Raw genomic sequence first — 63157 nt, 5'->3', positions numbered from 1 at the left:
ATAAAACTGACTATATCACTACTCTTGCTTTGGGTCCCAGGTAAGAGGAGGGTCATTGAGCACCCCACTGTGTACAGTACCACACAGTCTGATGAGAGAAGCCATCTAAATGGCTGCCTGGTGGGTAATACAGACCACACAGATACATTGAACAAAGAGAGGATCTGGATCTGAGGCTGAATATAAGTTTCATCACATGACCTAGAAAAGGGATGTCCATTCATACTATGTGAATTGTGTAACTCTAAGGATTTCCACCGAACACATTTGGACATTTTTGGATTATGAATAGCTGAAACCATAGGGTGGGAGTACTGGTCTACCTTCCTTACATTGCTGTTATCGACATTATACTGGCTTAATCGCACAAACGGCATTTGTCATCACTATCCTGCCCAGTCAGATTAAAACGTCTGAGACCAGCGGGTCTACACCCACATCTGCTACCTCAGTGGTTCCTTGGTGAGAATGAGACCCTGCCTAGAATGCTTTCCAGCCACACTGGAGAAAAGCCAGAGCTGTTTGGGTACACCCTCCTACTTTTACCCTTTCCATTAGCGCAGACTCCAAAGATTCCACAAGAGGGCGCCTGCATGCTGTCCTAGGCCTCTGGAGGACACCCAGCTCAGGCGGCCATCCCTTCCCGAGCTGGGAAGCAGCTCCCTACCCCTGGGAAATAGGCTGCTTGGACTGGGGTGAACCTCTCAACCTGGGTGGCTTTTATCAGCTCGCTGGGTGGTCCAGATCCAGGCCTCTTTTTTATTATCATGCTTAGGGCTCCTCTAAAATCCTGATTGTGAAGAGAGACAGCGAGGAGGTCTTAGAGGGAGCTGTGTTGAGGAAGGAGGGAGAGCAGGGCATTCTGGAAGCCAAGGAGGGAGGGAGTCAAGAGGAGGGATCAGTTCCTAAACTTCCTGTCATTGTTCCCAAAGTCCTGTGTCTATGGACACCTGTGTGTGCTCCCCACCAGACCTGGAATTTCTCAAGTGCAATGAAGGTCACAGACCCATCAATCTGAGGTAAACCTGGGTTTACCTGATCACATTGGGTCCCTCAACAACAGAGCCCTTTTTTCCCCGGCTGGCTTCCGAGATCTGGCCTGAGAGATTGAGAGGATCCAGTAAGGATGAAGAATGGGGTTCTCATGGTGAGACGGCAGGAGTGGTGGGCCAAGGCCATGGTAGACACAGCAGCTGAGAACAGCCCCTGCCAATGATGGGTAGGACAAAGAACCAGAGCTCTGTCCACATGCTGGAGAATTTTGGATCCTGTCTCCCTATAGCCTCTAGATAGTGACCTTGGCCTTATGAGTCCTGAGAAGCAGACAGCATCAAGCTCTCCCAGATTTTGGACCTGCAGCATATTTGAGCTGGTCTAGGAAGAACCCCTTGAGAATTTGAGGGCTAAAACTTCAGGTCTCCAGGGACTCAGTTGTTGTATAAGAAGCAAAGTCAAGATGAGTTTCAAGGCTACTATCTAACCTGTCTCAATTCCAAACATCCCAGTGTCAGAAGAACATTCTGATCTGGCTAAAATCCTGAGGCTTCCTGGGGGAGGCAGGAGACAGGAGGGCCACCCACATACCCAGCTGAGCCTACAAGGGCCTGGAAGCTGTGGGCTTAGGACCTTCATTCTGAGCAGCATTTGCTCTAGGGAGAGCCTTGGGATCCTGAGAATGATGCCCTTGGCCACTGTGCCTTGGCCAGGATTCCCCCTACTGGATATGATCCTGCCTTGCTAGTCAGCTCACAGTTCTTGTCCAGCCAATGCTTCTTGTTGTAGGTGTGAAGCTGCCTGGGGGTGTCCCAGACCTGGGAACATGGTACTGGGCCCCAGCCAAGGTCAACAGACTCTTCAGAGAACATTCTGGCTCCCTGGAATCTGCTGTAATAGCTGCTAGACCATTGACTGGCAGAGGATGGAGCTGGGTTCCACATACAGTAAGAAGTTTACAGGTGCTACTTGCAGGCCACCCCACCCCACCTCCAATCTCCCTATGTCCTGGGACAAACTACAGATCTGTATCAAGATCCCATGGACACAAAAGAGCCATGAGACCAGAGGCACGGGTGATGAACTTTGGCCACAGGTTGAGAACTGATCCTTGCCCTGTCTCCTCATGGACCAATCGGGAGAGGGACTTGAGTGTCTCCTGTATGGCTGGTAAGCATAGCAGATATTAGGTGCACTGTCCTTATCTCTCTGTCCCAGGAGTCAGCTCTCAGCCACAAGCTGCAATGCCCAGGCCAGATACCCCTCTCTAATGACGCATCTAAGTTGCTGGACCTATGGGGACTTATGTGGTGACACACTCAAGGCCAGCCTCTTGGCTGACTTTCCCCATCTCATTTTCCTCCTCTATAGCATTTTGTGAGATCTCGCTGTGGTTTAGACGTGGTAATAGCAGTAGTGAGGTAGTGTGCCCTTTAAGAGGCGGAGCCTAGCTGAAAGTGGTCCAGTCATTAGGGATGCTGTCCCAAGAGAATAACATGGTTCTCCTCCTCGGATCCTGGATCAGTTTTTTGAAAGTGAGCTGTTGAAAAGAATGAACCTAACCCTTGAGGTGCCCCGTCTCTCTGGCTTTCCATTTAACCACATAACCTCTTCCTCCGGAAGCACTCCCACCATAATGCCAGCTACCATGAAGACACCCAACTGAGTGTCCTCACCAAAGGCTAGGCTCAGATTGGGGCTACCCAACCCGAGACAATCAACTGACAGCCATGTGGGTTAAGCAAACTTCTTTACCGATCCCTCAGCCTTGGATGTTTTGCTCTAGCAAAGGAAAGCAGATTAGTACAGATCTCTTCCGACACACAGAGTCCTTGTCCTGGGGTCCGTTTTTAGGGGAGCTCAATAAGATGCTACCTGAAGTCTCTCCATCATAGCCTTATTTAGGGAACAGAGGAGTACCCTTCTCCTAGGGCCTTCTCCCACGTGTTGTTGGGTATTGCTAGATGGACAGGAGTGTGGGTGAGCCCTATGGCTGCCATCAAACTGTTGTCCTTTCTTCCTGGGAACAGAGCTAGACAGCCATTCCCAGCCTGTCTGAAGTGGCCTGTGTGATGTGAGGGTCAGTGAGAAAATGACCCTGTAATGCCCTCTCTGCTCTTGCCTCTTCCAGCTTAACAGATGGATATCACAGCTGAAGGATACCCACAATTGTCAGATGGCATTCACAGGAGCAGCCTGGGCTTTGAATCCATGGAAGGAGAGCCATTAGCTAATCGAGGAGGGCCGGTGTGTGGAAACTTCCGCTGTGCTTGCACCATGATGTGTCATGGAGTTCATTTGTCCCAGGAGCCAATCTTGATGAGTTCAGCAGCTGGGCCTTTGGTTCTCTCTGCCTCTACCACTTATTCTCTGAGTGTCATCAGCAGGCTGAGCACTGTATAGTTGAGAAACTGAGGCCTTGAGTCATGTGACTAGGAGGTGACTCCAAAGCCAGCCTACTGTCCACAGGAGGGCTCCAAGTCTTCCCGATTCAGGTTCCTGGTGTGCCATACCACTGCCAACACCCAGGACTTGCTTCTGGGTTTACCCTTGTGGTCCCAGGGCATTTTGGGAGATGAAGCTAGGCTGTTGGGGAGATATCTTGGCTTGTCTCATTACTCCTCTGTCTCCTTATTCCCCACCCCCATCATTAGGCCATGGTTTCTGTCCCCAAGAGAGCCTTCCACTGTCCTTACATGAGAAATAAGCCACTGTCAGGTCCCAGAGCCTCACTGAATACCTATGGCTTCTCCCAACGCATTTCCCCTAAACCAGCCCAGTGGCTGGACTTCCCTTCTCCCAGTTTCTGATTCCTGGATAATCCAGATATTCCATCCAAGCACTCTCTTGATGTCTCTCTTGGTCTTGGGGCCTTCTCTTGGCTTGCTTGCCTCTCCTCTCCTCTCCTCTCCTCTCCTCTCCTCTCCTCTCCTCTCCTCTCCTCTCCTCTCCTCTCCTCTCCTCTCCTCTCCTCCCCTCCCCCTCCCATCCCTTCCCCTCCCCCCTTCCCTCCCCTTCCCTCCTCTCCCTTCCTTTGCTCTCCTCTCCTCTCCTCTCACTCTCCTTTCCTCCCTCCCTCTTCTCTCACAGTCCTGTTCAGTCTGGTCTCTTCCAGATGCATCTAGCTGTTCTCTCCCTCATCCCTACAACAAAATCTTCTCCTCAACCACACTTAGGAGCATGTCCTTCTTTTCCTTAAGCTACACACATTGCCTCTATGTTGTAGGGGCCTGGGCTCCTGAGCCTGCCTGTTCTGTAATCAAAGGTTATAGCAGTTTCTTGTGACCTAAGGCACATCGGTCAAGGGGCCCTGAAAACAGAATTTCAAATGATAAATACCAGGTACCCAGTTAAGTGGGGAAGAGGAGGATTTAGGGTAAGCAACAAGTAATTGTCTAGCATAAGCATATCCTGTGCAACGTCAGTGATATGCCCATGCAGTAATAGTGCTTTTCTGAAATTCAAACTTAACTAGGCATATTCTATCTTAGCTGGTAGTCCTGCCTTTCAGGACTCAGTAGGCACAAGCAACAGAAAAGTTGCACTGGAAAGACAGGTATGAGCAGAGTCAAGGATACTGAGAGAGAGTGGTACCACACCAGGGCAGGAGAGATGGAGGGAGAGCCTGTTGAGAATCTGCCCAGCTGGAGCTGCAGCCATGATAGACCAGCCCACTAACACAGGCCAAAGAGCAAGAGGAACTGGAGAGAAACAGCCTGACCTGGCCTCATCACTCCCACCAGTGCTCCCAGTTGGCTGAGAGAGCAAGAGGCCTGAGGATGCCTTGGGCAGTGTTAGGAGAGGCTAAGCCTGGGGGATCACGATGCTCTAGAAGGGGAAGCCATCTTGCTTAATCCTCCTTGGGTTCTGTCCCCTCATACTTACAGAGGACTGACCCTCCTAGGCTGGCTGCAGTGAGTGAGTGGGTGTGGACAGTCTCAGATACCACCGCAAAAAGCCCAAGATCCTCCAGGTCCTCTGCCCATCAAGAGGCCCAGTGTCAAGGCCAGCAGATATTACCAAATGCTGGTGTGGCCAGAGGACCCAACTCCAACTCACCTTGACTCAACTGAAGCTGATCAGGTTCTCTGGTTCCTCTATCCTGAAGTTTCTTGTGACATTTCTAGCATCCCCCCAGGCCTGTCTTCTCCCTCCCAAGGCCCCTGCTCCAGCTGCTGTCTCCACACACTGTCCCCACTGCTCAAGCTCCCAAATCTCTATCGAACAGGTCCCAACAGGCAGGCCATGGATTCAAAGCCCAGGCAGACTCTGTCTCTGAGTCCTAGAGAGCCTTGTACTAGGCAGCAGAAAGTAAAGAAGAGGTTAATTCTTCTGAGTGTCCTCCCGGCCCCCCAGGCCTGGTTGATTGCAGAACCCCTGACCCGGCGTTCCCAATGGTTCCCCTGGGATGCAGCCCAAGTCCAGGCATGACTGCAGTGTCCGCATGGCCCAGCTGTCTCCAGTCTACATTTACCTCCCTTTTCCCTGCCTTCTGGCTACACCCAACCCCGAGAGACACCCAAGGGCTCCCTGCTGCTGCGCTGGGAACAGCCCACAAACTAACTAGAACAACATACTCATATCAAGAATACCTGCCAAGATTAAGACAGCTTCTGAGCAAACTTCTAGTCTCCTTCCCTAGACTGTCCAGGCTTTCCCTAGTCCTTCCATACCCCCATGGCCATCTTTCTCTCCTCCCTCACCCCTTCTGCCCGGTCCCCCCTTCACCCTTCTTGTTGATCCTTCTCCTCCCCACCTTCCATCCATTTGTCCCCATACCTCCTCCCCTTCGCCTCTGCTCTCTGTAGGGTTGGGTAGAGGCAACATCCCAGCAGCTGACACGGCTCCTTGGCTCCCTGTAGGGTTTGTGACACTTGGCTTATGCTTTGAGGATAAAAATAATAATAGCTACATTCATTGGGTGCTAGCCTCAAGCACACATTGCTCTGGATGCCCTCATTGGGCCCATGGGCAAGAAGGGTCAGGAGGGTGGGGCAAGGGTAGAGGCCCAGAGGAAGTCATTACATTGACCCAGAGGCCTCCAAGGCCCTTGCAACCAGCTAGAAGCTGCTTCTGGGGGCAGGCTTTGCCTGTGCCTGATTGATACCTGCATCAAAAACTAGGCCACTGGACACTGTGGCCGAGACATGATCCAGGGCGTGTGGCAGAACAGACAGTTGATCCTGCTGGGGCAGGAGTGACTAAATATAGGGCCAGGGGCCTGAGGGTAGGACATAGAGCGAGCAGCCAGCTGGCCAACCAGGAAGGTCCCAGAGCAGACAAGCCAGAGTCCCTGGTCCCTGGAGCCTGTCTGACAGCTCTCTTGTATATCAGGACAGCCATCCTCTTAGGTATGCCCCAGCTGTCAGCAGGCCAGAACCTGTGCGCCCAGTCACACGCTCCACAGGGCCAGGCCAGGAACGATGACAGTGCAGTTTGGCAGGGAGGTCGGGGCTTCTGCAGCATCAAGAAAAATTCAAGAGAAAGGAGAGCGGGAAGGAAGAGAGAAGAAAGGCACTCACAGCACCCTGACCCTGCTGTTAGCTGGTTGAGCTGCTGCGGAAAGCCAGGGAGGCAGAGCCTCTGAACCACCTGAGCCTAGGCTGTGAAGTGCAGGATGGGAGAAGCAGCACAAGTCCTCTTTCCAACCACAGGTCCCTGAGCTTTAACTGGGTTGTGCACGGGGCCACATGTGGCAAGAGCACGGGGATGGAGAGGTAGAGGGCACACGTAAGGCTGGCCGAGACTTGCTCAGTGGTAGGGTGCTGTGGAAGGAGGAGCAATAATCGGCGATCCTAGCATCCATAAGTAATATTCTAAAACAATTACCCTGACTTTCAGTTTCCGGTTTTCAAATAGTTAGGGAGCCTTGATTCCAAGGTCGACTGGTTTGAAGTTAGGATGTTGCTTGCAGTGAGCAAGGGCACAGCTGCTCAGCTCTTCTCTGAGGCCCCAACCTCAGGACCAATTTTGGTTTTGTTTTGTGATGCTGGCGACTGAGTATGCTGAGCAAGCACTACCCACTCACATGTTTAGTCCTGAAAGATATAGCTCAGGCTGGCTTTGAACTCACGATCTGTCTGCCTCATTCTCTGTAGCATCTGTCTGCAATCATGCACCACCATGACCTGCATAGTTTATATGGACAGCAGAGTGTGGACCTTTTTTCAACCCTCAGGACTCCCCATGGGGGAAGGTGAAAAAGCGTCACATAGAACTTTCCTGTAGGGCTAAACCCTGAGTCTGACAAGGCTGAGACCTATTTGGGTCCCCCTCCTGTTCCAAGGAGACCCCTGCCTTCAAGATGATCACAGTTTGGCTGGTTGGTCTGTCCATGTTGTTCTCATCCACTGTGACCTTCAGCGCGGGTTTACAAGCCTTTCCATGAGCCGGCTAGTTATGTAACAGTCACAGGACTTGGAAAATGCAAGCACCCAACCCCCTGCCCAGAGCAGAGGCCCCTCCCCTCCTGCTGTGGGCTTCCTCCCAGGGTACATTAAGGGCGCTGTGCAGAAGGTGCCATGCAATGCTTTGGCAGCATCTCTGCCTCTTCTTACTGAAGGCACACCTGCCCCAACCGCCTTGTGATAACCAAGATGGCTTCAGGAATGTGGAATGTCCTCTCTGGGAAATGTCCTCTCTGTTCTCAGTCTCTACCACTGGCCATGCCTTCTGTCTCTGTGAGCAAACTTAAGCTGGTTGGGGCCGTTATGTTTTTAAGTCTTTATTCTAAGAGGTAAACATGTACATACATATATTATACATATTTATAACAATATACAAAAGAATAAATCATATGTGTATTTAATATATATACTATATATGTATATATGACTATGTATAGAGAATGCTCAGGGTATTATAATTTATAGGTAAAATTTAAACTTTGCAATCTTCCCATAAGCTATGGCTACTATCATTTTTCCCCTTTCTTGTACATTAAGAAACCAAGGCTTGGAGAGGTCAAATGGTTTGCTCAAGGTTACATAGCTAGCAAGAGCTGTATTTGGCAGATAGCTGCAGGCCTGTGGCTCTGAGAAGCTGGGATTCACAGGAACACCAACAACCACCACTTTGCTAATGATTCTGTGCTGGGGGTAGCCTCAAGACTGATGGTCTGTTTGGGAAACCAGGCACAATAACGTGGACACTCAGGTTGCTTGGACTTGAAAGTGGCTGTTTGTGGCCCTGTGGCCCACTGTCATTCATAACATGAACTCTCTCCCCACCCCAAAGTAAATGTTTCTGGGTCATGAGGGAGGGCAACCGCAGATATGCAAGCCTAACCTCTCTTGGCCTTGCTGTGTGGTGAGGGTCCTGCCCTTTTGCCCCACTCAGGTCTCAGAGTCTGAGGCTCAATGGGATTACCTGAGAGTTTTAGGGAGCACCCTGTAGAGGGCTCCAGCCGAGGCTCTCACCAGAGCTGACTAATTCTCTGCCTTTACAGTTTCCCTTCCTCTGAACAACGGTGTGGTTCCTTGAGGAATGGAGGCAACATGCCTGGGGCTCGCCATGGCTGGGTCTGGAAGGTCCCCGGAAAGCCCGAGTTCCCCTCCTGTGACGTCAGTATGACTACATCTCCCTCATAGCACCAGAAGGGGTCCAAAGTGGAAGCATCTTGCATACGCCTTTCCATGTGCAGACAAAAGGATACAGCCCACCATTGGGACAGCAAAAATCCCTGGTCCTTCCCTATGTCCCAAGCCCAACTTCACACCATGACCCAGCAACCACAACCCAGCAAGCCCAGGGCCTTCCATAGAAGTGTCTGTCTGGCACTCCATGATGCCACATCTCTGGCCCTTCAGGCTCCCTGGGGAGCAATAGTGAGGACGAAAGCTGAAACCTACAGCAGCTGCCCTGCGGCTGGCTGTCCCTACAGAGGTGCCAAATGGGTGACAGCTGCATGTCCAGAGCTTGGTTCCCTGCAAGCATGGCTCCATGGTGGCTGGCTAGATCTCTGTCTTGCTGCTCTCTCTCAGCTGCGTTATCCAGGAGGCTCAGAGGATGCTCTGATGTAGCTAAGCAGAAATGGCAGGAGCCGCTGTGTCCAGCAGGATGGCTAGGGTCCCACACAGCCTAGCTCGTCCCAGGGGAAAGAGCTGGGTCTGCATATTCTGCTCTTGCTTGGAGCCCTTCCTCCAGCTGGTGAGCTCTGAATGTATTTATGTTTGTGGGAAACCTGTTCCCAGCGGCTAACTCAGGCCTGTGGGCCGCACCGGGTTTAATTTTGTCCCTGAGCTCCCCAGGGTGGCTCAGGCATCATGAGATCAACCTCACAGTGGGCCAAGTGACTTGGCCAGCTGAAAGGTCCAGCAGCCCCTGGAATAACTCAGTCCCAGGCTCCCTGATTGCCTTGGCCCTCTGATCCCTGAGCAGTGGGAGATGGTTTCTCTTCTGCAGGTGGCTGTGGGAAGAAAAAAATGTTCTCAGACCATTGACTGCTCAGAACTGGGGGCAACTTGAGCTCTGGGCCGCTGCTGAATCCCCATGCAAACAAGGAAATTGCCTTGTCCTTACTCTCAGAAGACAAGGCTGAGGCTAGGTCCCCAGGCTACAAATGGGCTGGGGTTATCTGCCTCCAGGGCCCATGTTGGAAACAGGGAATGCAGTGGGCATTTCCTGCATCAGTGTGGTCCTGCCTGTGCTCTAGTTGACCCCTGAGAAGCTGAGGGGACACCATAGTGGTTCTTTGGTCCCCTGTCAATGGAGAAAGTGAGCTCCCTTCCCGGAGATCACCTTGACCTCTAAGGACCCTACTGTTCCCTCCTCAACCCCTTTCACCATGCCCCCTCCCCCCTTCCAGGACTGAGTCTTCCTCTGATCTTTCCAGACCTCCCTTCTAAATGCTCCTAGAGCCAGGCTTGGGCTCTTGTTTGTTTCTCTTCATCTAGGTTATATGAAACCAAAATAAATTTCGAGGTAGTGAAAGCTCAGGCCAGGACATTGGGCTACAGGGTGCTTAATATAGATATGATCTTCCACTCTTGGGCCGACGTCATCCTGAGCCTTGCCACTGTCACAGCCTAGATTTCATGGCCTCTGGCTGGCTGTTCTTCCCTGCACCTTTGCTCTTTCCATCCTTCCTGGAACAGGAGAAAAAAAAAAGTAAAAAAAAAAAAAAAAAAGTGGGGAGGGGGACTGGGTTTCAAACTTTACCACTTCCTACAGGAGAGATCCTACAATTCCCACAGGGGTCCTGGGGCTTCTAGAAAATTCCTTCCTCCTGATCTACAGGCTGACTCTCCTGTGGCTTTTGCATCTGTCCCCATTCTACCCTTTTGTGTCCTCTGGAAGACGGTTGCTAGGGCTATTCCTGGATCTAACTTGATGCTGAGGACCATGGAGTGCTCCGGAAATCACAACCCCAGGCCATCAGATGCTCAGTATTATTGGTTGTCAGGGACTTGCAGTTTAAAGTGGCCACCGAACGCCATTAATGCCCACAGAATTGGCAAACACTCAGAGACAGGAAAACCTAATGCTGCACAGGGTATGGAGTGACCGGAAGGAAGCATTATCAACACTTATAGACAAATCTAACTCCAGAGGCCTGGCTTGGGGGATCAGAGATGTAGTAGTCAGGCCCTGCTGGGGCATACTTCTTCCTGTTGGACCATGTTCCCTGTCTTGATACTATACTGAGTCAGGTTTCCAAAGCCCAGGTTTCTGACTGTGTCACAGGAGTGTCTCTGCTGTAGGACACTGGCATCTAACCTGAGGGCCACAGTCTTCAGAGTATGGACTTTTATACCCTTCTTTGCTGAGTGAGCTCAGAGGAGTCACAGCATCTCTCTGGGTCTCAACAAGGGATCTGGACACAAATCCAAGAGCCCTTCCAGCTGGAGAGATTGCAACACTCCCTAAGACGAGGGAGCTTCTAGTCTGTCACAAGCCATGACACGATTGAGGATGGCATCTTACCATGAACAGGAAGAGAAGGAAGTTGAATCCTGGTTTTTGTTTGCCTTTTTGAGACAGGCTTTTGCAGCCAGCACCTTTACCTGCTGAGCCATCTAGATGGCCCAGCACATTATATATACATATGAAACTGTCAAAAGCAAGCAAACAAGCAAACAGTAACAACAACAACAAAACACCTTCCAAGCTAGAAGCTAACTTTCAAGTAAATATTTGAAGTTGGTCTTGCATATTAACAGCCCCAGGTCCCTAAGAGGCATGAAACTACCACTTCATCCCATCCCATGATTTTTTGTTTGGTTTGGTTTTTTGTTTTTTTGTTTTTTTTAGGTAGGGCCTCACTCAGTAGCTCTGGCAGTCCTGTAACTTGCTATGTAGACCAGGCTAGCCTTGAACTCATAAAGGTCCACCTGCCTCTGCCTCTGGAGTGCCAGGATTACAGGTGTGTACCCATAATCACATACCTGTAATTGTGTGTGGAGAGTCGGGAGTGTGTGAAGGGTCAGCCTAAGAAATTTATCTCTGGCACCTGTTGTTTGGGGCGTCTGTTGGGGGATGCAGGAGGGACTACTTCTAAAACAGATTTCTACTCTCTGTCTGCAGCCACCATCTTCCCAGACCACTTTCCTCTCCCCCAGTGACTCTTCTACCTGGGGCCCTCCCTGGTTGTGGTATGCAGGGACTTTCTCACAACAGGGCAACTACAAATTGTCCCTCTGTCTGGCTTTGGAGGTCTCCAGACATCCCTTCCTCTGCCTTCTATTGCTAAGTGCATGGCTGAGGACACCGAAAATCCAAAGCAAAAGAGGGAACAGACTCTTCTCTTAGATCATCTATTCCAGAAATGGAGATGCTCTTTCCCAGCCCTGGGGTGGTAGGTCCCTTCTGTGGCTGACCCTGTCCAGGCTTGCTTGATGCAGTGTGCTCATTGGTCTTTCGGTTTGTGCCCTGTCCTTTGGCTCCTTGGCTCCACCTCAGAGCATCTAATTCTGGACAGCTGGTGTCTCCAAATGCTAGCCTTGGCCACCTGCTACACGCCCAACACTGATTTTCTCGAGGGTCTTATGCAGAACCCTGTCTTCCCCCTCCCTCATTCAGTTCCTCTTCCCACCTCCCCTTTTGGGCTTTTCTCTCTCCCTTGCTTTTTATTCTCTTTCCGAATAATGTGTCTCTTTGTGCTCCCTCCCCGTCTTGTCTTTCTGCATTTCCCTCCTCTCTAGCTCCCGCCTGGGCAGTTCTAGCAACATACCCATATATGGCCTCCATGTCAAGGATCACAAATGATGACATCACGTGAGGGCCGAAGCCCGAGATGCTCTCGGAAGCGGGAGCCTGTCTCCCATGCCCCCCCCCTCAGAGGAGTGGAAGGCAGGATCACAGCTTCCTCAGGGCAATCTTCAGAAGGGAAATCTGAGAGTCATAACATCTTATAGTTTGGCTTGACATCCGTGGTCATGCGGTGGGCCCGAAATAAACTCCACGCTTCAAAGGAGAATGTTTCAGAGCTGCCTGGCACAGCAGCTGGAAGCCCAGGGCCAGCACAGGAGACAAACTCAGGGAGCATGTTCTGAGTTCAGTTAAGAAAATCTCTTTGTTGCCCAGACTTGTGCCCCTGCCACAGAGCCTCTCAGGTAATGCATGCTTTCGACTTGGTCACAGACACTTTGAAAAGAATTGCTGGGTGGGCTGGGACTGCAGCTTCAGGACTTTGCGAGACCTATAGCCAAACTGTGCCCGTATCTCTCTCTCATCTGTCTGTCGGTCTGTCTGTCTGTCTGTCTGTCTGTCTGTCTGACTCTGCTCCTTCTCTCCAGCTCTGTACATACTGGAGACTTTGGGTCCAGCAGCAGGAAGCTGGCACTCTGCATGCACAGTAGCTATTGTTCTGGAGGATTCTGGCTTAGAGTGTCACTCTAAGCTGCGTGCTTCTAAGCAGACATGTGAAAAGAGTGAGCAGTGATGCTATTCTCGGATCCATAGGGTCTCCGGTGATGTCTGTGTTAGAAAAATACTTCCAGGCTGAGCGAATGGTAGATGTTTCCTTGCAAGAGTACTCAGTGTCTGCTGCACTAAGAGGGCTAGGCATGGACAGTTGTGTGGGGTTGATGAAACCAAGGTGCCATGGGCTCTGCATGCCCTTTTTGGAGGTTTAGAAGAGAGTGTGGAATGAGAAATGCAGAGATGCAAACATCTCATGCATACATGCATGCACAGCACGCATGCCTTATTCAAGAAGGCAAGGTCTCTAAAAAGACAGACAGAATGTCATCATCGTGAGCAAAGGGTCTTTGGGTGGAGACAAAGGGAGATGAGACTTGGGAAAGACCAGGCTGCTGAACGAAAGACTCCTGGGGTAGGAGGGAGAAGTGAAGCCTTCTTAGAGGCTGGGGGACGAGCCAGCTCTTACCCAGGATGAAGGGAAGATGGAACATACCTGAAAAGTGTACGAGCAGAGGGGAGACAGGTGGGGCTTTATCTTAGGCTACATCTTGCGATGCTGGGGAGATGGACTGACACCAGTGGGCTGGTGACACAGAGGGACAGCAGGGGTGTAGCAGAGCCCTGCTTGGGGCAGGAAAACTCCCCTTCTGCAAGGAGTCTTTCTCATAAGGCAAGGTTTGAGGGAACTCACAGGAGCTGAGCCAGGCTGCCAGAGCAGCCCCAGCCCCAGCCCGACCTTAGCCACCAGTGGCACTCTTGTTCAAAACACGGACGTTTGTCCAGAAGAAGGAGCCATCTCGTATTTCTGGTCCCTTCTGGCACAAGATGGCCACACCTGGTATGTACTGGGCACCAGCGTTGGGAGCCTTGAGGCAGTATTTGGCAGTATCGTCTTCCTCCTCTGGATGGGGGTCTGGAATGATTTTATAATGAAGAATGACTCAGTCCATGTTAGCCAGCATCCATCAGCTAATACAGGTGAATTATTCCCCTGGCCCCTCCTCAAGGCCACCACGAGTGGGAGGTGAATGCTGACTCTTTTTCAAGATTTGAAGACTGAGGTTCTGAGGGGTTAAGGGTCTTGTCTGAGGCTGGGCTGTGGTGACGTACTGAAATTAGGAAGGAGACCTAAGCTGCTGTACCTCAAAACCTCACAGCCACAGCCACAGGTCTCGGGCTGGCACCGGGGCAGCCAGTGTCTTTGTGAACCCAGCAAGACTTTCCCTGGTACCTTCATGGCATCATTAGGCACTGTGTGTTACCCACAGACTAGATCTAAGAATCCTCCTGCAGGAGACACAGATGCCTCGCTCTTGTCCAGACACCTCCCTCTTTTTTTTAATTTTTATTTTTTTAATATTATTTACAGTTTGTTAACTTTGTATCCCTGCTGTATCCCACTCCCTCTTTCCCTCCCAATCCCACCCTCCCACCCTCATCTCCTCCCTGCCCCTTTCCAAGTCCATTGATAAGGGAGAACCTCCTCCCCTTCCATCTGATACTAGTTTATCTTCAGGACTGTCTGCAAAGTCCTCCTCTGTGGCCTAGCAAGGCTGCTTCTCCCGGGGGGGGGGGGTGTCAAAGAGCCCGCCACTGAGTTCATGTCAGAAACAGTCCCTGTTCCCCTTATTAGGGTACCCATTTGGATACTGAGCTACCAAGGGCTACATCTGAGCAGGGGCTCTAGGTTGCATCCATACATGGTCCTTGTTCGGAGAAACAGTAGGAGCAAACAAGTAACAGGACAGGAGCCTACCACAGAGGGCCTCTGAAAGACTCTACCTAGCAGTGTATCAAAACAGATATTAAGACTCATAACCAAACCTCCGGCAGAATGCAGGGCACCAAAAAAAAAAAAAAAAAAAAGGTGTGTGTGTGGGGGTAGAGTTAATACGACCTGGAGAGGACAGGAGTTCCATAAGGACCAAATATATCTGGGCACCGGGGTCTTTTAGGAGACGCTCCCTCTTCTAAGCTGCAGAATCTCTGGCTGCCTAGAGAGGGGGAAGTGGCCCACCCATCACCGTCACTTCAGGCTGCTGGCAGATGGCAGAGCTTGGCATTTCTAGAGTCTAGGCAGAAACTGGGTCAGGGCCCTGGAATCCTGTGTCTAGCCCTGTGGACTGAGCCCCACAGATGTGTCTGTATGCAGTGGGAGGATAGAACCTGGGACGCTGGCCAATCTCGACAAGGCCAGGGGAGGGGCCTCCACCCTGGCATCTGAGACAAAGGTGAGCCCTGGCCTGGAGAGACAACTTAGGGGCTGCGGCGGGGTGGGGGTGGGGGTGGGGTGGGGTGGGGGGTGGGGTAGGTGGTGGGTGGGTGGGGTTGGGTAAGAGGAAACCAGGCTCCCTGGAGTCCTCATAGCTCCTGCTCACAGGCAACGCCTCACCTTGGGTGGCCTTTAGCTCTGCAAGGGTTCTTGAGAGCACACTATTCTTTCGAGAGTGTTCTTTAGAGCATAGTATTTGCCACAAACCCCGGACATTTTTTTTCTTTCTGCTTTTCTCCCCTCATCCCTTCCTCACCCTCTTCCTTACTGTCTTTAAGAAGTGGTTTTCTCAATGTACCCCAGATGGCCTCCCCCACCCCCACCAAATAAATTACCAAGATGTCTTTTTAGGATTCCAGGTGACATGAGAGAGTCACTCAGATTGGGACCAGCAAAGATAAGGCAGGGTGTTTTATTCCAGATGAAGCCTCAGTTTCCCCTTTCTGTAAATAATCCTCTGGTCTGATGGTGGGGTGAAGGCAGAGTTAGCTTTGGATAGGACCAACTCCTATTGGGACCTCTCTGCGCCTCAGTTTCCCCTTCACACAAAGGGAGAAGAGTCCTGTATGGTGGTGTTGACTGCACTCTCTAACCCTGAGCAGATCATATCACTCCTCCCCCACACAACCACTGACCAAGCCTGAGATTCCCCAAAGCCTTGACGACCCAAGACACAAGCTTGGCTGAGACCAGTATCCTGGCTCTGAGACTAGCGGCTGAGCCTGCTGCGCTTAGAAGCTTCGAGGCCTGTTATATGTGCTTTTCCTGGAGAGACACCAACAAATGTCAACTCACTCCAGCTAGGCCTCTGACCACAGTAGTCCAGCTTGGCCAACCAGTGAGTCATTTACAGAGCATGGGTGACGGACAGGTCACTTACAGGCATGTTGTGGGTGACCCCAAAGCAGCTGCACCACCAGAAAGTCTCACTCTAGCCCGGACTCCCCCATTGCTGCATAGAGGGAGTCTGCCTGCTGTTAACCCTCCGCAATCTAAATGCTCTAGCACAGCGGGTCTCAACCTCCTTGATGCTATGGCTCTTTAACGTAGTTCCTCATGTTGTGGAACCACACAACTATTTCCATGGCTACTTCGTAACTGTAATTTTGCCACTGTTATCAAGCATGAACATCTGCGTTTTCCAGTGGTCTTTGGTGATCCTGTGAGAGCGTCATTTGACCCCAAGGGGCCATGACATACAGGTTGAGAACCTCTGCTCTAGCACCTCCTGGGCAGCTTGGACAGGGTTGTATACACATGGGAGGAAGGATAAGGGGGTTGACTCGGTAGCTCAGATGAGGGTCACCCCCTCTTCTATGAAGGAAGGTCAACAGACTGGGTCTTGAGGACCTCTTGCAAGTAATCTCAGCTCCTTTGAAGAAGATGATCAAACGGCTGTTACCCTGGGAGGACAGAGCTCTCTAAAAAGGCGCTGACACCAGAGGCCCTTCGACCCTTCCTTGCCTTGGTGGCTTAGGTGAGAAATGCCCCCTATGGGCTTATGAATTTGAAGACTTGGTTCCTGGTTGGTGGCGCCGTTCGGGGCAGGACTATGGGAGGCGCAGCTGTAAGGAGGAAGTATGTCTCTCTGGGGGTGGGCTTGGAGAGCCCAAAGCCCTACTTCCAGTTTGCTCTCTGTTTTGTGCTTGTATGCCTGCTGTAGGGTGCTGTGCTTCCCTGCCATGATGGACCCTTATCCCTCTGGACCTGTAAGCCAAAACAAACTTTCTCTCATAAGTTGCTTTGGGTCATGGTGTTTCATCACGGCAACAGAAAAGCAACTAATACCCTTGTCAAAGATCCACCCTGGGGTTTTGACCTGGGCTTTACCTTAGCCAGGGCAGCAGTACAGATGAGAAGGACGAGGCGAAGAGTCACTTACAGGAACCCTTGCCATTCCCCTCGGTATTTAGGGCTAGGGAGCCTGATGAAAAAGGGAACAGGTAGATGTGCTCTTGGCTGCTTACATTCTGGGCCTCAGCCTCCCCACCTGTACAATAGGAAGGGAGTATTCCCTGGGCACTGCTCTGGCTTGCTTTTCTGTTGCTGTGATAAAGAGATTGAGTGAAAGCAACTCAGGTGTTGTGCTGGGGATCAGGGGCGGGGAGGGGGTAGGGAGCACTTGTTCGGCTTATACTTCCACATCTCAGTCCAGTATCGAGAGAAGCCAGGGCAGGAGCTCAAGGCAGGAACCCAAAGGCAGGAACTGAAGTAAGCATCATGGAGGAAGACAGGCTTGCTCAGCTTTCCTATACAGCCCAGACCCACTGGCTCAGGGGTAGCACCGCCCACAGCGGGCTATGCCTTCCTTCATAATTAAATGTCCATGGGCCAATCTGATGGAGGCCCTTAACTGTGAGTCCCTATTCCCAGGTGTCTCTACTTTGTGTCAAGTTGACAGAAACTAACTCACCCAGGAGCAGAGGTCAAAGGATTTTGCCTAGGGCGGTGGTTGAGCACAATTCAGGGTGGTCCATAGACACAAGCACGGTTGCTATTGTGCCAGTTTAGAGCATGAGGACAGGGCAAGGAGAGCAGACCTCCATGTTTCCCATGAGCCATTGCTGGAGAATGAAGAGTTGTGATGGTTGATGGAACATTGCAAAGAATAAAACTGCATATCGTGGTAGGAGGGGACAAGAAACAACCCTTCAACTCCCTGCTTCCTCCTCAGCCCAAGCAGTCTGTTTTCAAGATCACCTGGGGTTAAGGGGCTTGGGACATTTGGGAGACCCTGAAACTTTCATAATAAATAGGTACTATGTATGTGTGAGTGTTACATAGTTGTTCTTATGCGTCTGCCGGGATGGGTTCCTGGAACCTGTGGGTAGAAAAGTCCAAGGTGCTTGGGACCCGCACACATCTTCTGTCACTCATTAAAACCATCACTGGATCACCCATAGCCCTCAACAAAGGTAGTTGTTACTTTCTTCCTTTGTTCAGGGAATAAAGACAGGAATAATGTTTATACGTGTTCAAGTAATCATATCTACACATTACTTGAACATTTTTTCTATTTTTGAGCTTCAGTTGGTTGAATGCATAGATGCGGAACCCACAGATTCAGAGAGCTGACTGTACATAGATACATACATGGATGTATATAATATAGTATATATTACAAGAAGGATCATATTACATGATTCAAACTACAAACACGGTTATAAGTATAAATTTTTTATACACACACACACACAGTGTACACTTACAGACAATCTTTCAAAACTGCAAAGTCTTCATTCTTGACCCTTGCCTCTCCTAAAACCTTAAAAAGCAGCAGGAGGGGTGTTGGGGAAACAATTCAGTAAGTAAGGTGCTTGGCTTGTGTGTGTACAACCATGAGAGCTGGAGTTGGGATCCCCAGAACCTATGTGAAAACCAGGCAGGCACGGTGGCTGCCAGTAATTTCAGCACACAGAAGGCAGAGCCAGGGACCCCTAGGGCAAGCTAGCTAGCCCTGAGTTCATCGAGAGGCTCTGTTTCAATCAATCAAATCGAGACCCCCGATGTCACCCTCAGGCCTGCATGCACACACTCACACACATTCACCTCAACTGTACCCATCTCTCTCTCTCTCTCTCTCTCTCTCTCACACACACACACACACACACACACACACACACACACGATGTGTCTCAAACAACAACAAATATGAGTGTGTGTGTGTATACTGGTGGCAAGGGAGCCTTCTCTTTGGTTGGCAGTGCCACACTGAGGTGACGCCTGGCCCAGAGCCATGGCCTTTCTCAGGAGCACAGCAAGGCAGCCCACCCTCCACACTCATGCTCCAGTGGCTACGTGACCCCAAACAGTGCTTGCCCCGTGCCCTGCACCATCCTGCAACCCAAGAAACCCCTCAGGACCCCCACGGTCACCGAGCCTGGGACTGGAAGGAGAAGGGAAGCCAGGCAGGTGGTCCTCCAAGGTCTAAAACAGCTAGAGGGTGGAGGGGCTAGGGGGAAGAATGGACACCAGGCCTGCATCAGGCCTGATGAGAGCAGACATGGAGTCCACAGCTCTGACTGGATCTTGCCTTGACGCACTGCTCAGCAGACATGGGGCCAGCTTAGGCACTGACCCTCTCTTTTCACTGAAAGAGCAGGATGCCTTGGGGAGTCCTTTCACTTTGGCCCTCCCTCATTTTAAATGGAGGAAACCTAGGAAGAAGGTAAGACAATCAGACAGCCTTTCTGAAAACTGCCAGCCAGGGCAGGTCCTGAATGGACAGGAATAGGTGAAGGCTGCTTCCAGGGAGATTTAAGTCATATTCAGATTTTTTTCCAGGCTCTGGATGTGTGTCAGATGAGGTCTCTACATTTGCCATAATATCATGCGTCGTGCGTACTGCATACAAAGCCACAGGCAGAGCTGTTAGCATCTGCTTTACAGACAGGACAGGAGTCCTGCTCTGTACGGTGAGGAGGTTGCAATCCCTGACATGGCCAGCAGATGGTAGCATAAGGCTAGAGCAGGCAGCAGGGGGTCCCCAGTCCAGAAACCAGCTGGCCTTCCAGGGAATTAAACCTTATTCTGATTCTCCTGTTCATCCTCCTGCACTTATTAAATATGTATCGTCTGCCTGACCTTTGGTTAGGTCCTGGGCTTTTGACAGGAATGTGAAACTATTTCATGAATGCTATAGGCTGGTAAGTCCATTGCAAGCAATCCAGACGGCAAGCCTTCCAGAGGGCAGCTGCGAACCGACCTTTTCAGCTCCACTGTGAACACAACACATCTCCCCTCACACCTGACCCAGGTCCCAGAGGGGCTGGGTGCAAGAGGATGGCTGCCTTCCGGCCATGCCCACTCTGCCACAATTCTTCACAGGACACCCAGGGTGTGCTCTCTCGATGTGGCCCCTCGCACAGCACACAATTGCACACAGGAGGCCCAGGGAGTAGAAGGAGAGAAGGCTCATCCTTCAGTGCTCATCCTTCTAGCCCTCATCACAGCCCCTAGCGACCCCACGTTCTCTGCAGTGACCCCCACACACTTTCCGGCACTTAGAACGGTTTCTACCCTTTTCATTTGAGCCATGTGGGGTCAGGGGAAGTTGTGTTACTTTAGATCTGAATTTGAACCCGTCGGCATTAGTGAAGTCAATGCCTCTTGGTGTTTTGGCTGTGGGCCATTTGGATGTCCTCTCTGAGAAGTGCTGGGCTGGTCTCCTGGGTACCAGTTAGCTGGAGCCACAAGAACGCCACATCGCAAATCGGCCCTTAGACTAAGCATCGGTAGCCAAGGTCCACACCTGAAGGTGGGGGAGACTCTAGGAGCTATCGGCAGGCTGGGGCTGGGGGCTGCAGCATGAAGGTTCTTACTCATTTGAGGATAGCTTGGGGTGGGAGTGGATCTTGACCTCTCACTGCCTGGCAGGGGGCTCTCACTGACTGCTGGGTGGGAGCTTACCTACCCTCAGGAGTCTGATGAATCCTTTCTGGAGCTCAGGCTACTAGGAAGCAGGTCTCACAGGAAATTCCCCTTTCCCCTGGGCATGACAGAAGGAACCTCTCATGTGCCTGTTGTGTTGTGCCCATCAGCTTCCTCCGAAGGGCTTTGGCCCAACATCCGAGGGAAAGGAGAAGGATGTCTGCCTCTGGGGAAAAGGGCACATATTTGCCCGACTGGAATAATGGCACTTGGACCCGGTGTGTGTGTGTGTGTGTGTGTGTGTGTGTGTGTGTGTCGATTTTTTAAAGACCTCATGTGACTTGAATGCTCAGCCAAGGCTGAGAACCACTGACCTGCAGTCACGCTGCTGCAAGCCAGGAAATATTACAGGTTGGCCTGATTGGATCCCATTTGCTGAAAGAGCGTCACGCAGCCTGCCCCTGTCTCTCTGGGGCATTTGTATTTTTTTTAGGAGAGAGCCCCTGTAACGAAACTGGTGTAACGGCTGGCTTTCACTAGACCATGCAGCCCCAGGCATGAGCCCGTGTCTGACTCATCCGCAGCATTCTCAGCCCTCCCACTGTGAAGAGCAGTCTTGATGTGCCAGTGTGGAACACAGCTGCAACTGGATGGGAGGAATGTGCTCGACACAGTGTGGGCTCATGAGGCAGGATTCCAGATGTCGAGATCTTTGTGTCCCCAGAAGAGAGCCTGACCCAGAGTAGCTGCACAAGAAATAATCTCCCAGTTAATGTATGCAGGCATATGTGAATAGGTAGATAGACTTCCTGGAGTGGAAATGGTGAGTGGGTAGTTATCTGCATAGATAGCTTTAAAAGGGAGTGGGTGGGTGGCTGAGGGGGTGAACAGATAGAGGGGTGGGTGATGGACAGATAGGAGATGGTTGGATGGATGTCTGGAAGGCGAATGACGGTAGATGAAAAAGTTGAGTGGTCGAGGGCATGGACTGTTCGGTGGGTAGGAAGATGGGGGATGGGTGTGATTGCTGGATGTTTGGGCATGTGGGCCGATAGGAGGGCGAGTGGGAGAACGGAAGGAGGGTGGGTGACCGTAGCTGTGGGAGGGTTGACAGAGGCACAAGAGGCTGATGGTTTGAAGGATAGGTGAACATGTGTGTGAGTGGGTGGCTGTGTAGATGGATAAATGTTTAGACGGATCCCCTGACCAAATGAATGAATTTAAAAAGAAGATAAAGAGTGAGGCGGAGACGGTCCTGTGGTTAAGGCTCTTGATATTCATGCAGAGTACCCAGGATGGCTCCTAGCACACATATCAAGCGGTGTGCAAGCACCTGCATCTCTCCCTGTGGGACATCTGGAGGCTTCTTCTGGCCCCCGTGTGTCTCCTCCCTCAGGTGTACATACTGACATGCAGGTGCAGGTGCACATGTTTAAAACGCGCAGTTGCACAGCCCTCCCTGTGGGGGAACATGGTTGCCCTGTGGACCACGCAGTGACTGGAGGGTTTTGGCTTCCCCACAGGGATTTGTCACCTCCTGTGCACTTGTTGCTGCTGGGTCTCTCTTCTGGAGACTGGAGGAGAGGCGGCCAGGATGGCGACCGAGATCACCACCCGGGGCACACAGCGTGCCATTGGGCATGAGGAACTCAGCCTGTACAGCAGCTTGAGTGAGGAGGAGCTGGTCCAGATGGCCATTGAGCAGAGCCTGGCAGATAAGACTCGGGGCCCAACCCCTGCTGAGACCGCTGCGTCCTCTCAGACCAACCACCAGCCAGGCCATTTCCACACATGGGCCAGGTAAGCGAGGCGAGGCTAAGGAAGTGATAGGTGTCTCAAATACTTCTGACCTGAAGTTTGTGGACTCCATGAGCTTGGAATGGATGCTCTCTCAGGCTGATCCCATTTGTTTCCATTTTTAAAAGTCTCTTAGGGACCTGCTAAGTAGTTTCTATGTAGAGGAAACCGAAGCCTCAGGCTGACTAACTGGTCACTGGGTCACCGGGGTAGGGACTTGGAATTGACTAGCTCCAAAGCCCAGGCCTGGCCTGGCCTGACTAACTTACACTTGAATGCAGGGGACTGCTGTTCGGTGGGCTAGTGCTTCTAGCTCTGCCTGGGCAGCGTCTACAGGAAACACACCTGCAAGGCAAAAGGCATCTGCCTTGCGTCTTCATCCTGCTTCGTCTCCCCACCTCTCTTCCTCTCTAAGAACCTCACCTTCCCAGCTGCTGGGCTTTCTAACATTATGACCTGAGGCCACGTGAAAAGCCACAGACACGGTCCATGGGGCCGCCTAAATAGTAGAAGAAACAAGTGAAACTTTACATCATTTTATAAAAATTAATTTGTGTGTGTGTGTGTGTGTGTGTGTGTGAGACAAGGTCAAAGTACATAGCTCAAGTTGATCTGGAACTCACTTGTGCAGCCCACCCTAGCCTCAAAGTTTCAATGCCTTGGCCTCCCCGTGGCTGAGAAACCAGGCATGAGCCATGAGGACTCACATTTTATGTATATTTTATTTCTTTTTTTTTAAAATTAACCTTTTTTATATTTATTTGTTTATTTATTTATTTTCAATGCAGTTTATTCAGGAACCTTGAACAATCATCTGACCCTGGGGAAAGCCAGCCCACAGCTTAAATAGCCTCTGGGTAGCCAACCCCAGCGTGCCACGCGGGCAATGCAGATAGGTCCACATACATGGAAGCAAGCCAGATCAGCCTTAGCCAAATGTGGAGTTGTTTGTGACAGAGAGCACTCACCATCGGGAAGGTGGAAGGCGGAAACCAGCTCCATCTTTAAGGCACGGCATTTTGCAGCTCTCTACAGTTCCCCCTTTTTGTTTCAGACAAGAGTAGAGGTCTGATCTCTGATTATATTTTATTTCTAAATGTCATCATTTCTGCCCATTGCCAATATAGAAATTATACATGAAGAGCCAGTGAGATGGCTCAGTGGGTAAGGGGGCTTGGTTCCAGGCGTGATGACGTGAGTTCATCCCTGGTACCTACCTAGCAAAAGGAAAGAACCAACAAGTTGTCCTCTGACCTCCACATGGGTACTGCAGCATGTATGTGCCATACACACACACACATAAAATAAATGTTTAATTATCTCTTGCCAAACATTTAAACTCATGTGTATTTCACGCCCCCAGCAGCCACGTTCCAACTGCTCTTTAGCTACATGTGACCAGTGGCTGCCAGGTTAGACAGTACTGATCTAGGGACATCTTCTTTGCAGGGGCAGCCAGAAAGGTAGTTGGCATTTGTTCTTCAAATGCTTTTAGGAAAGACATATAAAAACTGTGAAGATGCTTTTGCTGCCCTACTCAACCCCAGCCAACATTGTGTGTGTTAGAGGTGGGGCAGAGAGGGGACAGTGGTTGCTATGATGAGTGGTATCTATGTGACTGTGGGCCAGGGGCCTCAAATCTCAGTGATCCCAGCATCCAATGACCCCTATGTGACCTTGGCCTTGGGAAAGTCCCTTGCTCCCTCAGAAGTTCTGCTTCTTTGTCTAACAACTTTAAGGTACAGATTTTGCTAATGTGAGCTGGAGTAGCCATGACTCCTAAGTGGAAGATGAGCCATCTCAGTCCTGTACCTTTACTGGGTTCACAACCATCAGCCTTTATACCACGTCACGTTGCTCTTTGCTGGTGTTAATTCATCTGCATCCAACAGGCCGGGCCAAGGCCAGAGATCCCTGTTCTGAGAAGCCCTTCCACAGTGATAGCAGGCAGGCTCCTTAGGCAGTGAGGAGGAGAACAAGGCCTTCAGACCCTGACCACATCCCATTGGGGCCTCAGAAACTCTGTGCAGGGACTTGGCTCATTTGGTTCCTGTTTTGACTGGTTCCTCTGAAGTCAAACACAGGTTCCTCTTTCTCAAGAGAGGACCAGCTAGACAGAGACAGAGAGGGGACAGCTACAGGAGCCACACATTGCTGAGTGCCTGAAGCCTCCTCTGCACCTCAGAACCCCTCCTGGGGGGTCCTCAGAACTGAGAGTGTTGAGTTGCCTCCTTCTGTGAGATAAGGAGATAGAAACACACTGGGACACTTACATCTGTCCGGACTTGTGGGTCCCATTTGAAATGAAACTGCTTGTCCAAGGTCAGGCAGCCTTTGTCTGGATTTTACATCACCTTCCTACCCGCAGAGGTCTTGGGTCCCCACAGACCCATGACCAGAACCAGAAGTTAGAGGGAGTACAGGACCTAAGAGCCCCGCTCATCTCTATCTTTGGATATTACAATATCTATCAAATAGATCCAGAACATCACCCAGGCTCCAGGGGCCTCCTTTTCAACCACTGGGTCTCAGATTAGCTATCCCTTTATCAGTGAGTCCTGCCTCAACCACTCTTTGCCGTCCCTTCCCAAAATGGTAGCAGCTGAAACTCACTCATCTTGCAGTATACTTTTTGTCTTCTCTTTTTCTTTTGGTGCAGGGCATGGAACCCAGGCCCTTGCTAGGCAAGCTCTTCACACCCCAGCTTCCCACCGCCCATGTAGTCCTCTTGCAAAAGACAAGTGCAATGAGGCAGGTTAGAGCCTTCCCCATACCCTGTAGCTCGAATTCACTTCCCTCTGTTCCCTACGGGAGGAGTCCCTGGGGCCCCAACCTCATAACTGCCTCAGCTTCACAGGCCAGCCTCTGTGTCAGGGAGAACCTCCTGAGAGACATTGTTCACTGTGTCTCTGTGCCTTTGTTACTGTAGCTACCTGGTGAATATTTTTAGGAAAATAAACACTTCAAAACCAAGAACATACTTTGGCGATGTAATTTGTCATTGTCTTTAAAAGGAAGTGTGGGGTCCCAGGAATAAAAACATAGGAGGATCCCCCAAACAAAACACAAGGTCTCTTTTTAGGGCCATCTCCCCACAATCTGGTGAAGGGACAAAATTAAACAGTTGTGCCAAGCCTGGACCCTGAAAGCCCCCAAGAAGCATACCCTGCTCGCTATCCAATCGGGAAATGGGGTCCATATACCCCTGAAGCAGAGAGCCAGAGGTTACTGTGAGGGGACCAGCAGAGAGCAACTAGAGCTGGTTTTTAAAGCCTTCAAATGCCTGCATTTTACTGAAGATTGCTCTTCCCAGAAGACCAAGGAGGAAAACATATCCCAGACTTGCTTGGGATAGCAAGCATGGCTGTCGATGATTCCAGTCAAGCCTCAGCCTGTGCTGGGTCCATCCTGGCACCAGGTCAGGCCCTCCCTGTGCTTGCAACCTGAAGAACGCAAAGGCTGAAGGTGCATGCAAACCCTGAGCAGGACAGGCTCAGTAGCGATGTGTCTCAGGGCATTGGGGGAGGTGCAGAAAAGCCCTACCTGGACCTCTTTCAGGTCACAACCTGTAGCCACATCCCACGGAAGCATGTTCCTCTCAACCCAGATGACTCAGCCCAGTGGTTGGCTCTGCTGGGAATTCCCCTGCCGCAGACAGCAGAGGGGAAGTGGGGCCTTCTACTTTGCTTTGAAAGCACAAAAGTCCTTTGGCTTCTAGTCCAGCCCGAGACTAAGAGCTTGGGCACTGTGAGCAGCCACCCAGCTGACCCCAGGACCAAGGTCATGCACCCCAATTTCGGTGCTCTTAGAACGAGTCCTCCTGCCTTGATCTCAACCCCTCCCTGAAGCTCTGTGGGTGTGTGACCTTGTCACACACCTGTGGCCTCTGAGCACTTCAGGATCCAGAAAAATATGTGATTTAGCAATCTGCAATCCCACTCCTTGACACCAGGCTTGGGGCAGAGCCAGGCAGGCACAAGGAGGAACCCATCACGGCTGCCTCTTCATCTGATGAATCGGCAACGGCACACCCCTCTGCCTCGGAAGGTGGCAGGAGGGTGCTTGGAAGGGCTCTGAGAAGTTTGTCTTGCACAGTGGTGACCTGTGACCCTGACCACATCATTGCACCATATCAGCCTCAGCTCGTCACCTCAGCTACCCTCATTGCTGTTATCACGTCACTGGGACTGGTCCCTCTTTTAGGTGGATGTGGCAGCTTTTACTAGTGTGTATCATCTTGCTAACATTTTACTGGTGTGTATTATCTTGCTAAAATTTGAACGGTAGCTAGAGTCTAGAGGCTACATGGACCAGAAATCCCAGGGCTTCATGGAGAGCCCAAACCTGCTGAGTACAGAGATAGCCTGGCTGAAGCTGCTTCCCTAGGGCCAAGAGGAAAGAGGGGAACATGGGGCCTTTGCAAACAGGCCAGGTGAGACAAGCTGTGCACATCCTTATTCAGGCTGATAGCTCTTGGCTCTGTGTCACACTGAGCGTCTTCAGCCACATTGGCAGTGATGTACTCTGGTCCTGACCTCACTTTGCAAGTAAAGAAACTGAGGCACAAAGTTGAATATGAGGAAGAGCCTTATACATTCAAAGGCACAGAGACAGTGTGGAGGTCATGGAGCAGAAGGGAGGTTTAGAAGGCAAGAAGAAGCCCAGGCCCCGGAGAATGGAGAAGTCTTAGCTGTCTGGTCCTCAGCTCTATTCACCTGCTATGTGGGATCCTAGGCAGTCCCCACTCTCAGCTCGCTCATCTGTAAAAGGAGACAATATTTAACGCCCACATTAAGAAGAACAGAAAATTGCATCAGGTGTAGGACATAGCTTGGAGATGTGTGTGGAAGGATGTAATGAGTTGGGGGTGGAGAAGGGGTATGGAGGCAAGAAACACAAAGGTGGCCAGGCCTGCTTTGAAGCAAGCTTCCTCTTCACTTCTCACCCCTGGCCCTCTCCTCTGCACCACAGCCTGGCTTTGCTGAGGCCCTGCCCTGTCCTACAAGGTCAGGATCCTTCCCAAGGTGCTCAGTACAGCACCTGTACCCCACGGGGTACCAGGGTCAGAATGATATTCCAAATCCCAAACACAGTCCCCCGCCCCAGTGTCCAGGCAGCAAGGTGAGGAGTGCTTGGTATCAAGGTTGATCTGCTAGAAGAAAAGCGGCTAATTCTGCCACCCCTGCAGCCCCAGCCAAGGACAGAATGGCTGTCACATCTTCATCAGCCCTTCTGGGGGATGAGGACTGAGGCTCAGTATAGTGAAAACGAAATGAAGCATGGACCTGAGTCAAGTTCCATCTGTGTCTATGTTAGCTGTCTTTCTTTCACCTCAGGCAATAAAGCTCAAGAGACGTGGCTTAAAGGAGAAAGGATTTATTCGGGGCCCACTGTTTCAGAGGTTCCAGTCCATGGTCATTGTCATAGGCCCAAGGCGCAGCAGAACATCATGGCGGTGGAAGCATGTGGCTTAGGAGGCTGCTTGTTTCATAGTAGCCAGGAAACAGTGAAAGAGGAAGACAGGGGCCGAGGGCCCATTCTTTTTGACTGGGTCCCAGGTCCTATATTTCTACCACCTCCTTACAATGCCATCAGTCCTTATTTCATTTCTGTTGCTATGATAAAAAAATATTCTGTTAAGAGCAACTGAGGAGAAAAAGCTTACAATCCCAGGTTCTAACCCACCTCTGTGGGAAAAATCGCAGCAGCAGGAGCCTGAAACATCTAGTCACATCATAGCGGCAGTTGAGAGCAGAGAGTGTGCATACGTGCTTGCGCTCACCTTGAATTCCCTGCTCTTGCACAGCTCAGGACCTCTTGCCTAGAAAATGGTGCCACCCACAGCGGGCTTGGTCTTCATTTAATTAAGACAGCTCCCACAGACATGCCCAGCGGTCAACCCAATTTAGACAGACTCATTGAGATTCTGTCCCCAGCTGATCCCAGGCTGTGCCAAGTTGACAATTAAAGCTACCTGTCACACCACACATTTTTGAACCAGTCAGCAGATCAAAATCCAAGGATGAGAACAGAGTCCTCTTGATCCAGTCACTTCCCCAAGCCACACCATTGATCACTACTATACTGGGGACAAGCCTTCAACACATGAGCCTCTGAGGGACACTATTCTCTAGAAGAGCTAAGCATTTCATACTGGCGTTGGAGACAGGGGCTGCCCTCTTCCCGCTATACAGGTAGGAAAAGTAAGATGGAAAATGAGCTTGTCTGCAGGTCAAGCAAGAAGCATCTGAGTTTGAAACCCTGTCCAACCTTCTGTCCAAATCCTTTTGCTGTACCTTCTAGACTGCTGGGTCCCAAGAGGACCATGGGGTACACAGTCCTCTCACGAGAAGCCAGCAAGGTGAGGTAGACGGCTCACATGGATTAGCTTCTCGGACTGGCCTTCCCGTTCCCTTGCCTCTCCAGGAATCTCTTGTCCAGCCCCACTGAGACCCCCATATCCTTTCATCCTGATGCCTGCCACCGACCACTTCTCACATCCTCCCCGGTGAAGAATGTCACCTTGCTTCATATCTGCGCCCTTGTGGTTGGCTGGGCAGGGGGGCGGTGGGGGCGGGGGTGAGGTTAACCTCATTGTTGTCTTATATGGTCATTTAAATCTCCAAGGGCTTCCTCCAAGGGCCAAAAATAATCCAGAGACACAGCAGCTGTGTCCAGCACACAGAGAGGACCTGGCCATCTGCTTTGGTTCAGAGCCCTGTGTCTGTCTGTCACTTCAACTCTCTCCCGGCTCACCCTCCATCCTTCCTGCCTCCAGCATGACCCGATTCTCCTATTCGGAGTACTTTTCTCTCTTTCACTCTGGCTCTGTACCCTCCAGGTCCTCCTCTTCTCCCGAGAGCCCACCGACCCGTGCACCCCTGGGCCTGTTCCAAGGGGTCATGCAGAAGTACAGCAGCAACCTGTTCAGGACCTCCCAGACAGCGTAAGTGATCCCCTCCCCCAACCTGGTCCAAGACCATCGAGTTCACACCTCCAACTGGAGCAGCAGGGAGAGGGGCAGGTTTGTAGCCATAGTTCCCTTCTAGCTATGTCCTCTAGATTCCAGTGCTCCTACCGATTAATGCCTGCTAGGAGTGGCATCCAAGCTAAGCTTGGGACTGACCCCTCAGCTATCCCCAGAGATTGTGACCTGCTGCTGGAGGAGCTCCATGGGACTCTGAATCTGGGGCCCCAGCAAGAGGCAGAGGCTCAGCAGACTAGGGGAGGGAGCTGAGGTGTTGGCTTTCACTTCTATTTATCCCTGTCTTGTGTCGCCCCACGCATGCCACCTCCCGGGTTCATCTGTGCATGTCTAAATCCCCACCCACAGTGCTTCATTTAAGTGTCAGGTGCCAAACCTCAGAGCTAATCAGAGCCAAACGAGAGGGTTCTGCCTGGGCACCGAGCTAATGGGGTATTTGGGAGCTGGTACCTCTCTCCTTTCTCTGTGCTCCAGAGTGGTCCTAGAAGCAGTTAAAAGCAAAAAAGGGACCCTTCACTGGTACCCCATTCTGTGTGGCAGAGAGGAGCAAGCAGCTGGACAGTTCTCATTCCCAGCCTCTCCAAGCCTGGCAGACACCTCATTATTCTTGGGGCTTTGGGGCTGACAAAAAACGAAACCCCAGTTCTAATTCCAGTACAGCCACCCCTGAGTGTCCACCATGAGAGAGCCTGTCCTCCCTCACCTCCCCACCCCAGCCTTCCTTCTCTGCAAGGCAGGGTTGGGAAGGACAAAATCTCCTTCCAGGGCCAGGACCAGCTTGCTGCTAGTCCTTGGTGGTTTAACCCTCCTGGCAGCCTCTCCCTCTCTGGGGTGGGGACTTTGTTTGAGCTTCTGGGGAAGCTGTCAGTGGGTGACACAGAGGGTCCCAAGATCTGTGGACCCCCAGCCAGAGAGACTTACACCGGCTGGTGGGTCCTGACAGCAAGTAGTACATAGTGGAGACCTCCCCTCACCAGGACCACAGGACCAGCCAACCCATGCCCCCTCCACTTTCAGCAGTGGCTACATACCCCATGGGTCCCTTTCTGAGACTGATGGGGGATGGTCCCGTTGCTCCTGAGTGGAACTTAAGCAGGTGGCTGTGATGGTGTTGATGGACATTCAGGATCTAGCTGGTCAGTCCCTTGTCCTTGTTGGGTCTCTGGCTTCGCCTGTATCTGCTATTAATAACCCAGAGGCTGAGAGGCAGGAGGAAGTGTCACATACTGGAGGAAGCAGCTGGTAGGGTTTGGGGGCCGGTCCTAGAGACCCTCCTCAATCCACCCCAGCTCCTAAATTCAGGATCCTAGACAGTCATGGTCCGTACTGACTTGGTAGAGAGGGGCATAGATAGGGAAAGAGGATATAGTGAGCAGACAGATGAGTAAGTGAATGGATAAATGAACAAATTGCTTTCAGTGAGTCAAACAAAAATGCCCCTCATGGTAGCCTTGAAACACTTCAGCATTTAGGAGTTTTAAACTGTGAAGGCTTCTAATTTATTAATCCTTCAAGTATTGTCATTTTGCAGCAGCTGGGAGTGGAGATAATGGATTCGATGGGCAGATGGGGAGATAGGAAGGCTGGGGTGACGGTCAAGGGAGGGCTTTTGGCAGGTCCATGCCTGGGAGCTCTTGCAATCATCCAGTCCCGTAGGTAGCTGTGCTCACTACAAAGCGGAGGGCCATCTTTGGGGAAGGCCCCTAGCCACTGCAGATGCCTCCGCAGTTGTCAGCCATTGTTAATGCCCAAGTCCCCTTGCTAGAAACAGTTTGGGTGTGACATTAGCTTCAGCCACAGAAAGCCACAGGACAGCAGAGTTCCCGCCCCAATTCTCTTGAATCCGCTGAGCCAGAGGGCACAAATTTTGGTCCCAGAACAAGCTGAATACCCAAGAAGGAGAGACCCCAGAGCAGGCACTGGCTCCTGCCCTCCAGCAGGTCCTGCCTGCCCTCAGGCCATCTGGCCCTGCCTCTGCCTACAGCTAAGCCGCTTGCTCTCACAGGGCTATGGACCCTGTGCTGAAGGCCATCAAGGAAGGGGATGAGGAAGCCTTGAAGGTCATGATCCAGGATGGGAAGAATCTTGCAGAGCCCAACAAGGAGGGCTGGCTACCGCTACACGAGGCTGCCTACTATGGCCAGCTGGGCTGTCTGAAAGTCCTGCAGCAAGGTGAGGGCCATCTCTGAAGGAACAGTAGGGGCACAGGGCTCTCTGTTGGTGTGTGTGTGTGTGTCTGTGTGTGTGTGTGTGTGGAGTGGGGCAGGCCATGTAACGGTTTCCACAAACACAGTTGCAATCACTGTGTTTCCCCTGGGGTGAGGGGTTGGGGGTGGACAGGCCTCTCCCTGTTCCTGCTCCTGCCCCTCGCCTTTCAGACAAGAGAACCTAATTCTTAGAAAAGAAAGAGGGAGGGGCTGAGTTCTGGGACAGCCACTTCCAGCTTGTTTCAGAACGTTCCAGGGGCTGATTTGGTGTGGAAAGAACCACAACTGTGCCTGTGCGCTGCCAAGGCTGCCCCACCGACTGTGGGACCTTGGGTCAGTTCCACCTCATCTATAAAGTCTATCTTTCTGTTAGGTCAGATTAGGATTGATAATGCCAACAGGCAAGCATTGCCTTGGCCATTGATTCATCCTGACTCCCACCAGCCACACCCAGAGAAAAACTTACACAGGACATCACCATTCTAACAGTGAATAAAAGGGCAAAGGAAAAATAGACACTTCAGAGCTAGGGGCTCAACTTGGGAAGGTTTCCCAGAGGAGGCAGCATCTGGCTCTATTTCTACAACCAGAAACCCAAGCAGGCCCATTCAGGACAAGATGACGGCAGTCTTGGCTTAATAGAATTCAGAGGACGTAGTTCCACACCCATCCTCAGAACCATGAGGAAGTTGGAACACTTGTGTTGGTAGAGTGGGTACCTTCCTTCACAGATTTTCTGGTCTCCCCCCAGCCTACCCAGGGACCATTGACCAGCGCACACTGCAGGAAGAAACAGCATTGTATCTGGCTGCATGCAGGGAACACCTGGACTGCCTCCTGTTGCTGCTCCAGGTGGGGGCAGAGCCTGACATCTCTAACAAATCAAGGGAGACCCCACTTTACAAAGGTGAGTCCCTTCTCATGGACCAGGAAGCCCAGAAGGTGGGCAGCTTGCAGATTGCCCCGATGAACGCACAGCTCTGAGGATCCCCCTTTGCAGAATATAGCATCCCTCCACGATGCAAGGTGCATGTTAATTAGATCTTGCATTTATGCATGGGATAGTCCAACAGTTCCTGCATGTCCTTCCCCCTGGTCAGTCCCCTGGGACTCTGAAGCCTTGGGAGGAAAAGATGTGGCATGTGTCTTTGGGCTACACCAAGCATGGGCACACACTCAGACCACAAGCACGCAGGGCCTGGTGATGGGCTGAATGGGAATGTGTGGAGGGAGGGGTTCCGGGAGTGATACCTGAGCTGAACCCCAACGGAAACCCCAACAACAGAAGCCCAGTTCTGACACTTATGAGCTGGCCAATCCTCCAGGACAGCATGGGCCAGAAGGTAGGAGAGCGAGTGCATGCCTCCACTATGTGTGTGTGAGCAAAAGCCTCCTGGCTGGCTCAGTACTTGTCCAAAGGTTTGCGCTGGCTACATCAGACAGGCCCAGAGTTGATGGACAGAGAGCCCATCACAATAGCTGGCACCTACTAAGCACTTATGTGCTGGGCAAGGCATTTTCCTTAAGCCCTTTCGCTCATCTCCACACCCAGTAAGCATTGCTAGTGTCCCCATTTTATATGTAAGGGGCGAAGGCACACCTGTGGCTTTGGCTTGGCATTCAGCACACATAATATTCTGTAGGCGTCAAGGACAAGTGAGCAGGTACCTGAACCCAATATGGAAGTATCTTCCATGAGGGCCCTTAGCCACGGGACCTCCGCTGTCCCAAAGAGCCACAGGAATCATGCAGAGTACCAGCTGTTGTCCCAAAGCCCCAGGCATCCCTCTCTTGTGTGTGGCCTCCTGTGGACCCTCCCCCAGCCTTTTCCAGGAAGGCTCTGCTATGTGGTTTTTAGAGAGAACCCCAGAGCTTAGGAGATGGAGAACTGAATCCCCCCCAAACGCCACAGGCTTGAAACACCCCCTGTGTGCGGTGCCCTCCCAGGGAAGCTTCAAGATCCGTTAATCGGCTCACATTCCTTGGTGACTCCAACCCCCTCTTTGACTCTCTAGAGAGAGCTATGGGCCAGGGCCAAGGGCACATTCGAGGTCTTTTGACAGAGGAAGCTGAAGGGGAGTTTTGAGGAGGATGAGAGAGATGGGTTGTACTCAGAAGATAAACCTGAGGTCAATGAGCAGCCTTTGTTACCTAGATTCTTCCAGCACTAGTGTCTGCTGCAACCCTGAGAAGGACGATGAGTTGGGAACATTCTAGGGGACAGAGTCTCTGGACACGACTCCCTGGGTTTGAATCCCAGTTCTGACACTTACTCTCTGTGTGACCCTGGGTCAGTCACCTACCCTTTCTGTGTTCCCGCCACGTCTCCCAGTGTGGCTGGGAGGATTCCAGCAGTCCGCGGCCGAACCTCCAGGGCCACGCTGACTGTCTTACTTCCCCCTGGGCCAGCCTGTGAGCGCAAGAACGCAGAGGCAGTGAGGGCACTGGTACAGCACCACGCGGACACCAACCACCGCTGCAACCGGGGCTGGACGGCGCTGCATGAGTCTGTCTCCCGCAATGACCTGGAAGTCATGGAGATCCTGGTGAGCGGTGGGGCCAAGGTGGAGGCCAAGAACGCCTACAGCATCACTCCTCTGTTTGTGGCTGCCCAGAGCGGGCAGCTGGAGGCTCTGAGGTTCCTGGCCAAGCATGGTGAGTGGTCACGGGGTGCAGCTGACAAGGCCCTCAGAGGTCAGCTGGGAAGGAAAGCTGTGCTGGGGTCATCTCATGGGCCCCCTCTGATCCAGGGCTCTGCAGGGCTGTGTTGAGGATTCTGACGCCAGGTTTAGTTAGGCTCAGCAGAGCTGAGGTGAGGTGCTGTTCTGGGCTGCCTATCACACACAAGCATCTTACCATCTCGGATTCAGCTCTACATCCTCCTTTCACAAAAGAGGAATCTGAGGACTGGAAAGAGGAAGTGGCTTATCTACAGAATTAGCTGTAGAGATATCTAGGTTCTTGGACTCCTGGTGCCCCAACCACTGTTCTTTCTGCCACGTCACACTGCTGGGTCAGAAAGACCTCAGATGAAGAGCACATCCTTGTTTTGCAGGTGATGAAACCAAGGACAAGGGTGGGAAAGTGATTTGTCCAAGATCACACAGTAAGTTAGTGATAGGCATGGGATTTGAACCCAGGTCATTGTCCTACCCCCCCAAAAATATCTTAATGGGAGAAATTAAAACAATCCTACTTGCACCACAATGTTTTCAGTAGCAAAGGCCTCAAGAACCTGGCTAAGAGGCTTTGTATTGTTCAAGCTCCCTTGTGGCTTCTTTTCCCTCTTGTACATTGGAGAGGTTGAGGCCATGCAGAGACCTTGGGGCTGCACTGCAACAAGTCGGTTAGGACCTACTGTGTGTCAGGCCTCCTACTAAGCATGGACCTATGATGGATAGGTAGAGTGTGGGCTAGGCACCACCCTAACCCCTGTATACACGAGGGGATTGAGGCTCAGAGAACTTAATTATTGCTCACTATGAAAGCCTGGATCCCAATCTGTGTCTGCATCTCAGCCTAGGAGAATGACCCTGGGCCTGTATTGGGACAAGAGGCCACATCCACAGTGTGTATCAGAAGAGACTGAGGCTCTTAGCCAGAGATAACTGCAATGAACACTCTGAGAACACAGGGGCCAAGGCAGGACCCTGGAGCTCAGGCCAACAGGCCATGCTGAGGGTAAGGGCACAGTGGGTGAGGAGAACTCCCCTCTCCAGGCAGCTGTCCTGTCCCCTGCTGACACTGGGACAGGGACTGCTCCCTTCATGGGGGTTGAAAGCCGGTTCCTATGCAAATATTTTCCTTGTGTGAGCAGGCTGCTTTGCTGGCAAGCCTAGGCCTGCTGGGGAGCCTGACCCTGAGGCCCAGAGGCCTGTTAACGGTGTCCCTGGACTCTCCCTCTGAGGGAAGGGCCATTCTCTTCCCCGGCTCTGTTCAGACAGCTGACACTGGCTGAGTGGTTTCTGAGCCCAGCACCATCCTTTTATACCTTGTAGCAACCATGACAGGTTAGGACCTACTGTGTGTCAGGCCTCCTACTAAGCATGGACCATGAGTCTTGGTTAATAAACAGGTAAACCAAGGCTTCTAAAAGCTACCTAAGGCTCCAGAGGTTGGGAGTCATGAAACAAAACCTTCAATGGTCCTAATAGGCCATCAAGGCCTGTGCCCTTCTCAAAAGGCCAGAGTGAGTCCCACTGCTGTTGAAAATGAAGTAATCAGAAAGGCTGGGAATGAGCAGACAGTTCTATGAGAAGAGCTGTGGTCGACACAAGCCTTTGATCTCAGCCTTCACCTCAGTGCATCTGCTTCTACAGCACGAAAGCCTACTTCCCTTTGTAGAGAAATCATGTGCACAGCAGTTTTCTCTCTCACCCCATGAGATGGAGAAGATGTAGAAGACCAAGATAAAGGCAGGCAGGCTGCCACCAGGCTTAGTGATTTCTTTCTTTCATTTTTAAATTTATTTTTAATGTTTTTAAAAAGAGAGAGAGAGAGAGAGAGAGAGAGAGAGAGAGAGAGAGTGTGTGTGTGTGTGTGTTATGTATGTGTGAGTCTAAGGACCCACAAGAGACCAGATGAGGGCATCAGGTCCACTGGAGCTGTAGTTATAGATAGTTGTGATCTAGTATGTGTGTGCTAAGAAACTGAACCCAGTGCCCTCTGCAAGAACAGTACACAGTCTTTACCACTGAGCCATCTCTCCAGTCTTTCAGTGATTCCTTAGGATGATGAAGAAAGCTGTTTCTCTCTTGTTTCTGAAAGAGAATGAAACAAATCCAGTCCTAAGGATGCCACTCAGTTGACAGAGTGTTTGCCCAGCATACAGAAGGCCCTGGGCAGGTCTCCAGCATTGCTCAAGTGTGTGCCTTAACCAACCATCAACTCCAAATCCAGCTAACAACCCCAGTGGGGTTTCCTTTGAGGAGTTTTGTGCTTAGCTGGACCTGACCCTGCTGTCAGGGCGCAGCCTAGGGCCCTTGCACAGCGAAGGCCAAAAGCCTAGCCTCCACCCTTGGACCACAGGGGTTCAAGTTTAGCTGCACATCTATGAGTGGATTATCCTGAGTCCTTTCAGGTCCTGTGCCCTGGTCTATGATGAAGAGGGTACGCTAGCTTTGACCTCCAAGCGGTTCGTGTGGATTCAGACAGTGTAGGCACGGCTTAGCACACAGCAGTTAACTCGGAGGTGGTCACAACACGGTGGCGTTGAATTATGGCAGAACTGACGGCTCCTGGCTCTGCTTCTCCCTCTCCAGGCGCAGACATCAACACACAGGCCAGCGACAGCGCATCAGCCCTCTACGAAGCCTGCAAGAATGAACACGAAGACGTGGTGGAGTTTCTTCTCTCCCAGGGTGCTGACGCCAACAAAGCCAACAAGGATGGCCTGCTTCCTCTGCATGTGGCCTCCAAGAAGGGCAACTACAGGTCAGTCCAGGCACAGCGCAACTCCCAGGGATGCTCTGTGAAGGCAGGGTGGGGCGGGACACCTGCTTTACCTGGCCAACCCATTTAATCCTCTCAAGGGCTTACTGAGGTGGAGGCCACGATGACCTCTTTTTTTATATATATAAGAAGGCTAAGATAAATAGAGGTTAGGTGACTGGTCCAAGGTCACACAGCTTGTGGGTGGCAGGAAGTCACCTGCTCCAAATGATCCAGCTACGGGAATCCCACTTAGGGAGCAGGGAGGAGTCTGAACTCATGACTGTTGTTTCGGTGGGCTGGGAGGATGCAGAGAGAACCTTCAGGGCAGCTATCAAGTAGCTGAGGATGCCCACAGCAGTGGAGAGGGACCAGTCCCTGGACACTTCCCTCTGCTTCACGGTGCTCAGGTGGGAAAAGCTCAACTTCTCCAGAGGCAATCTGTGGGAGGGAAGGTGCACCCCCTCCCCCATCACATGCACGGATGAACAGTTCACACACATTCACAACTTGATGGAAGAACATCCAGGCCTTAGCTCCATGGTGGCCCCAGTAGAAAGGAGCAATTAAGCTCCAGGGCAGAAGTCGCTGGAGCCAGCCTGCATCGGCTTATGAGAGTCCATCACAGGCGCCCTCCCAGCAACGTTTTCACTCCCCTCTTTGGTAGCATAAAATTGGCCAGAATGGGAGTTTATGCACCATGGAGAAAGCTTCTCTCTGGAACCTCCAACATCCCGCTCAACCTAGAGCCAATTGCTAAGAATTTAGCACCCACAGGGAGGGTGGGAAAGCATGCTTGGAAGTCGGGGGCAGGGTGGGGAGGATGTTGGCTGTCCTTGCAGACAGACACTGCTCATTTCTAAAGTGTGGCCTCATTGCCCAGCTGCAGTCTGCAGGTTTGCCATGATGGCCGCTTTTACCTTACAAGAAATTGACCAGGTAGCTAAGAGCCCGTGCCTCAGTGGGGCCACCCCCAGCCCTAGTACCTAAGCCCCAGAGGATAGACACTTTCTACTGGTTGGATAATTCCCAACTGTCGACCCCGGTAAGCTTTCTTTTCATTTTAGACAGCTGTCATTTGTTTTTAAAGACATTTTAAAAACTACATTTTTTTTTTTCTTAAAATGTTTTTCAAAGGAAACATTTACCACAATGGTATAGTGGGAAGATGATTTACGGTTACTAGAAAACCCATGCCATGTGACCTGGGTACCACACTGGGAAATGCTCTAACTTCTCAGGCTGGCAGAAGAAAGAGAACAGATGATGTTTAACATCATCAATAAGGCCGGGGGATGTATAGGCGAAGAGAGACATCCACAGAAGGTGAAGCAAAGGAGCCCACAAGGTCCCTCAGCGCCCTTCCTGTAAGGGCTTGTAATGACCTTCCTGTAAGCCATTTGCATACACAACCAATTTCCTGAGTGCTGCCCAGTGAAGGGTTAAAGTTAGATTCCCAGCAGCCCCTGCCACCTGGCTGGGCCACTGCTCTTTGCTCACACCCTGGGCATGTGGCATTAGAGGCCCTCCCCATGCTGGCCTCCCACAGGCTGAGCAGGGATTTAATGTGACATTCCATAGGCATTCAGCCACCTGCCAAAACACTCTGCCTACCCAGGGCCTGGAGTGAAGTGCTTGGAGCCTGAGGCCATTTGCCAGATGCGCCTGCTCTTCAACACAGGGTGTGAGTGTGTGTGTGTGTGTGCGCGTGTGTGTGTGCGTGCGTGCGTGTGTGTGTGTGTGTGTGTGTGTGTGTGTGTGTGTGTGTAGGGGAGGAGGTGTTGGGGCATGGCTGACAGAGGAGCTAGCATCCCCATCCCTTAGGCTTATTTTCCAGTTCGATCTCCAGTGTAGCACAGGGGCCAGCAGAACAGGTAGACACCCAAAGACCTGGTGAGCTGGACCAGAATGTGGCCAAGGGTTCTGAAAGCATGTGCAGCCTGATCCAAGCCCCTCCATGGACCAGCTAATGGCATCGGTCTGGCCTGGGGCAGGGTGCCAGGGTTTCCACATGGTGCCTGAGTGAGTTTCAGGAACTTAGCACCTCTCTTGTGGGCAACAGAAAACACAGGCTTGGACTTCGGAGTTCGTGTCTGACCCACTGCATGGTTCAGTGTGTTGGTAGCAGTGGCGGCTAGTCCCTGTGGGACAGGGTGAACGCTAACAAGGGTCAGGCTACCATGACCTCTTGACTAAGGTCTCCTTTGGCTTGGGGCAGCAGGGCAGGGGCCGCTGTCACTGTGCTCAGGACCCAGACTTCTAACTGCCTTCCAATGGCTTAATGTGTGCTGATCTGACTAAGGTGTGAGATGGTAGCCTCAAAAGCAGGCTTGGCAAATGAGACAGCGAGGTTTGCATACCTTGGCATATGAAGGATTAACGAGACAAAAAAAATTCTCAGCTTGCAGGGTCACTTTTGAATTAAATGAGGTGACTGTGAGGAGCCCTTTAAAGGACACTTGGTGCGCACTCTTTGGTGACAAGCGACGTAGTCTTGACTCTGAGGATGAGGTGTTCCTAGCATCAGGTCCTCAGTGAAGGGTAGCTGTAGGTATCGTTGTCGTCATCACTAGTATAACTCAGAGTAATCCGTTCTGTTTCAGAGGGGTTAGTAGCAGGCCTGAGTTGGCCCCGCATTAAGCCAGCAGCTGTCACCAGGTCCAGGTGGCTCTGAACCCTGGTGGCTCCTCACTGCCTGTGCTGTCCCCCAACATCCCTCTGTCCCCATTCTAAATGACCGCTAGCTTGAATACCTCCTCACTGCTCCTGGGCTGGGTTAAGGCAAGGCATCACACCCAGGTCATGCAGCATGGCATGACTGCGCGCTTCGGGAACTAGAGCCTTCACCGGGATCCCAGCTCTAGGGCAAGGAGCGTGGGGTTTCAGTGAGGGGACCTGAATTTAGGTCCAAAGGCAGAGGCATCCTGTGATATCTTCCCAGATGCTGCACGGGGCGTCCCGGGACCAGTCCTGGGCTAGATCTGTTTGGCTTTCTGAGAGCAGTCAGCTAATCCCAGCCTATTTTATAAAGTCATCTGCCGTTGTCCCACAGAAATGGCCTGGTAGAAAAGAGCCACCTGCACAGTGGGTTGTCCGCCCAGGCACTCTCCATGGCCGGAAGTGGGGGACCTAAGCCAGGCACGGTGGCATACTCCTGTAATGTCAGCACCTGGGAGGTAGAGGCTGGACGACCAGAAGTTCAAGGTCCTTCATGACTACATATCAGTTTGAGGCCATGTCTCAAAAACAATTAATTAATTAAAAAGGGGTGGGGCACCATGGAAGGCCTGGCCCTAGGTAGCCAGCACCTCCACTCTGCCCTGGCTTGCTGCCTATTTTTATTCAGACTCACTTGCTTTCCTACTCCAATCCCAGGCCTCTGTTTCACCCTCCATAAAATGGCAGCACTGCCCCGATGTCTTTCAGATCTGGCCAGCACAGCATACTAACCCTCGATGGCTAAGTCCTAGAGAAGTAAGCAGTGATCTGATGACGCCCTGAGTTGCCGACTCTATGCTTCTGGGACTCAGGGTAGAGACTGTCAAGTTCCCACATTTCCGTCCCTTTCCCTGGCCTGGCCAGGGAATCATTGGAGACCAGCTGCGGCCTGCAGAGACTCCAGCCCATGGGCTAGCCGCCCAGCCCTCCCCGTCCCTGTTCTTTCCCGTGCTTGGGCGCGTCACGGCTGTTACCCTGCATTTGTTGGTCATGGCGGTGGTCCAGGGGCCCCAGCCCTGCCTTTGACCAGCACCTCTGAAGAGGAGGTCAAGCCCCCGGAGCCTGCACAAATAGAAATTAGGAGGCAATTAGCTCCCCTGGGTGTGTGAATTTCCTTTTGAGGATTCAGAGGCAGATCTTAGCCAAACTCAGCATCACTGCTGACAATAATGCTGTCCTCAGAGGAGATCCCAGCAGGACGTCACTGGCATCCCAATTCCAGGAAGCCAGAAGCAAGGAGAATGCCAGGAATCAAGAGACATGGGAACTGGCCTGGTGGCACCTGCTTTCCCCTCTGCCTTTCCCCCCATGGCCACGACCTTAGAGTCCCACAGGAGGCTGTGAGGTCACCTGTCAACAGGGCTTGGATGGATTAGGGGTTGAAATCAACAGTGCAAGTGCTTGTTCTAGAAGGTGGCAGGAATCCAGGGGATGAGAGCCAAGATGAGGAGTTCTGGGGTCAAGAGCTGAGATGAAGGGTCCTGGGGTTAAAGCCCTAGAGTTATTCTGATTTGTCACTGATTTTCTGAGCCATGTCTGTTAAAAAGATAGATGCAGCTCTCTCTGGGTACGCCAAAGGACTACAGTGAGGGTAAAATGGGCCAGGCAAGTTAACACACTGTGAAAATCGCAAAACCGCATGGCCTATCAGCTGTCATCCTGATTGCTACACCAGAAGTAGGACACTAGTTAAGAGTGTGGCCTAAAGGATCAGACAATCTCAATCCAAATCTCAGCGTTCTCACTTCCAGGCTGTGTATCTTTTTCTGGGCCTCCTCATCTGTAACAGGAGTACAATCTCAAAGGGTCCCTGGGAGAATTCTGAAGATCAATAGGTGGGATGCTGAGATCAGTGCCCAGTCCGGCAGTCAGGAGCCAGTGTGGTGGGAGCTCTGGCCTCAGCAGCGGCTGGTCAAGCTCTCCATGTCAAAAGTGGGCAGAGGGGCTGGGGAAGCTGGTACATTCAGTGCTCAGGAGAAACATTCATTCAGGATGTCAGAAACACATTCAGGAGAAACTGCCATCTTGTGGGAGAAGAGAGAAGGCACCGTATGGACACAGTGGACTAATGGGGCTGGGGCGGGAGTGGTTGGGACAAGTTTCCCCCTTCCTGGCTCCATGCCTCCCCTCTCCATGCCTAGAGGTTCCACCAGCTAACAGGGCAGCAGGATAGGCAGGAAAGGGTCCCGGAGTGTCCCTCCCAGCATGTTTCTTAGCCGCCCTAAGCCTCAGTTGTTCTCATCTGCAGTGTGGAAGCAACAGGACATGCTTCTGGGGTTCTCATACAGATAAAAGTGAGTTGCCAGTGTTTCCTTCCCACACAGGCTCTTTCCACACTGGCTCCAGCTTTCAGCACCCAACTCTATCTGCTACCTCCTGCAGAGAGTAGACTGGGTCTTCACTGGGTGTGAGGGCCTTCTGGCCACTTCCTCCAGTTTTCTGAGAGCTGCAGTCTTTATTAGTAGTGGGTTAGTGGTTTGTCTGCATGTCCGTCCACGTACCACGGGTATGCTTGTGCCAGTGGTCACCGGAGGAGGGCTTCAGTCCTCTGGAACCTCAGTGACAAACTCTGGAAGTTGTGGGCCGCCCTGTGGGTTCTGGGACTCCAATTGGGCCCTCTGGAGGATCATCCAGAGCTCTTGACCTCTGAGCCATCTCTCCACCCCAAGCATCTTTTATTTAGGCTGGAATTTGTCCATGTGAGATGCTTGAAGCCATACTCCATCTGGCTGAGATTTTTCAGAACTCACTGGCCAGCTGCAACCTTTTCTGGCTAGGGGAAAAGAGGGCTGCTAAGCACGACCGGTCCCTCGGCACCCCCTGCTGGCCGGATTGTGCACGTGCGTGCCGCCTCCTGACCCGCGCGTGCCTGTCCCATCCTCCCGCAGGATAGTGCAAATGCTGCTGCCCGTGACCAGCCGCACTCGCGTGCGCCGCAGCGGCATCAGCCCTCTGCACCTGGCGGCCGAGCGCAACCACGACGCGGTGCTGGAGGCGCTGCTGGCCGCGCGCTTCGACGTGAACGCGCCCCTGGCGCCGGAGCGCGCGCGCCTCTACGAGGACCGCCGCACCTCCGCGCTCTACTTCGCCGTGGTCAACAACAACGTGTACGCCACCGAGCTGCTGCTGCTGGCCGGCGCTGACCCCAACCGCGACGTCATCAGCCCTCTGCTCGTGGCCATCCGCCACGGCTGCCTGCGCACCATGCAGCTGCTGTTGGACCACGGCGCCAACATCGACGCCTACATCGCCACGCACCCCACCGCCTTCCCCGCCACCATCATGTTTGCCATGAAGTGCCTGTCGCTGCTCAAGTTCCTCATGGACCTCGGCTGCGATGGCGAGCCTTGCTTTTCCTGCCTGTACGGCAACGGGCCGCACCCGCCCGCCCCTCGATCCAGCCGTTTCCACGACGCACCCGTGGATGACAAGGCACCCAGCGTGGTGCAGGTGCATGGAGGGAGGGGGGCCGGCGGGTGTCAGGGAAGGCAGGGCAGGGTGAACCGTCCTTTGTGATGGCTTAGGAGGGTAGGTCGGCTGGTGGAGAGTGGAATGAACCCATCGGAATGAACCCGACAGACTCCGTGGCCCCTGCCTGTGATGCAATCCTCATTTCCATTTGGGGCCCTTTAAGGAACCCACAGCGTGATAAAAGATTGGCTGTGGAGGAGGAAACTTTGAAAAGCTCCAGGGCCAGTCACCTGTAGCAAAAACAAAAACAAACAAACAAACAAACAAACAAACAAACAAAACAAACCTCAGTGGACAGAAAGGGAACTGCAGAGCAGGCTGGGTGTAAAATCAAGAGAAGTTCCTAGGATGCAGGACAGCCAGGTACGTGATGCCTGTAAGATCCTGGTACCTAAGAGACAGCGCAGAAGATTGCAAGTTTGAGGCTAGCCAGGGCTACAGAGAAAGTTACAGGTCATTGCTAACAGCTTAGCGAGAACCTGTCTCGAGATTAAAAAAAAAAAAAAAAGCAAAAGAGAGCCTGGAGAGATGGCTCAGCAGTTGAGAGCATGTGTTGCTCTTTGCAGAGAGGACTGGAGTTGGGTTCTCAGGGAGCATCTCTCAACCACCTGTAACTCCAGCTCCAAGGGAATCCCCTGCCCCTGGCCTGCATATATTCACACACATACATATACAGATAATGAAAAAATAAACTAACTTAAAAAATAAAGTATGAGATAGGCCAGGGATTGGCTCAGCCGTAGAGCACATGGTGCCATAGTTCAGCCTCAGTACTAAAAGAGAGAGAGGGGGAGAAGAAATTAATAGTCAGCATTTAAACTGTAAATGAAGCTAGAGACAAGAAACCAGAGACACTTCCCTGCTAAGGGTCATTTCTGTGGCTAACGACCAGCGTGCAAGGCTAGCTCCTGTGTACAAAGGAGTTTATGTTCTTAAAAACGCCTTGGAGTGGGTGTCATGTGTCCAACTTGTAGACAAGGAAATTGAAGCACAGGGAAGTGATGGGAACCAATGATGGGAACTTTTCCATCTTGCATGTCGGGCAGTAGATGCCAGTACCACGAGGCCCATGCTGAGGGGAGGGGTTTGTAGAGTGAAGTGTGTCAGGTCTTAGGTGCCTGCCCCACCACCTCTCTGACCTCACCTGAAAGAGTGCTGTGCTCTTTTTTTCAGTTCTGTGAGTTCCTGTCGGCCCCGGAAGTGAGCCGCTGGGCGGGGCCCATCATCGACGTCCTTCTGGACTACGTTGGCAACGTGCAGCTATGCTCCCGCCTGAAGGAGCACATTGACAGCTATGAGGACTGGGCCGTCATCAAGGAGAAGGCAGGTAGGGCTGTTGCTGCTGCTACCGGGTGTCGTCTGCCTCAGGCACCCAGACCTCAGGCAACGTGACCCATACCAGCACAGGCCCTGCTCTGCAGTGTTCGCCCAATGTGCTGGTCGCTCCTGGCATGATAGAGGCATCGGGCCTCAGAGAGATGGTGTCACCTGGGTCAAAGCCACATAGCTAGGTAGTAGCAGCCAGGAGACCAGCCCAGGTCTGACAACGTGGTAGTTCCTACCCCTGACATAATTCTGGTACCTGAGGGAGCAATTGATCTACTGCCTGCATTTCGGGGTTGCTCCCATATTGGGAGGCAGAATGGCAGGAGGAGGAGTGGATGGATGGTGACCTAGCATATCTGCATCTGGAACCTGTTCATGCAGTACCCAGACCTCACCCAGAGGACAGCTCCTGACTCCACAGGGCTGTGACAACCTGGAGTTTGCATTCCCACCAGGTTTCCCGCACACCGGAACCGATGCCTAACAGGTCACCTGAGAAGCCTTTGTAGGGACACTCAGGGTGGCTGCGAGATGGCCTCTGAGCCCTGAACAGAAAAAGAAGGCAGGGTCCAAACCCTTCCAGCACTCAGATGACGGGGCGTGGCTAGCTTGGGTACAGCAGGCTAGACCTGGTCTGTCAGGCAGGTAACACAGAGACTGGCCTGAAGCATCATCATGCCGACAAGGCTGCTCTCGTCCTTGTCCCCCATAGGACCCTAACTCTGATGTGCCTAATTCCTCCTCGATCCCAGCCACTCCCTTGAGCCCTTAGCCACCACAGGATCGTCCCCTGCCACAGATCTGGGCGGACATCTCTCGGTCATTGCCTTTGACAGTGGCAGGGAACAGGTGTCACCTGCCTGCCTCCCACTCAGCCACTGCTGTGTATATGCCATAACCTGTCACTAACCCGTCATCCATAGAACCACTGGCTGCTGCTCTAGTCCCTGGCCACTAGAGGGTAGAGTGGTCCACACCCAGATATGGGCCTCTTCTGTCCTTGCTCTTGCTTTCCTTAGAGAGGGGTCATCTCTCACAACTAGACCCCACCCCAGGGATAAAATAGGGCAGCAAGCACTTGTGAACAGAAGACGCACAGTTCTGAGGCCTTTGTTTCCTTGAAGCAGTGTTCTCCCTCTTCCTAACGCTGCTACCCTTTGCTAGAGTTCCTCATGTTGTGATGACACCCAGCCACAAAATTATTTCATTGCAGGCATAAATGAATGGCATGTTTTAGTTTAACAAACTACTCCCCTGTGCCCAAATAAATCACCCAATTACCAGATGCACCCTTCTGCCCCTCTTTACCTCCCAAGTTAGCAAACACCATAGCATAAGACACTCCAGGAGTGTCTGGGAGCACCCAAGTAGGAGTCTACAACCTGCGGCAAGTTCCCCATGGCAAACACCTTTACCCACCAAGCACCTGCTGCCAGGCTCTGCCCACTTCATCTGGCTTCCCAGGGACAGCAGCGGGCCCAAACAGTTCTAGGCATGGGAGGTCCCGAGAGGTCAAATTCTGACCAATCTGTTGAGGCTGTCTGGGGGGAGGGAGGGCTCAGGCTGTGTGTGACAAGAAGACTCAAAAGACAGAGGGATGTAATCACGGGTCCCAGGAACATCCTGGGCAAGGTGGGTAGCCTTACTGGGAAGGGGATGTGGCATTTACCCTGACCACCTTGGGTTGTGCAGATCCACGCAGGTTGGAAGTATGAAGAAGGCTCTTTGCCGGTCCCAGCTTTGGGGACCAAAGTTTCCAGCAGTAAGCACCCCTCTGGGACTCAGCCATGTCACTGACCAAACTCACAGGCCACACCCCTTGCTCAGTGCAAGTGACAAGTGTGCATCTCACATTTTCTTCTTTTCCTAGAACCTCCGAGACCTCTGGTTCACCTCTGCCGTCTGCGGGTTCGGAAGGCCATAGGAAAATACCGGATAAAACTCCTAGACACACTGCCGCTCCCGGGCAGGCTAATCAGATACCTGAAATATGAGAACACACAGTAGCAGGCCTGGAGAGGAGACTTCAGACTGGCACTTCAGACTGTTTCCATGACACCCCAGCTGGCCTGTATCCAAGAGCACCTGGGGTCAGAATGAGGCTGCAGAGTATGGTCTTGCTGGGTCTCTGTACTAGAGCTTCCATTCAAAGCGAGAGCCGGATGTGTGGAGTAGGCGAGGAACCTCCCGTTTCAGACTGTTGAATGGATCACGGACCTGCTCTGCCGCTGCGAATAGCCAGAGACCTTCAACCTGGGGCTAAGGCAGAGCTGGTCTGGGAAAGACAGCCCAGGCAGGAAGCCTAGGCTTCAGTTGGAGAACTTGTGGAATGACTTCACCTGTGAATCTTACTGGACTCTGAGCTTTCAGGCTGGGAGGGGACCCTCAGCCTGAGTCTTCATCGAGTACAATAAATGTTGAGTACAAATATTCTGCCCTAAAATGTCCCTCCCTTTATACTCCCCAAGCCGGGGGCTCTTAGCCCTGTTCCTGGCAGTAGTAGGGGCTAGGCAAGGGGTAGGCACAGGGCATGCAGACCTCTGAACGTGTCACCTTTGCTGGGCCCTAAAAGATGCCTGAGGGTGTGTCCTTCAGGACCCAGTTGGATTTCTTCTACTGGTTTAATCACCGTGGACACCAGATCTTCCTTCACTAGCATGGGGCTTATGCTTACAAGTCCCCTTGATACCTGGGGTCGTCTTTCTCATTTCCTGACCTTCCTTCTCACTCCTCTTTTGCTACAGAAGTTGAAATAGTAAGAAAAGCAATCCGGAGCTGGCGAGATGGCTAGGACAAGTAGAGAATCTTTGGCCACAGTGTCCTATGGGACAGGCAAGGCAGAGGCAGGTCTCCTATTTGCAGGTGGTACAGGTGAGCGCCAAGGCTCAGCACTGCCATCACCCTTATTCGAGGGTCTTCAGGACCCAGAAGCCGAGACCCAGAACACCCTGTTTTCTTGGGAGTTGCACTGGTTCTTCAGTGTTCTCCCTGCATGGCAGTGAAACTTTCTCCTGGGCCAGGTCGATCTTCATCACCAACAAAGTGGGCCTCCTTGATGACAGCCTGCACCTAACCTAGCCTCTGTCTCCAAGGGTCTTCGGTGAGGTCAAGAGTAGTTTCTGACCTTTCAGAATGTAAGCAGATGGGCGGCAGAGCAGTGATGACTCAGGCCTGCTCTGGCTTTCTCTTCTGGGACTCAGTTTGTCTGTACAGTGGACTGGAGGGTTCCTGGTGGCCTTGCTGCCTTGGCATCCCTAGTTTTCATGAATAGACCCTATTCTGCAAGAAGAGGAGGAGGAGGATCAGGAAAGGTGGGGGGGAGGTCTCCTAGGCTCAGAGGGAGCTCAGCAGCATCATGTCCACACCCTCAAGGTCTGGGGATATGGAGATTGAGGAGGGGAAGGGACTTGCCTGAGCCTACATGGCAAAGTCCCTGTGGGGTTGCTTTGCGCTTGGCTCCCATCCCTTGTTGTTTTGTTGGAGGAAGTCTAGAGGGAAGCTTGTATCCTTTCTCCTAGAGATGCTTAGCCTCAAAGCGTGCAGAAGAAGCTGCTAAGTGGGGTTCGTCTCAGGGTTTAACCAGGAAGCAAAGCATTCAGAAGGGTGGTTGGGGCTTAGCTAAGGCACTACTAGCTCATTAGTCTATGAGCTGTTGGGAATACAGACGGGCCCGTGGGCTGTGGTACTGCAAGGCCCCATTCAGCCTAGACGGCAGCTACCCATCCTCCTGCCTGAGCCACACACATTGGGCCTTGTGGCTGCCTGTGGAAGTAGAGGGGTGGGAGTGGAGCTCAGCTAACACACTTGGCAGTTACCGTCTGACAGCAGGTATGCTATCAGACACCCTGGCCTGGACATGGCCAAATACCACCTTGAGCTTCCATACATCTCTACCTCTGTCTGCTCACAGCCCAGAGGCTAAGTGTGGCCTGAGGCCTGCTCAGTGGGCCAGTGCGTGGAGGGTTTGTGGGGGTGTGTAACTCCAGACTCCACTGTGTCATCAAGCTCAGGAAGGGCGCCTGCCTTAGAGATGTCACATAGTATCACAAACAGCATTTGGCGGGGTGTGGGGGGGGTGAGTCTGGCCCCGGTTGCAGTGCATGGGCATGAGAATGCCATGGTGGTAAGAACAGGACACTGAACAATGTAGGGGGTTCCCCCGACTGGCTTTGGGTTCTACTTGTAGCCACACCAACACAACTTGATCTTCCTCCTCTTTTTTTGCTTCCTCCCTGCTATTCATTTATCTTGTAGTGATGGAAACCACACCTGTGGCTTTGTGCATGGTAACCAGGCACTTACCCTACCACCCCTGCACTACAGTTTCAGCTCCTACCTGGCCTTTTGGGTGTGTGTGTTTGGTTTCCTACCTGGCCTTTTTGGTTGCATGTGTGTGTGTGTGTGTGTGTGTGTGTGTGTGTGTGTGTTTGGTTTCTTGAGGAGCCCCCGAGGGTGTCAAATTACAGACAGCTGTAAGTCTTCTACTGCAGCTGCTGGAAATCAAGTGGTCATAACTACCGAGCCATCACTCCAGTCCTGCTTTCTGCTTTTAAATGAATCCTTCTGCATTTTGAAGGAAGGGGTCTGCAGGAACCCCTGGGGAAGCTGAGCCTCAGCAGGAAAAGGCTGGTATAAAACCAGGAGGACCCAGCCAGGGCAGGACTCAGCAGCACCTGAGAATATGTGACTCTGAAGGGTTGCTCCTGCTCCAGCAGTGGGGTGTTGGGTGAGGTGGAGTGACCAAGGCACCCACAGCAGTGGGCAGCTTGATCTATGACTATTTCTAATCCGCCAGCATGAAGGACCTCTAGTTGCCTAAGCGGAGGAGACAACTTTATGTAAGAAGGGAGATCAGACTTTCCATCTATGAACAGCCATGTGGCCAGTCTCACTTTTGGGGGGAGGAAATTTCAGCACAGACAAGTAGCTCGGGCAGTAGGTGGTGGGACTGGAGGGCTGAGCTCCCTGCTGCACAGTCTGGAGGAGGCGGAGAACCATTGCTGTGATGATGGGGTAAGAGAGGGCGCACAGCTGCTCCTGAGCCCTCAGTGCTCTCTGAGACCCAGTGTTGGCTAAAGATCTGCTCCTCCTGCATGCCAGACTTAGGACAACTCTGTGTCGTGTCAGCATCTGCTACTCTGAAACCTCTTGATGTCTTTGGACGGAAAGCTCCAGAATACTGCCATCATCTCCCTGGCCAACTGCCCCTGCCGGTTGACTCCCTGGTTCTGGTGGGTCTTGGGGTTGGGGGGAAGTAGGCTAGAACTGAAGGTCCATGTGCAGCCTCTAATCCTGGAGGCGGAGTTAGTAAAGGAGGCGGGTCGTGAAGGAGATGGACGTGCAGGAGAGACCAGTTCAACTGATGCAATCTTCTACGTGGGGATCAGGGGCTTGGATAGCACCAGGCTTGGTTGTGAAGACCATGGTGTAAAACACCGTGTAGCCCAGCTGCATAGAGCGTGCCTAGACCAATGCTGCTCTGGAAGCCATCGACCCCAGCAGCAGGAAGCCATCTACCCCAGCAGCTTAGCTCTCTGAGGACATTCAGGGAAAGCCCCTGGTCCTTACCCTCAGCACACACTTCTATCCAGCCACAGGCAGAGCTCCCCACCTTTCATTGGCATGTGGCTGAGAGCAATCAGAAGAATGCGACTGAGTTAGTTACAGTCTGTGGCTTCTGGGTTTGGGTTTTATCTGTTTTATTTTGGTCCACTGTGGACCTATAATCAGTGCTCATGCTTCAAAGGAACAGTTTGGTCAAACCACCTGTTTCGGTCACGAGAAACTGAAATCCCATTTGTCCTGGTTTTTCTCTGACAAGCATCGCACATAGCTGCTGTGGCACAGCCTAAGGTGTCACACAGGCACACCAAAATTGTAGATCTGCCTCCCCGGGCCAGAGCACAACGAGCCATGGGGATCCAGACCTTCCCCAAAACCTCCTTCATCAGACGGCTGGACTGAGCATCCTCCCCCTCACTTCTTTCCTCTGAGCTGAGCATCCATCTCTAGGCATGTCAGAGGCTTCAGGCTACTCCCTACCTGTAGCCATCCTCCATCTCGAGCCTGCATCTGGAACTATCCCACTTCACAACACCCAAGAGATGGAAACTGCAAAAGAAATTTTTATTTTTTTTTAAACTTTCTCAATATTTACAAAGAACAAAAAGAACAAGTGAGATTGCCCCCCGGCTTCCCAGAGATGGCAGCTGAACAGGTGTGTAATGGGCAGCCATCAGACTTGGGTCCCACTGCCCGTGGCCTGCACAGGGTCAGGAGACAGCTCTCCTGTGGAGAGGCTTTCCTGTGCCTGGCCCCACAGGCTGCAAGATCCAGATAGGAGTCCCCTCCCTGAGGCAGCCTGGCTGGACCCCTGCCCAGCTCCCTTCTCCCATGGAGAGCTTGTCAGAGATCTCATCCTGCAGGCCTTAAGAGGGGGCTGAGGCTGTCCAGCTAGAGGTAGCCGAAGACATTGAAGATGGGTGGAGGCATGGCTGGCTTAGTGGGGATCGGCTTCAGAACCACGGGTCTGTACACTTTTGGCCCTGGGCTGTCCACATCCTTGCAAAAGTGGGCCAGCTCCACAGGTGAGGTGGGGCTTTTCCTCCACAAGCCCAGACCGGGCACCGGGCCTTGAGGCAGGACCCCTGGAAGACTGGGGAAGACTGGCTGTCCATGGTACTGGAAAGGGCAGTAGCTCCAAGCATCAAGGCTGCCTACCAGGGATACCCCAGCCATCTTGAGTGGCTCTGTGTCAGCTAGTACCCTTGGGGACATGGGCAATGGAGCAGTCTCAGGCCCCAGGGACTCCAGACCCTTGCAATTTTTCTTATTCTCATACAGAGATGCCTCCCTGGGGGCCAGGCCCACCTCCAGCCCCATTGGGTAGCTGAGGGTGGGCCTCGGTTCCTCCCAGAAGGAAGCAGGCAGCTGTCTCTTCCTCATGGGCACCTGGCCAGGTCTAGCAGCCTCTGGATTCAGGCCCCGGAAGCTCTGCTCTTTAGAAAGGCACTCCTCCCCGAAGGGGGTCCCCAAGGCCTTCTCCGCATGGTTCCCACCCCCGCCAGGGCTGGATTCTGGACAGGCATGGAGGGGCAGCTGACCAGGCCTCTCTTCAGGGCCCCGTTGCAGGTGGGGCTCTGCCACCCTGCCAGGCAGACCCCTGGGGAGCCGCGAGTACTTCTGAGAGAAGCGCTTGAGTTGCTTCTGCAGGTACTTGCGATGGTCCACAGAGCGGCGACAGGGTGCGGACTTGTCCAGGGCCGCCTTGATGTCACTGGACGCCAGGTTTACAAAATTCAGAAGCATCTTCACATCACTGTCAGCTGCCATCACCACGGGCACCGTGTGGGGCTTTCCATGAAGAACGTGGGCTCTGCTGGGGGCTGGCAGCTCAGAGGAGAGCGCAGGGCAGACCTAGGGAACACAAGAGGCAGCTGGAGTCTCTCCAGGGCAGTTACACCTCCCCAGGGCCACAAGGACTGAATGCAAAAGCTCTTTACCCAGGCACCCTTCTGTCTCAAACAGAGAATCCACAATAGGACTGGAAAGTCGCTCAGCATTTCCTGACTGTCTGAGATGAGACAGGTGCCAACTGTTTCATTTAGTCTTCTGTTGCCCTCTTCTGGAAGTTGAGGCTCAGGAAAAGCAAGCAGGGTGTTCAAAGCCACCCAGCTACAAGCAGCATTGCTGGGGCTGCGTTCTCAGTTGGTCTCATCTCCCACATACTGTGAGGCCAACGTGCACAACTCACTATTCAAGTTTTTATTTTCAAAGCCAAAGAAATTCTCTAAAGAAGGCCAGGCCCCCTTCCCCCTCCCTGGTGGTGGCCTCCCCCTCCCACCACTCCGCCCCCTCTGAAGTCCCCACGCTCCACCCCCAGTTCTCACACGGGGCCAGGCAGGATCCCTGTCTAGCACTTAATCTAGACCTGCCTTCAAGGCTCATCTCAGACTGCCTGCAGCAGGGACTCCCCTGTAGAAGCATCTGCAGCAATTTCATGCCTCCTGGGCCACCACCCACAGTACTGTGACCCTCCCCCCAAGGCTCTAGCCCACTCACACCCTGCCCTCCACCCGGCCTGGCCAAACCACTCGGGACTCCACACTGACCGAAGATGCAGGCCAGGGCCCCCGCCAATGTGGCCTGCAGGTTCCCCACCGTAGACCCAGGCAAGCCCGGCAAGCTGGAGTGCAGTGAGCTCCGTGCAGGGTGAGAAGCTTGTGCAGCCCTTGAGTGGGCTGAATGGAGGACAAGTCCGGAGCTGGGGGGCCCTCAGGCCAATCAGGAGCGCCTCTCCAGATACAAAGCATCCCAATCAGGCGGCGGAGCCCCGGTCCCACATTCTTTGCCGTCACAAATTGTCACCATGGGGACCATCACAAAAAAAGACAGCTCCCAAATGCAATCATTTCCCGGTAAATTTCTACCCTTCAGCCCCACTTTCCCCAGCCTTCACCCCCTCCTCCCCTTGACCTCGGTACCCCGGCTTCTTGAGGGAGTGAGGTGTGTGTGTGTGCAAAAATGTTCAGGATCAAGAAGGGCTGGATGCAGTGGAGACAGGCACCCAACCTTCCCCAGATACTCCAGGCCTCCAGCTGCCATGCTCCAGTGCGGACAGACAATCGGATGGGGTAAGCCGGGTGGGCTGCTTTCCCTCTGCCCTTGAGCGTTGAGTGTGTGCTCTCTGACTCTGTCTGTGTCGTCAGGTCTCTCGCCTCTTTCAACCACCCTTCCTGAAGGCTCCCCTGGGATGGGTCGAGGGGTGGTGCACTGATATGGAGAAAGGTAGCTCGGACGGACTGGCTGAGGGGTGCTGGGATATCCATGGGAAGGGAGCCGAGGCTCTCAGGAATCTTGTCTTTATGTTTGCTTCCTCAATTGAGCTGCACAAAGCCTGAATTGCCCATTCAGTGCGGCTGGACAAAAGGGTGGCGTTGCACGGCCCCCTTGCATTTGTAGTCAAACAGTTAGGGACTTAAATCGAGTCGTCATGATGGAGAAAGAGGTGGACAAAGCCCATAGAATTGCCATCAGCAAACATTTTCCTGTGTCATATTAGCTAGTCTCCATGGCTCCCCCTGGCCCAGGGACAATGGCACAAGTTTGCACACTTGGCTACTGTCACCGTGCCAACGCCGGCAGGGCTGCAAGCAGGGCCACTCAGTTGGAGCAAGTGACAGAGCCCAGGCTGCCTTGGCCCTGCCCACCAACTGCCCAAAGAGAAGGTGAGGCTGACAGTGGCATGGTGAAGGGGGTTGTCTGGGAAGTGCTCCCTGGCAGGGTCTCCATGCCAGCCAGCTCCTCCATGTACCCTGCACACCTCCTCTCTTCCCCTCCTCCTGTCTTTTTGCCACCTTCTCCTTTCCCCGACTGCATACTGGCCCACACCTTCACACCATGGTCCAGATGCCAGACGGGCATGGCTACATGCCCTCCCTCAAGAGTGGTGCCAAGGGGCAACTGCTATGGGAATGGGACCCCTGCCTCTAGTAGCCAGGTGTTCCTCCTCTGAAGGCGATGGTGCAGCCCCTATGAGCTGCAGCTCTGACACCTGGAGCTAGCAAACGTTCTCTGTGCAGAACCAGGGCAGGACAGGCAGGGGCGTGCTGGCCCCTGGTCCCTGTGGTGGCAGCCATCACATGCCCTGTTTCCTCCCTAGCAATCTCTGCACTGGCAGGGGCCATGCCACTGCTATTTTAATCCCTAGGGCTCTGGGAGGAGAAATTCTGCAGCATGTCCCAGCCCACCCTGACAGGTAACATCCTTTATGCTCCAAACTCTTGGTACACTCTGCTGGAGATATACTCTGAGGCCCCGCCCACGGCCATCGGCTTTGGCTCCTGTCAGTTCCTCTCAGAACTCAGGCTGCCCGCATAGAGGTAGTATGTACCTCATGTCTCCGTGTCTACCTCTTTATCTCCCATTCTTGCTGGCATATTGCCTCCTATACCCAGCCCATTTCTTCTCTGGTCTTTACCTGGCCTGTGACTGTGAACCCTATTCCTTAGAAAAAGGCTGATTTTTCAAGAGTGTTGCTCTTGGCCATTCAGCTTCCTGTAAGATGGCAGCTTGTTGTAGTTTTGTCTCCATGCTTTTCACGTTATTGGGCTCTGTGGGAATCCAATCTCAAAATGTCTTTCCAGGCTTGAAGTAGAGACAGATTGCTCAGCCATGAAACTCCAGCATGGCCCAAACCAGACCCCCCAGATCTTTTAACGTGTGCTGTCCTACCAAGGCTAGGCACAGAGCGGCTTACTGTTTATGGAAGTAACTACTTTATCCATTCCACTGAAGATCTTGTATCCTGTTGGCTGGAAACAACTTCTTGTTATTTTTTGTTTGTTTTTTTCCTGCCCAACTCTAGCCAGGTAAAGGCAGTGATGTTTTGGCTGCAGGTTTGTCCTAGAATTGTGGGAGCAGAGGCGTCCTTGACTGAGGACACTTATGGTGGTGTGACTGGAAAGGTGTTTGTCTTGTTTCCCCAGGGCAATGGCACTTAAAAGCAGGAGGCAGAGTCCCAAGTGCACCCAGGTAGGAGTCTCTGCCAAGCTTTGCCAAGGGCAAGTGAGCTGAGCAGAGGGGTTAAGTCAACTGTAGTGAGTGCAGGGGGCCAATCTTCCCCTCCTCAGCCCTGTGTGGTGGGGAGCCCCCAATGCCAGTTTTGTGACCTGTAACCCCCCCCCCCCCATCTCAGTGATGCCAAATCTTACTTGACCTAAATGTGGGAGGGAACGGGTGCTAAACGTTCCCCAGATGCCAGGATTGCAGTCCAATGAAGAGCTACTCTCCATGGGCAGGAATGACAGATCACTGCTGGCAGGGCACGCATCCCAGCCTTTGGTTGTGACATCCCAATATGCTGTGGCCTGACAGCTGTCAACTAGGGCCAGACCTAATTTCACCAGGTACTCTAGCTGCCCACTGGGCTGGCTTATGATGAGTGCGGCCAACCACTCTTACTTGAGGAACGTGCAAAGGCCACTTGGGGTACAGCATCTTGCCAGAAGTTCTGTTAATACGGGACACGCATCACATGGTGACTTATGCAACCCCTTACATAACAGCAGCATTTCTATCGAGTCCAGCCTGCGGCAAGTGTCAACTGCAATCAGTCCTCACTAGGGATGGGAGGCGTCGGGTGGAAGGAAGCTCCTTTGGCTGTTGGGATGAGTGCTTCCTGCCCTGGCTGCCCAACTTCATGGTTAATGATGACCCTCCCCACTCCCCCGTATGACTGTGCCTACAGCCAGGTAGGAGTCCCAGTCTTTGATTTGCTTTGATTTCTCCCAATACAAATGAGGATGGATTTAACCTCACTTACTAGCCTGGGATTTAACCTCACTTGCTATATTACTAAGTAGCAAGGGGCCACAGATAGTCTAGGACAGCAGGCTCCAGGCAGAGAGGCAGAGATGGTACGGCCATTCTCCCTCCATTGCTCAGGGCCTCAGGAAGGTAAGCTTCAGGAAGGAATTTGACAGGAGTGAACATGAACACAGCAGCCCTTGTCTGCTTTCAGATGCTGAGAAAAGTAGTCGAATTTTCATAATCTGGATGACATACAGGGTGGACATGGCTATACCCCGTGCTCTACAGAGGACACTGAGGCATGAACTATGGGACTTTCCAAGAATGAGTGACTGTGATGGGTTATAAATCTCTACGGCAATGAGCTGTGTCTTAAATTCCCCACCCTTAAGGTAGAGGAATCACAGTCCCTGGCAAGATTCACACTGTGACTCTAACTCCACAAAAAGAAAAGAAGGGGCAGCTAGTGTGTAGCCAGCACCTTTCTCTTCTCCTTGCTTCTCCACAGAGCTGTAAAGTGAGGCTGATGTAGCAAGAGCAGTGTGGCAGTTGTGGCTTTGTGTCCCAGTGTTCTGGCCCCAATGGATGTTGGTCCCACATTCCTGATACTGTCCTGTATCCCCACCCTCAGACCACGGACAGCCACTTCACCTTGACTGTGTCCTCTCCTGGCCTTCTTATGCTGTGTCCTGTCCAGTCAGGGCACTAGCCAGGAATGAGAAGTCAGTTTAATCTCAACTGTCAATTCCGATTTGATTGGTGATGCCTCCAAAGAGCCTTCTGAGAAGATTCCAAGGCCATCATGGAATTTGGAATGCTCTGATCAGCTAGTGATGTCTGCCCTGAGGGTAGATGGAGATGGTCTCTTGGGCCAGGTCCCTGATTCCATGTGAAGATGACAGGATACAAAGCTTTGTGTTGCAGGAATCCAACTTCTGCAATTTTAATCAAGTAGATAGACCATGAGAGAAGGATACTCAGTGACTTAATACACACACACACACACTTTTAACCAGGACCCAGATATCTTGCTTCCCAAGGGAGAGTGCATCAGCTCAGCTCGACAGGCTTTTGTTTTCCTTGAGATGAGATTTTACTTTATCGTCCAGGCTGTCCTGGAACATGTGTTCCTCCTGCTTCAGCCTCTCAAGGTCTGGAGCTACAGGCTCAGCGCATACTTGACTACACACAGCCTCCAGCACCCAGCCGGCTGTGAACCAAAGCAAACATCTCACACATCTAATGGTATTAAAATGTTTTTGGAGGTTTTATTTGTTTTTCTTTTATGTATGTGAGCATTTTTGCCTGCATGTACATCTCTGCACCATGTGTGTACCGTGCCCACAGAGGCCAGAAGGTGGCACTGGCTCCCCTGGGCCTGGAATTACAGATGGTTGTGGGCCGCGCTGGCTCAGAATCAAATGAGTCCTCTGGAAGAGCATGCAGCGCTGTCGACTGCTGAGACATTTCTCTAGCCCCTCGTGTCTAATGATATTTTCTCCTCACAACCACCCTATGGGATGGATCCCAGTATTTCCCTACCCTTGGCAGAGGAAGCTATAGCTTAAGGAGGTTAAGTGACTTAACAGCTGGTAAGAAGATGAAGCAGGGAGGGTTCAAACCTCACCCCCCTGTCTGGAGACCCCAGGGTCTTTCTAATAACTTTTGAGTGTCATGTGTAACAACAGTCACAACCCAGGAGAAGACTCAGAGACAATGCCAGCACTTTGGGGGTACTGAGACCGTGAGAAGCTTAGTGTCATGAAGAGGGGAAGAGGTCACTGTGGGAGTGGGGTGATGTAAGGTATGAAAGAAATTTTAGGTTCTTCCTGCCTTTTTTTTTTTTTAATTCATGGGGCACATAAATAAATGCTTGATGCCTGGCTGAATAACTGCATGAACGGGATGGAGCATGAAGTAAAGTGGTCAGCTGATTCTTCAGTGTCCCCTCGTTGACTGACTTGACCCCTGGGCACACCTTCCCCCTCGGCTTCATGTCAGAGACACATGCCACCGTCACCATAGGAGACCTTGCCTCCAGGCAGTGGGGATTTCAAAAGGAACAGCAGTAGAAATGGCCACACAGCTGCCTCCAACGTGGTGGTCTTGCTGTCTCCAGAGGCAAGTAAGTAGCAACCGGACTGCAGCCTGTAAGGAGATGGCCGCCTGCAACCAGGCACCAGACACACACTAGAGAAATCAGCTGAGTCCCATTAACCCCAAAGGGTCAAAGATCCTGGGATGCTGAGGGTCACCTGCAGTTAGGTGACCCCTGCAAGTGTCCCCAAGGAAGAGGCTCCTTTTTATTCAGGCACCCCCTCTCTCCCTTTTCATTTCCTTCTCTCTTCACACCCCACCACAGCTGTAAGGCAGATCTAAAAATCTCTCCGTTTCCCTTACTGTGGCAAGTGGGGCCTAAGCCCTTCCCCTTGGTATGGATGTACTGACTCCCTTCTCACGAATGTGAGAAGGAAAAGTGGCTGCACGAGTTAAAAGCAATGTTGGGTAAAGGGGTGTGTCAGTGAATGTGCGGGCAGTTGAACGGACATATAAGTGTGTGGATGGACAGATGGATAGGTGGGTGGCAGGGTTGGTAAATGTTTGTGTGTGTGTGTGTGTGTGTGTGTGTGTGTGTGTAAGTAGATGAATGAATGGGTAGATGGGCGGGTGGGTAAGTGGATGGATGACTGGACGGAAGGATAAGTGGGTTGGATGAATAAGTGAATGGATGAGAAGGTTGAGTGAATGGTGACAGAGCAGTCGGATGGAGAGGCGGGTGGACATTTTAAAACGCCTAGGTTCCCCAGAAGCAGTGAGTTTGGTATGACACCGGCCACGAGGGGCACCACAGGGTGCAGGCAAGAGGACTTCCGAGTCACACATCTGGCTTCAGGTCTTAGCCCTTTCCCTCATCAGCTGGGTGGCTCCAAGTCTCCGCTCTTCCTCTGTCAGGTTGTGGCCCCCTGCCCTGCCCTCACAGGATTCGAAGACAAAGCACACAGTGTGCCGGTCTCACCATTACTCTGATGAGGAAACAGGCAGAGATGTACAGCGACTTTCTCTAAGCAGCTTGGTGGGTTGAGAGCTGTAATCTTGATCTAAGGCTCACTGTGCCTATTCTCCTTTTTGTTTCTTTCTTCTCTCTCTTATTTGAAAGTAGTTTTTTTTTTTTTCATACAATATATTCTGATTGTGGTTTCCCCTCCCCCAGATCCTCCATACTTTCTTTCTCAAATTCACACCCTTTCTGGCTCCCCTTAGAAAACACACACACACACACACACACACACACACACACACACACCTAAATACAGGATTCTCTTCTGTGTGCTCAGCCTTGGCTAGTCACAAGGGGAACCACTCAGGTTTTCTATCCACCTGCAAGCTCAGGGCTTGCCAGGTCAGCAGACCCTCAGCCCTTTCTCAGAATCAGATTGTGTGTGTGTGTGTGTGTGTATCCCGCTCAGTGCTTTCATGATATCCAGAGCTCCCTCATTTTCCTTTCTGCCCTTAACTCTACCCTCAGTTCTTAAACCCCCAAATTATTATTCTCCCGAGGAGAGTTGGAATCATGGAAAAGTCCTCATTGTTTTGGCCACGCACGTGACTCACATTTGCAAGCATGGTTCCTTACTTCAGGGTTACAGAACGTTCCTTCTGTTCTGAAATTATCAGCTCCACATCTGCTGGAGAGATGGAGGAGTGGGGATGGGCCAGAAAGGGGGGAGGAGAGCTAAGAATGCATCAGACAGCACCTGGCCTTTGCAGAAAAGCGTGGCGTGGCAGAAGATGACACGACTATAGTCAGCTGGGCCCGGTACGGCAGGCTGGTAACACCAACAACTTGGAAGGCTGAGTCGGGAGGACTGCAGATTCAAGGCCTGCCTGTCTCCGAATAGAAAGTAGGAAGCAGGCTATAAAGTAGAAAGTGGGAGAGTTCCTGCCTAGCATGTGTGAGGCTCTGGGTTAGACCCCCAGCAAATAAGAGAGAACAGCAACAGTCCCAATACTTGAATGTGTTGTTTGGATGCAGAAAGAAAGCCTGAGAGTGAAAGCCTGAGAGCCTGGGGGCTCTTCTGGCAGAGCTGATCCCGAGTAGATCCCTAGAAGATGCCAAGCGGTTGGTCAGGCAGGTAGGAGCTGCAATTTCTAAGCAAACACAGGAGAGACCTGTGCCTACAGGTCCTGACCTCCCAGCTCAACTCTTCCCGATAGCTCTGAGGTGACCAGACCTAGCCAGCAGCCAGTAGAGGGCACTGTGACCTTTTGTAAGCACAGCCTGGAGGCTGCAGACTGTGGAGTTGGTCGGAGGGATTCTGGGCTCCTGAGGGTAGGCAGGGGAGCCCCATTCAGGAGACCACAGCTGGAAAGCTGAACATGGAAGGCAGGGGAGGGACACAGCCCTTGGGACCCAGAGGCAGCATCACGGAGCCGGTACAGCAGGGGATGAGGTTCAGAGATGCCCACTGATGAGTCAGCATCAGCTATGAAGACAAGACAGACGCCTGTCACCTCTTCCCACAGCAGCCCTGAACAGACTACAGTACTGTTCTTGTGCCATCTCCACCCCATTTCCTGGAGAAAGAAGTTACGTGGGGGAACATGTTAAGCCTCCAGGACACCCTGGGGACTGTAGTACACCTCCAGCATTTCAGAACCTTGGTCGCCAGAAGCATGGCGGCACCAAGAAAACTAAAAACTCTCTGGTGCCCACCAAGTTCTTTAGATGCCACAACCATGGCCACAGAATGCTTGTCATGGCTGTAAGCAACTTGGGGGTATTTTTCCTGTCCCCCTTGATTCTCAGATGGGAGACTATGGTGGAGAGATGGGATCCTGGCCTCATCACCCAGCCAGATGGGGTGGTGTCTTCCTCCTGAGGCTAGGCAAAGTCTGAGTTTGGCCCAAAGCTCAGAACTCGGCCACATGGAGGCCAGAAATGTGCCTGGTTCTAAGAAGGTACTCAATGGCTTCTTGGTCACTGTCCTATTGCTGTGAAGAGACACCATGACCAGAATAACTCTTACAACAGGAAACGTTTAACTGGGGGCTTGCTTACAGTTTTGGTGATTAGTCCATTAGTTATTAGTGGTTAGTTTTAATGGTTAGTCCATTGTTATCATGGCGGGAAGCATGCTGGCAGGCAGGGAGGTGTGGTGCCGAAGGAGCAGAGAGCTACATCCTGATATGCAAGAGCAGAGAGAGACTGGGTCTGGAATGGGCTTTTGAAATCTCAAAGCCACCCCCTGTCCTCTACCCACACCCCACACCCCTGAGACACACCTCTTCCAACAATGCCACACCTCCTAATCCTTCTAATCTTTTTAAGTAGTCCCACTCCCTGGTGACTAAGCATTCAAATATATGAGCCCATTAAATAGATGGTTATTCAAACCAGAATAATGGCTCTTGGCTATCTTAACAACTCAGACTCACTGGACACCTACTGTATGCCCCAGACTCCATATACTGGGTGCCTACTGTGTGCTCCAGACTCCACATCCTGGAATGGATTGCTGGTGGTGTTAGGTAGGTCTACCAGATGGGATAATCTTTGGGAGGGTGTTGATTCTCCCAGAGCGGTCCCTGTGGAGGGGGCAGGGGCGGGAGAGTTTGTTTCAACTGAACTTAATCCTAGACCAACCTGTGTAGAATTACATATTCACAGGAAAATACAGGGCCTCGGTCACCTGTGAAGATTATGTATTGAGCCTGGGACTCTGGAGCAAGAATTGAGGATAAGCCAATAAAAGAGGGTTTGGATGGTGGGCTCTGGGCACAGGGCTGAGCACAGGTCTGTGCAAGGCAGGCTTCATTACAGTTTAAAAGAGGTGACACAGACATCAGCAACAGGGAGGAGCCTACCCTCCTCTTGTAAGCCCAGATGCTTGTGAGTAGCCTGGCCTGGTCACTGGGTCTTTTCCTGTAGCCCCAGTATGACATGCGTGAAGCCAGAAGTTGCCTGTCTATCTGGACAGACAGCTGGCCCCAAGCTCGGAGCCTCTCCTATGTGTGGACTGAAGAGGATGCACAGGGTCTGCCCTCAAAAGATTCAGGGAGCAGAGACCACTTGGGCACCTGCTTCCCCCATCAGGTTCCCAGTCATCTCCCTACCACCGCCTTCAAGGAAGCCATGTGTTCAGAGCCAAGGGAGGCTGAGGAGGCCCAGGACAGCAGCTTCCTTCTACCGCAGGGCTGCTCAGCCTCTGACTCTGAACCCAACAGAAAGGACCTGGGGTTTGGCAGAGACACAGGTGATCCCAGTTCTGGGCTGGTCATTCATGGCACACCTGATCTAAAGGATGAATCCCGAGTAGAACTTGAACCCTCCTAGACCTCTAGACCTCCAGAGTCTCCCTAGTCATGGCAGTCTGTCAACCTCTCCCTCTCCATTTCCCTCCCCTGTCTCTGTCTCTCTCTGTGTCTTTGTTTCTCTTTCTTATACACAAACACACACATACATACACACAGGAGAGGTACTTTCTCTAGGTCAACCCCACTACTACAAACACACAACAGGTTGGTAGGAACTCCCCTCCCAGGTCTGCACCAGCCTGAACCTGGTTCTTCCTGCAGGCAGTTACTGATGGCAGCTCTGGGGGCTCCTTCTAGGAAGAGTGGGAGGGACCAAGGCTGAGACTTCTCTGAGCCCTTCCAGTGGTATACATTGGCACACAAATGAGCCAAATACACTTCTGAGCACAGCTCTGTGCCAGCTTTTCCTGAATTTATTCCCACACCCAATCAGTCCATCATTGGTCATTACTCGAAGAGACAGGCTCTTAGCATCTCTGACTCATGTCGTTTTAAATACCCAGAGGGTCTGTTTGTGCGGATTTGTATCATAACATTGAGGACAGCACTTGCACACCAAAGTCTGTAATGACTCATTTTTATTCCCCGAATGATTAACAAAAGATTTAAAGTTATTTTGATCCTAAGACCAAACATTTTAGGAACCTTTTCAAAGTCACATAGCAGAAACAGTCCAGGCTGTGGCGAAGAAAGGGGAGACTTCATTGGCTCTTAAAAACTGAGAAGTCTAATATGGAGTTGATTGCAGGTATGTCTAGCTCAGTGTCCTCAGAACCAGCCCACTGCCTGACTCTCCCACATTCCAAGCCCTCCACAGGCTAAAATCTCGGGGTTCGCTGGGAGACCCACAAACCATAGATTCTATTCCTGCCTCACCTCAGATTGTAGAATTTAGGGGATAAAAATGAGAATTTCTTTCCAAGGAGCCTAAGGGCAAAACTCTGTTAGTTCAGCTGGGCTAAGCTGCAATGCCTAGATCTCAAAATTATGTCCCTCCGCCTCAAACCACAAACCTAAGTGTAAAGTCATGGGAAGTGTCATGAGGGTGTTCTTGTCTCCTCAGGAAGCTGTCCCAGGAGGGCTGTTCTGACACCCTTCCCT

The 63157-nt window shown here is 52.1% G+C and overlaps 2 protein-coding genes across 3 annotated transcripts; one reads left to right on the top strand and one right to left on the bottom strand.

Moving 5' to 3' along the window:
• Window positions 1-12227: 12227 nt before the first annotated feature.
• Asb2 (ankyrin repeat and SOCS box containing 2) lies at window positions 12228-46861 on the top strand. 2 transcript variants are annotated; one of them, XM_021649441.2, is made up of 10 exons: window positions 12228-12545; window positions 22021-22297; window positions 29136-29240; window positions 31285-31451; window positions 32238-32393; window positions 33896-34141; window positions 36748-36919; window positions 42523-43084; window positions 44279-44432; window positions 46302-46861. In XM_021649441.2, exons 2-10 carry the CDS (start codon window positions 22092-22094, stop codon window positions 46436-46438), a joined length of 1905 nt encoding a protein of 634 aa, XP_021505116.1. In that variant the 5' UTR covers window positions 12228-12545; window positions 22021-22091; the 3' UTR covers window positions 46439-46861. The 2 variants fall into 2 exon arrangements, with proteins under 2 accessions (XP_021505116.1, XP_060244077.1); XM_060388094.1 differs by lacking the exons at window positions 12228-12545; window positions 22021-22297 and having other exon boundaries at window positions 28331-29240.
• Window positions 46862-50578: 3717 nt separating this feature from the next.
• Window positions 50579-52693, bottom strand: Fam181a (family with sequence similarity 181 member A). The gene is made up of 2 exons (XM_021649437.2): window positions 52543-52693; window positions 50579-51847 (listed from the first exon to the last, which is right to left on the bottom strand). The coding sequence occupies exon 2, from the start codon at window positions 51761-51763 to the stop codon at window positions 50885-50887; it is 879 nt and encodes a 292-aa protein (XP_021505112.1). The 5' UTR covers window positions 51764-51847; window positions 52543-52693; the 3' UTR covers window positions 50579-50884.
• Window positions 52694-63157: the final 10464 nt, after the last annotated feature.

The sequence above is a fragment of the Meriones unguiculatus genome, chromosome 7, assembly GCF_030254825.1.
Source record: "Meriones unguiculatus strain TT.TT164.6M chromosome 7, Bangor_MerUng_6.1, whole genome shotgun sequence".
NCBI lineage: Eukaryota > Metazoa > Chordata > Mammalia > Rodentia > Muridae > Meriones > Meriones unguiculatus.
Note: the sequence above shows the minus strand (reverse complement) of the source record. Positions and strands in the feature narration are given on the sequence as shown.

Excerpts from the sequence above, each read along its gene's own strand:
- Fam181a (XM_021649437.2), bottom strand. The coding sequence starts at position 51,763 with ATGGCAGCTGACAGTGATGTGAAGATGCTTCTGAATTTTGTAAACCTG.
- Asb2 (XM_060388094.1), top strand. The coding sequence starts at position 28,810 with ATGTCACCTTGCTTCATATCTGCGCCCTTGTGGTTGGCTGGGCAGGGG. Across the intron at positions 29,241-31,284 it reads TTCAGGACCTCCCAGACAGC|GGCTATGGACCCTGTGCTGA; the intron begins GTAAGTGATCCC and ends TTGCTCTCACAG. Across the intron at positions 31,452-32,237 it reads TCTGAAAGTCCTGCAGCAAG|CCTACCCAGGGACCATTGAC; the intron begins GTGAGGGCCATC and ends GTCTCCCCCCAG.